This window comes from Schistocerca gregaria, chromosome 4 (genome assembly GCF_023897955.1).
Source record: "Schistocerca gregaria isolate iqSchGreg1 chromosome 4, iqSchGreg1.2, whole genome shotgun sequence".
Classification (NCBI taxonomy): Eukaryota; Metazoa; Arthropoda; class Insecta; order Orthoptera; family Acrididae; genus Schistocerca; species Schistocerca gregaria.
The window spans coordinates 394,329,928-394,402,016 of record NC_064923.1 but is presented as its reverse complement, the minus strand read 5'-3'; the positions used below and the strand labels follow the sequence as shown (position 1 = coordinate 394,402,016).

Here is a 72,089-nt window from a genome sequence, read left to right as displayed (position 1 = left end):
TCGTAAGTTAGCCACACAGAGAGAATAATCTCATTTGTATTTGGCCTGAAGATGATGGCAAGGGACGCTGTCTAAACACCGTGTTACGAAAACGACTGCACCCGGCTGTATTCCCTTCAACAGTACAAACAAAGAGTGATCTTGTTTGACCAACCACTCATTTCGGCGGTAGCCTTAACATTGTGAATGAACGCAGTTGCGTCCTCTGTTGCTTTTCCAGAAAAATGCGTTATTATTGTAGCTGGTCCATGGATCGAGAGGAGGCGGGGAGGATACGCACACTACTGCCTTTTCTTTAACAGACCCTGACTGCTATCGCTGGAACACAGCTTTTAATACCTTTTCCTGCCTACTTAGCTGCTCTTTTTGCTGCTGTTGCTGGGAATTTAATTATGACTGTAACTGTTCCGTCAAAGCGACAACTGTCTCACTCATAACAGCAGAGGCGTTTGTCTGACATTTTGCGTAATTTACTTCTGCTATTTACAAGAAAAACAAGTAAAATTATATTGCGAACACATAAACAAAAATTACACGCTAATCGTTTCGGCGTAACATTGCCTAATGGGACTCGGAACAATCCTGTGCCAAATGCCACAATCGTCTACAAATACTACACATGAAATGCTACACCCTTGGTGCACGACGATTCGTGCTATAACAAATTACAAAAAATTACACTGAACTGTTGTTAAATAAATTTCGCTAACATTTCTTCTACACAATGACAAATTCATAGGCTCTTGTGATAAAATGAATAAGACCCTAAGGATTTGACATGAATCAAACAGATACGTATACATACACGAAAGAAGCTATCAACAAAGAGAAAGTTCACTTACCACACCATATTGTGCTGCTACTGTTCGACGACGCTCGATGCTGTAGACACAGCTCTAAAATGGCTCTGAGCACTATGGGACTTAACATCTGTGGTCATCAGTCCCCTAGAACTTAGAACTACTTAAACCTAACTAACCTAAGGACATCACACACATCCATGCCCGAGGCAGAAATTCGAACCTGCGACCGTAGCAGTCGCGCGGTTCCGGACTGAGCGCCTAGAACCGCTAGACCACCGCGGCCGGCGACACAGTTCTACTGTCATCGAAAACATGAAGTGAGAGCCGATTCTGATACCATTGTTGCGACCTGAAGAGCTAGGGGTCGTGCTGTGAGGAGGAGGCCAGGCATGGAGGGCGGGTGAGTGATCCAGTGTGTGACAGGAGGCATCAGTGAGCCAGTGGTTGGTTCAAAAATGGCTCTGAGCACTATTCGACTTAACTTCTGAGGTCATCAGTCGCCTAGAACTTAGAACTAATTAAACCTAACGAACCTATGAACATCACACACATCCATGCCCGAGGCAGGATTCGAACCTGCGACCGTAGCGGTCGCTCGTTTCCAGACTGTAGCGCCTAGAACCGCACCGCCACTCCGGCAGAGCCAGTGGTTTTTCCAATAACATTTATTTATTGTGTTGAGGTTATGGAGTTACGAAACATCTTCAGGGAGGCGATCGGCGGTCAGGCATAAGTGCGTGCCGCGAAGAAGTGACAACGCATCATCAGTAAGGCGTGACTTCATCCCACAAGTCTGTGAGCCATGGCTACGTACTGTGCTGGCGGCAGCAAGAGGATGAGAAGGCATCGACCGCCGAGACGTTTTGCAGTACAGTGCTGATCCCACCTCAGCGCTCTTGAAGACAGCCCATCGCATGCTCAGATGAGGACAGCCGACTGTGGTCGAGAATGTCGGTTGTCGTGAAGACTAGGCCGCGGCCATCCACCGTGGGTCGACCGAGACTTCAACAGATATCCACGAGTCGGCCAGACTCCCGTGCAAACGTGCCAAGCCTGATCGGTGTGGTGCTGACAGCTTGCAGTTCGTCTGTGATAAGTGGCTGGCCGCACATCAGTCTTATCCTCATCTTCGATGTTCCAGCAAACAGCAACGGTAGACCACAGCTGTGGCAAGCATCAGCTTGGATGCGTCTCGGTACTGCAAAGTTCAGACCGACCACCATCGATCAGATTGTAGTGGTTTCACTGAAACTCAATAGACCGTCATACTCCTTGGCTCTACCAACAAGGACGGAATGGCAACGCGGCTGAAAGTTTCTCTGAGCGCCGAAAGCCGCCTCCTTTAAAGGGCCGAGCCCTCGTCAATGTGGTTCTAGGCGCTACATTCTGGAACTGCTCGAACGCTACGGTCGCAGGTTCGAATCCTGCTTCGGGTATGGATGTGTGTGATGACCTTTGGTTAGTTAGGTTTAAGTAGTTCTACGTTCTAGGGGACTGATGACCTTAGATTTTAAGTCCCATAGTGCTCAGAGCCATTTGAACCTCGTCAATGACGCTGTGGCTCTGGATATATGAACGCATTTGCCCTCCTTTATCGGTCTCTACAGCCCTCCTTGCCTTGCTGTGAAATTCAGTGATTATTCAGGGTTGCCAAGTGCGGGTCTTTCTGCCTATGTTTGACATTACAATGGCGCTCTGGAGCTGAAGTTACGAAGTGCTACGTCACAGTACGTTGTTATTCGTATGTAGCACTGCGACATTTGCGTTTCTGCTTTTCTCACTCGGAAGTTGTGCGGCAATGCTCGCTTGATGCTCTGACGTCCATTGCATTTGTCTTTCGTCTTCTTGATATTCCAAATGGCTTTCACCCGTGATTTCGTTGTTAATTATGATACGCCCTGCATATAAATTTTGCCCTTGAGGCCCCTAGCGGCTGCTTGTGTCGCTTTGGCCATAAACTGACTCTGGGTGCAACAATTTGTGGCGATGTGAGACGGATTTAATACGGAGGCAAAGTCGTAGGTAAACTACACTACTGGCCATTAAAATTGCTACACCACGAAGAAGGCGTGCTACAGACGCGAAATTTAACCGACAGGAAGAAGATGCTGTTATATGCAAATGATTAGCTTTACACAGCATTCACACATGGTTGGCGCCGGTGGCGCCACCTACAACGTTCTGACGTGAGGAAAGATTTCAACCGATTTCTCATACACAAACAGCAGTTGACCGGCGTTGCATGGTGAAACGTTGTTGTGATGCCTCGTGTAAGGAGGAGAAATGTGTACCATCACGTTTCCGACTTTGATAAAGGTCGCCTTGTAGTCTATCGCGATTGCGGTTTATCATATCGCAACATTGCTGCTCGCATTGGTCGAGATCCAATGACTGTTAGCAGAATAAGGAATTGGTGGGTTCAGGAGAGTAATACGGAAACCCGTGCTGGATCCCAACGACCTCGTATCACTAGCGGTCGAGATGACAGACATCTTATCCGCATGGCTATAACGGATCATGCAGCCACGTCTCGATCAGTGAGTCAACAGATGGGGACGTTTACAAGACAACAGCTATCTGCACGAACAGTTCGACGACGTTTGCAGCAGCATGAACTATAAGCTTGTAGACCATGGCTGCGATTACCCTTGACGAAGCATCATGAACAGGAGCACCAGCGATGGTGTACTCGACGACGAACCTGTGTGCACGAAAGGCAAAACGTCATTTTTTTCGGATGAATCCATGTTCTGTTTACAGCATCATGGTGGTCGCATACGTGTTTGGCAACATCGCGATGAACGCACATTGGAAGCGTGTATTCGTCATCGCCTTACTGACGTATCACCCGGTGTGATGGTAACGGGTGCCATTGGTTTCATGTCTCGGTCACCTCTTGTTCGCATTGACAGCACTTTGAACAGTGGACGTTACATTTCAGATGTGTTACGACCCGTGGCTCTACTCTTCATTCGATCCCTGCGAAACCCTACATTTCAGCAGAATAATGCACGACCGCATGTTGCAGGTCCTGTACGGGCATTTCTGGATATAGAAAATGTTCGCCTGCTGCCCTGGCCAGCACATTCTCCAAATCTCTCACCAATTGAAAATGTCTGGTCAGTGATGGTCGAGCAACTGGCTCGTCACAATACGCTAGTCACTACTCTTAAACAACTGTGGTATCGTGTTGAAGTTGCATGGGCAGCTGTACCTGTACACGCTATCCAAGCTCTGTTTGACTCAATTCCCAGGCGTATCAAGGCCGTTATTACTGCCAGAGGTGATTGTTCTGGGTACTGATTTCTCAGGATCTATGCACCCAATTTGCGTGAAAATGTAATGTCCAATGAATACCCGTTTATCATCTGCATTTCTTCTTGGTGTAGCAATTTTAATGGCCAGTAGTGTAGGAGGCATACTTCGGTTGATTGATGGGTACTGAGAGAATGCAATCTGTTTAGCAAAGAAGGTTGTTTACAAAACGCTAATGCAAACCCCCGTAGAATATAGCTTAAGTCTGTGGGACCTGTGCCAAATATGACAAAGCGATGTTGAAGTTATACTGAGTATGACAGCACGAAATGCCCCAGGTTTCCCTGACTCACGGGCAACCTCATCAAAATACTGAAAAACTGCCACCCGTTTGCAGACGTGAAACAACACGCAAAAGCTTCCTCAACAAGTTACAATATGCAGTGTTACGGGAGGAGTCACAGAATACATCACTGTCTCCTAACCGCAACGCGCACGGTGGCATTCGTGCAAACACGTTTCCCGAGCCGCATTTGCAAATGTAGTGCAAAATACCACAACACGTCTTACGATGTCAAGTACCCTGTGCCATGCCCCTCACCATGGTTTGCAGAGTGTGGGTGTAGATGGATTAGTAGCCATATTTTTATTCAAACGTAGAAAATTTTTACAAGTATACTGGATATGCCATGGTTTTATATGCTTAAGAAAACATAATGCATGTAGACATATTCACGGGTCTACGTTGACAGGGATGAGATAAGCAGTCGGCCTTGTAGTAGGAATCTTCCCGACATTTGCTGACGTAATTCAGGGGAAACTGTTACCAGGATGTCCGGATGGAAATTTGAGCTCCATCCTTCTGAATATAGTGTCAGTCAGTTTAAAACAGTGCAGCCTTATCCGGGCTATACATAGTGTAAGATACTGTTTCGCAAAGAAGTTCCTTTCGTATTTGAGTTACCCCTAGTGTGACCCACTTGCACCCCGCACACACACACACACACACACACACACACACACACACACACACACACACACACACACAGAAACACAAATAATTTCTTTCAGAATACAAATTCTTACACCCATGCGTTCACCGTTGACAAAATCACATTTTCAGTTATAATCGTTATTCTTTTGGCCAAGTTTCCGTTTAGGCATGAAAGCTTTTGGCGATAGAATAAGATTTTCACGCTGCAGTGGAGTGTGCGCTGATATGAAACTTCATGGAAGCTTAAAACTGTGTGCCGGGCCAAGACTCGAACTCGGGACCTTTGCCTTTTGCAGGCAAGTGGCGCTATTTTGTAACAGCCTGAAGCACGTATTGCTTTTGTTCCTGTTATTTTTATCCTTTAATTAATGTACTTTAGTCGATAATATTTGAGATTTTCAGTTTATTAACTACAGTTACACCATTGAAGAACTCTTCATCTTAATACCGTCCAAAGAACTTCTCGTAAATATCCTCTCACCCAAGTGAAACCTGCAAAAAGTAGTCTTATTTTACTAAAAAACAGGTCAATTCTATTGCCGACTATTGGTGGGTTTTATGGAGACCTTTTAATATTTTCATCTGCTAATTCGGTCGCACGATTATGTGCAGTTATAATTTTTAGTTTTGATTCAGAAGGCAAATCAAAATCAAAGTAAGCAAAGTGTAGAGTTACATGTTACTATAAAGCATAGCAAAATGTCTCGTTTTCCTTTTACTAGACTGATGAAAGATGTGCGTATGGAAAACGTGATTTTATTTATTAATAATGTAAAGAGCATCTCCTGTGCAGGAGAGTAGTGGGACAAAGACAGCGTCACCCTGCTCTGTATTGTTATCAGATTTATTCAAGATGGGGATCCAAGATGGTGGCCAGAGATGTGACAACGTTGCACTGCCGTCGTGGTGGGAAATTCAAATTTTGCCTGGAAAACAGGTCATTTGAGCTGCCTCCACTAATCTAACTGCACTCCCTCTCCTCCCATTCCACCCCCTGCTCTCCCCTATCTGGAAATTTGTGACAAAGTATGCACTGCAGTATATTGTTTAATCTATTTGAGTTGTCATTGATCGAGTACTAGACATTAGCTCCATCCAGTGTGTTCACCTTGAGATCTGGAGTCCAACTGACCTAGATTCAACACCACCACCACAGTGCACTGTTGGCCCTCCCCACTCCACTCTTGTCACAAAATCCAAGCTGAGAGCCAAGGGAAAATGGCGGGAAATTTGCTTAGTCTGTGTCTAGCTGCTGGCCTGGGAGGATCTCATGACAGTAGGCTAATATGGCGTGCACAAGGCATTGTTTAAACCATTTGTTTAAGAATGTTGTTAATTTATTTCAGAAATTGCAATACACCTCGAAGCTGACATTGAAGTTTTGAACAAAATGGATGATGCTTTTTAATTTTGATCATGTAGGGAACTACGTAGTTACAATGTCACAGATTGCTTAGATGTATCTGAAAAGCTTTCTCGAGTCTCGCCACCTGTGTATGCTGCCAGGAGTCGGAGTGGACTCGAGGGACTTGGAACTACCAGTGTCCATGCCGACTGCTGGAAGAAACCTAGCTCTGGGCTCACAGCACAGACATGCAGTACCTGCAGGGCAGCTGCACGCTAAGCACTACGTGTTGTGTTGGAAATATCTGCAGCTTCCTACCTCCCCCCTGGTGCATCGATATCCCTTGTCATTAAACATATTTGGTGTTCAAGCAATGTGCAGAATATTGACACGTACATATCTTCATGATATCATAGGAACAAAATGTACCACTGAATGAAGAGAGAGAGAGAGAGAGAGAGAGAGCTTTGCAGATGATGCAAGAAAATTTAAACCATTTATGATGTAATTACACATTTCATTCCTAAAAATACCACCACCATTTGTGGGGCGGCGAAGAAGTTGTCGAATGAGTTGTTGTAATGTTCATTTCACGTAACAGACTATTGCCGATGCAACATATGTGGGACGGCGAAGAAGTCGTTGTTTAATGTTGAATGAAAGTTGAACATTGCCACCTTAAATCACGCGAGCCTGGCAACTAATTTGGTGGCCAGTCAGAAAGCGAAGGGAAACTTACTGACCTTAGTTCCCAGTCTGCACGGCCACATTCCTGTACAGCCCAGCTAAACGAAAAATATCCATAGTTCTTCACGGGATTAGGGCTGCTTCAATAAAATTTAAAGTTCCAAACAAGATTTTATTATCTTAAAGGCTCACACAAATTACTCGAAACTTCTAAAAAATGCTAAAGACATTAAATATTGTTAATTCAGCCAATTGTTTAATAGTTCAGAGGCGACTTCTACAGCAAGTTCCTCCCGAATAGTTCATTACTCTAACTAACGGTGCTCTATTAATAGTTCGCAATAATGTTAAAAAAAAAGATTAATGCTCGCCTTAAAAGTGGAGTTAGTCACCACTTGCCACGCGGAATTATACTTCACACGGACGGCACAATAACAGTTTGTTACCGAAGTCTAAACGATCCAGGACGGTGTACAGTCCTCGCGATTTTCAATGTCCGTTTACATTGCTAAGTACGCGCATGTCACAGCCCGCTATGACGTCACCCGAGGCGAGGCGCGATCGGACGTTAAGCTCGCGTGGACTAGGCGTTGGTCTAATGCGGAGTGAGCTTACTACTGCCTCTGCCGCTCTTTTTATATAGCTCCGGCGCGTACCGCCAAGAGAGCATCTGTTCTTTCCGTTCCTATGCAGATGCCTGGAGCCTCCAAATGATCGCTATCTCAGGCACATAATCTTAAATATCACATTTAATAATAGCTTTACAAACTTAGTACAGAAGCACGTAGAAAATCTCAGCCCGCTAAAATTAAAACTTTACTCTCTAGAATTTTTACAATGGAACTAACGGTAGATTGTTACCTCTGAACCATAGCTTTATCAAGACTTGTATCAGCTGTTAATTATGCTACAAGACTAAAACTTGGTGTAGCTTTGTTAATTGTCCTATCTGATCATTGGTCTTAAAGAATTTGTTTTATCATTAAAATTTAAAGTACTTAATCTATAATGCTTATGTACATTTTACTCACAAAAGTAGTTTTTACTAAATTACTAAAAAACTAGAAGAGGTAACTGATTGTGGTATTTCCATTATTATTATTATTAGGGTGAACTGAAGCATCCTACCAATTTTCAATATTGTAGCTCTATTATTTCGCGCCTCTGATTTTTCCGAAAAACGCGGATTCTGCAGTCAATTTTAGTTTTATGGTTTTGGAAACCAGCACCACTCATTAATGACTTCTTACTGCACCTTCTCACCAAATTTTGGCTTCCTAGCGTCATTATTTAGCGCCTCCTATTTTTCTTTCAAAACGTGAATTTTACGTAAACTACTAATTTTATAACATTAAGATTTGTTACCTGAAACATTATTACATAGAACTATACTTTAACAAAGTTTTACACACAAATCTTAATTTTTACTTTTATGTTAAATGTGGTGCAATACTATATGCAGGCGCGTTACGATGACGTGACGCTACTAGCAGTGAACTAGGGTAAGTCCCGTGCACTCGCTCGCCTCTGTATCTTATACATGATACAGCGCTTGCTTTGCTTCACATTCCTGAACAATGACTCTAGAAAGATGACAGGACACCTGTGAGAATTTGTATGATACTTCGTGCCCTTTTGTGGGAAGTACCACACCCTTTCCTCGTCTTTGAACAAGAGCTGTTTCAGGAGTTATTAAGTTCAATTGAATATCGCTGCACAGTAGTTGGCTTCAATTTTGCGATGTATACCGCCACACTCGAACACAAACTCTAAAAAGACGAGAGCACACTTGTGAAACCTTGCAGTCTTCTTCGAGCCATCCTCCCTGAGACACTTCGAGCGCTTTTGTGGGAAATAGACCCCAAAACTGATTTTACACGCCAAAACGACGATGTTTGGAAGTCGAAATAAATATCTCTCGAACAGGACGCCCACCACTTTTAGAGTTTTAGCTCCTTGTTTGAAGGCACTGCCAGAGAGAGAAAAATTTCTGAGCTCTACATCTGCTATGGTGTTCATCACTTTTCTGAAACTCTGAATGGGCTTAGTTTTATTTACTGCTGGGGTAAGGCATGATAAGGCTCTTATTTTTTATTTTCCTCACTTCTCGAAGCACACTGGTGTCTAAGCACAGATTGGAAAATCAGAACAATTACATATCTAAAAGTTCATGATATGTACCGAGTTCCACAACAAATCCTGACAAAAAAACAAACAGAATTCGAGGCAATGTCCTATAGACGAGAAAAATGGCTGCAATTTTCGGTGAATTTTCAGTGCCGTACAACTGCTGGTCTGTTGACGCTCTAAAGCCACAATGATGGTTGGGCGACAGCATCCTGCCTGTTTATACAGGGGGAAGATGGTCTGTTTGGATTTGTCTCTGAACACTTGAACAAAGAAGACATTACGTGACTCTGAGGCATCACAGAACATTCCGTAGACACCCTCCTCCTGTCTTGTTCGAGCCAGTCTGTAGAGGCTCCTATGCCCCGCATAAAAGATGTCTTGTGACTCTCTGACGTCATGGAAATGCCTATGAATGAAGCATTCTCATTGGTTCTCACTGACTTTAGCCACCAAACTCCTGCTGCCGGTGTGGGAGTACTGTCCACCACTTTCTGCAGATGGACATTTTAAGAGACTTTCAGCGGCAAACTATTTTGTACAGATCGAAAATAACATAGGTACAGTAGCCATATAGCACTGACAAATAAACACTGCAAAAGTGGTCTACAGATTATGAAATGCGGAAACTACTGCCAAAGACACTTCCTCAATTACGCTGCTCCGTTACTGCAGGAAAGCTTGAATTTTTCAGCGTAAAACCGATCTCCAACCAGGCTATTTCATCGAAAACGGTTGTACCCCCATAGCATATAGATTAAATAAACACAATTCATATCATGCACAGTACGAAATCAACACTTCTGTATAGCACATCAAAAAACATAAGCCCAGGCACCGTATGTAGTCACAGCATTAGATATTTCCCGTGAGGTCGGTCAGTCATCAACTGCGGGCAACTGCCCACCACACAAAGTGGCCTGATTTGCGGCCACACTCCGAACTGGTGTGCAAAGGTTGAGCTGCTTCCCCTGGCACAAAGACGTCCACTGATGGTACTGTTTCTGATCTGGTCTGCCTGCTACCATGGCTCATGCAACGAGTTGCGATCATCTCCAGACTCTGGGATTACAAGAAGATAAGTATTTTTACACGGTTTGCCAGAATATCATACCATTCACGCGATAGTTCTCGATATCAAGCACACAGCAGTTTACTACTGATCGCTTGCAAATTGTAATTCTGAAGATAAAGCATAGAAATTATATCTCTAGTAACCTGAAACTTTAGCGGGATGCAGCTAAGTGGCACAAACTCAAAACCACTGAGTAACTAGAAACTTTTCTGCGAAGATCTTTACATGAAAACTTGAAAATATAGGAAACTGGTAATTCCACTCCTTTTAAAGAATATCGATGTCAATTATATAACTGATTCCAAATCAACCTTCCACTTTGCAAAGTCAATTAAGGTGTCAATACTTATAATCGCGTATCTTTCCCATGTCAAGAGAACCTGCAAATGTATCTTCCACCTGTTTTTCACCATCTAGATGCACACAACATGCATCACAACCAAAGTTCTCTCAACAAATAAAGACAGGAAATGTGTAGAACGGCGGGACAAGCAGTCAGTCGGTCAGTTTTACATGAGAAGGAATAATTTGCCAGAGTAAACACTCATCTGTATTGAATCTTCTCAAACTGCCACAGAAAATACCCGCACCACACCCGATCACGAAGGCTGCTCAACACATACTGAGTATTAGTTCGCTGTTCACCCTCCTAGAGAGCGACACAGATAGGTCAGCTACATTCTTGTGCCCCAGCCACTCCAGAGCAGGCGGCTCACTCCGTAATCCTTTAAATGACAATCGCCGCAGCCACAGGCTACGTCCGCTATGCGCTCCTACACATCGGGCAGAATCGTCCTAGGAAACAAGCCACATATTTATCACTGTACTTACAAATAATTATTACGATTGCAGCCTCAATCTGTTGAGATTCGACAATGAGCGAAATGTCGGATATGCATCCTCCTGACGACTGTGGCTCTTGAAAAATCAAAATCTGTACCATCCTTATGACTGGATATAATTTTCCACTTAAAAAAATCTTTCATTTCCTTAGGGCCACCGATGCGCTGAAATCATAATTTTTCATGTCAAATGCATACCTTCCTTACGACACGACAAATCCATTTTCTTTGGTCATGTTGGAACAATGATCACACTAACATTACACCCCAACACATACTATATAAGCCTTCTGATCACAGCGAATCTATAAAACATCGCCTACGAAGTATAATCTTCACCAATAGCTGAATGCTTGTGATAACAAACAATACTGAATGAGAATCTGCGATGGATGGACATGTCTCATTTGCTTTTCTTGCGAGTAGTACAGTTCCAGGAAGAGAGATGTGATCGCCTTATAACCGATGAACTTTTAAAAACACGATTGCAATGGCTATCTTAATGTCACCATGTATAACAAGTGGTCTTGATTCTACTGGCGCACACAAGTACTGCTATAGATATCCATGTTGAAAACTACACATGCTTCATAAATCGAGATACGGTATTACTTCCGAATGAAATGATCTTCCACTCAGATACGACGACACTCAATAAAGACGGCGATCGCTGGGGTGTGTATTAACAGACTGAAAGCGCTGGTACACGTCGCCAACAGTGTGAGCTCGTAATAAAATCACCATTCCCACCTAATTTAGAAAGAGATTTGGCTAAGGAACGTAATATTAAGCCGATATTTTCACTCATGCCACTGCTGGATATTTCTCACTCTAACAAATAATATTTCTAATGCATTCTAGCAGTTAATACGACTGGACCGTGTTCTGACCACTTGGTGGAAGTGGTAACATGTTGTCGTAGCTACGCCAACTGTGTACAACGCGTAAGGTCAGCGCGAAACAAAGATTCCTCCTGCAACACGAGGTAGTAGAAAAGACAGTACGAGCAGACACAGGAACTGGAAGGAAGGCAATGATTTTGTTACTGCATTTCAGTGCATCTCCAAACCTACATACAGGTGCTATGTCCGAAGGAGATCTGCATGCTTCAGGGTGCATTAATGTCTGTCACCCAAACGTTGTCTCTATCGTTGTTATTTTATACCTCCCAACAGAGAAAACCTACGAACTATAAAGACTCTGTTATCCAATAGAGAATTTTGTTATATTGACCGCGTTGTACCTAACGGAGGTGGTTTATAGGAAGTGAAAGTCAGGATTACTTAAATATTCGAACAGCAACGAACAATATTTTTGCCTATCTACACTGTTTAACGGATAAAGAAAACGGTCGCCAGCCTAATTAGGCAAAAGAATGATTGACTTCTTGTTCAAGAAAATAGTTATTAGTAAATTTAACGGGCAAACATAACCTATACTTTACCACACGCGAGTGCAATGAACTCTGACACCTGCATATGTCAACGTTAAGATTGGAACCAACAGCTAGAGCAGCACAAACTATTTGCAAAATGATAACAGGTAACGGAACACACTATTACTTTCAGGGCTTATTCAAACTGAATAAGCTTTATAACATTACTATTAATATTCACTTCAGAATCATAAATAGGACATAGGTTAAGTGTTATTTTTCAAATATTTTCCTAGCTGACATAAAATTATAAGTGTAGTTCACTGCAAACTTATGAACTGGTCACAGGTTAAATATCTCACAACTAAATACTATTCTATTTAGAATGAAAGTTAAATGGAATTCACTAACAGGTTACTTCTCACTGTCTTTTGAATGAAGAAATTATTGTTTTCATAAATAATGGTAAAGGATAACCTGTGGATCTTATTACACTATTCATTTGCACTTTCAATACCCAAAAGAAACAAGTGCTTAGCAAGAATCCAGCTTTCCACAACTGCAATTCACGACATTTACTGCAGTGAGACAGAATGTTAACAAATTTAAAAGAAACTGACTCATCTTTTAAAATTTACTACAGGCAGCACTAACATCATTAACTAAACATAACTTTATAAGCCTCAGTTTTAAGAACTTTTAATTTTTAAAAGAAACAGAAAATTGTCTTCATTACCACAGTCTTCTACTTTCAAGTAAATGATTAAATAGGTGACTTTGGAACTCCAAAATAACTTTAAATTGGACTGTTTCCATCACTGGGAGGCTTTCACAAAACTATATTTACTACCTCCCACAATTTCACTACATCCACCGTAAGTCTGAATACTCTCTTCTTACCAAAGATCAAACAACATTATTTAATGTTTTGAGGCTTTCATTTTTCCACAAACAAGGACACTCGGTAATCATAGTTCAAATGGAGAGGTGTTATGATAAGGAAAAGATTCAAGATAAGTACATGAATTCAATTATAAGTTACCTTATACTTGAGCACACTAACACATCCAATAAGCTGATCCTTCACTGTACATTATTATAGTATTCCTTTACAGTGATTTCGCAATGTGGTGGCAACTGCATGTTGGTAGGTGGATTTGCAGGCAGAATGCTGGACTCTGGCCCTTCTTGGTGGCGGTGATGGATAGAAATTCCAGAATCGTTCCAGCTATTTATCCATCCATCCGAGGCATTGGAAAGTGGTAGAAAAAGTCTCTCTCGGAACCAGCACAATATACAACTTTTGCATGTCAATGAACAGTTTGGTGGCTCGTCCCCGACTGGCTCTTGGTTCCACCTTTTCTACCTAGGCCAACCACAATTTGAGCGCGCTACACAGTTCCATTCCCGAGGGGAACCACAATACCTTTTGCATATTAAGTAACTAAGAACCCAAAGTGAAGTCCGCAGTTTACATAACAGCAAACAAACATTTTCAATACAACAGAACATTTGCACATATAGGTAGTTCTAAACCAAATTATTTAAACAAATTCCAATCATATACAGTAAGTTTTGTCTCCATCCAATTGGCACAAAGAATTTAAATGATAGATACACTACATTGCATAGAATCAAACCATGACATCAAAGTTTTTACAAAGAAAGGAGTATACAATTTTGTGTTATCGATTCAATCAAACAACATTTACAGAAGCTCAACGATGTAACATTAAATAAAACAAAAGCAAAATAAATCAGTAGAGTATTAGAGCTATGGTGTTACATGTTGTGATGGTATAACAGAAGAAAACGTTTCGTTTCATGCAAAGATGTACTTTTAATTCTAAAGTATTGTTTTTGTGTCTGGGGTCAGTACCAAATAGGCATTGGTAAGAGAGAGACATGATCGTAGAACAAAAACATTTGTACTCTAATGCAGGACATAAATGTTCAACACGGACACAGATCCACACTGCAAGTTTTCTTTTCCATTCACTATGGTAACAAACCTTAAGATGATATAAGTACTCCCTTCTACACCAAAGATAAAAAAAACCATAGGATCTTTGTGATACACGCTCGATATAGCTTTCCAGAAGTGTACAGCGCCCACTGTTGACATCCGATCATGGTTCATAAAATGTATTATGTTTGCACGAGTCCTGTAAAATGATCATTAGCAATGGAGAATGCCTCTTACAAGGAAACAGATAAACGCACACCAGCGGTGTTTCACATGTGAAATTACATCCCATGTTGTCCCTATCTCAGGGATTGCATTACCCCACAAACACTAGCCACTAACTTGGAATCACCTTAGATATGATACTGAAGACTCGATTTTATGCCCTAAGATGCGAGAGAAAGTGGTGGACAGTGCTCCCACACCGGCAGCAGCAGGTTGGTGGGTAAATTCAGTGAGAAACAATCAGAGTACTCCATTCACAGAAAGTTCCATGACGTCAGAGAGTCACAAGACAATATTCGTGCAGTGCATAGGAGTCTCCACAGACTGGTTCGAGCAAGACACGGACAAGGTATCTGCGGAAAGTTCTGTGACGTCTGAGAGCCACATGATGTCTCCTTTGTTTGAATGTTCACACACACGTCCAAGCAGACCATTCTCTTCTGAAATGAGATTTTCACTCTGCAGCGGAGTGTGCGCTGATATGAAACTTCCTGGCAGCTTAAAACTGTGTGCCGGACCGAGACTCGAACTCGGGACCTTTGCCTACGCGGGCACGTGCTTTGCCATCTGAGCTTCCCAAGCACGACTCACACCCCGTCCTCACAGCTTTATTTCTGCCAGTATCTCGTCTCCTACCTTCCAAACTTTACAGAAGCTCTCCTGCGAGCCTTGCAGAACTAGCACTCCTGAAAGAAAGAATATTGCGGAGACATGGCTTAGCCACAGCCTGGGGGATGTTTCTAGAATGAAATTTTCACTCTACAGTGGAGTGTGCGCTGATATGAAACTTCCTGGCAGATTAAAACTGTTAGGGAGCTTCATTCTACTCTGGTTTGGACAGGCAGGTTGCTGTTCCCCAACCACCGTTGTGGCTTTAGAGCTTTGAATTCTGTTTGTGTCTTTTTTTTCACGATCTGTTTCGGGATTCGAAATATGTCATGAACTTTTAGATACGTAATTGTTCCGTTTTTACTGTCTGCACTTAGACACTAGTGTACTTCCAGAAGTGAGTAAAATAAAAAAAAGTAAGAGCCTTAACATCCCCTACTCCAGGGGCAAATATAAACTAAGCCCATTCAGCGTTACAGAAAAGTGATGAGCACCATAGCAGCTCTAAGACTCAGAAATTTTTCTGTTTCTGGCAGCGCCTTCAAAGAAGCAGCAAAAACTCAAGAGGTGAGCATCCTGTATAGAGTTACAGAGATATGTATTTCAACTTCCAAATATCGTCGTTTTGGCGTTTAAAGTCGGATATTGTAACTGATATCGGTTTTGGGCTCAGTTTCCCATAAAAGCGCATGAATTTTCTCAGGGAGGAAGGCTGGATGAAGACTGAGAGGTTTCACAAGTGTGTCCCAGTCTTGTGGCGGTAAACGTCACAAAATTGAAGCTAACTACTGAGCAGCGATCTCTTTCAAAGTGTATTTAGAGACATTCAGTTGGATTTAATAACTCCTGAAGTAGCTCTTGCTCAAAGCAATTGGAAGAATGTGGTATTTCCATATGTATGTGATAATACTCCACACATTACATAAAGACCAGACGTAATAACCCCTGAGGCAGTTCATGTTCCATGACATGGGGTACTCATGTGCCAGGGGCGAGGTGTGAGGCTGCAAGTGTTACCAGCGCAACAGGAAATGCTTAGCACACAGTCGCCAAATGTGAAACCATGTTGGTGTGGTGGCCCTCAACTGCGTACCCTCCGACCCAGAGTTCCAATATTGGAAGCTTTGGATGGCTTCATTGTCTAGGGGCTCGGATACGTAATGGCCGCTTTACAGGCCAAATACTGCTGAGTCTACAGTATACGGTGAGAATACACACATGCACCGAATGGTCGAAGGTTTCTATCACTTGGCAATTGCGAATTATGAATGTAACAGACAAATTTATAAGTGAAAGATTGCAATTAAATAAAATCAGCAGGTACTATCTTAACGAGTTTAAATGATGAGAACGCGATATATTTCTGCAAAACACTTATTGGCGTCGGTGGTCCAGCAGTTAAATAAAACATAAGTTGAATAACAGGAAAACAATAGATTCCTACATCACGTAATTAGTTATGAACAACAATGTAGCTCGCCAGATATTCACTTCTGAACCCATACTACATCTTCACTGCAGAAGCCACAGAAATCACTTAAGAGCACAGGTCGGCACTCCGAAATATTTCTATCCTCTACGACCGCGCACAAACTGCCCCACTGTCCAAGTCTTTCCGCCGCCTGTCCCGGACTCTCCGTGTCCTGTGCCGTACTGTTCTCCCACTTCCATCGAATCTCCCCATACACGAGGGGTGTGATTGGTCAGAGTGCTCCCGCCATGTCTTCAAGCCTGTGCATACTCACAAAGATAAAACACCTTCGAAATACTGGATTTAAATTTAATTAACTTGAAATTAAATAAATATTCCTACAGCTGGACCATAAACACGTTCTAACACACATAATTAGATACACAAACAAATTAAATAAACGTATATCAAAGGAATAGCAAGCAAAAGTAGGCCAGTAGCTTAATGTCTCAGTGCTTTCTAAAACACAGTAAATAATTGACCAGTTTACGAGGTAGCGCCTGATAAATATGCAGCACACCCAACATACAGGTAATGCAGGTACAACATTAGCTGACGAAAGGAACTAGGAAGACTACCGTAGCTTTCGATTACTTATGCTAGTTTAAGCAGCCTACAGTAACTTTATAACTGCCAGCCGCAGTGTCCGAGCGGTTCTAGGCGCTTCAGACTGGAACCGCGCGACCGCTATGGTCGCAAGTTCGAATCCTGCCTCGAGCATGGATGTGTGTGATGTCCTTAGGTTAGTTAGTTTTAAGCAGTTCTAAGTTCTAGGGGACTGATGAGCTCAGATGTTAAGTCCCATAGTGCTCAGAGCCAATTGAAGCATTTTTTAACTTTATAACTATTAATTAGTATCACAAACAGCTCGAATAGAACGTATGAAAGACGCCCACAAGGAAACTGTTCATGATGCAAACATTCATATGCGAATGCATATACCAAGTAGCCCACAAGGATGCAGAGTATCATGAAGGATGAGAATGCTATCTTTAATGTTTTATGCATACAGGCCTGAAGATGAGGCAATGAAGTGTTGAAACTGTTAGTGACAAAATAAATTAAAATCATAAGGACGGCTGTCGGTGTTTTTATTTTTTGTCACGACAGTAAACGGCCGTCGTCACAAAGACCTCCTGCTAAAAGGATGGACATAAAAAGCTTCTTCAATTTTCTGAGGGTAGTGCAGTACATTTCCGAGCTGATTGTTGCACCATGACGGAGGACATCAAACAGAATCACTTTTGAGAGTCCCAGAAGAACCTCCCCATCACTTCAGCGACTGAGGATGTAGCTTTGAACTTTTTTTTCGAATTCAAGGTAGTGCGACACCACTCCGTGGATCGCCGTTTCCCTTTTTTTTCGTTTCGAAGTGATGAACCCATGTTTCATCGCCTGTATTGATGTTCGATAAAAAATTGTCATGATCAGCCTTGTAAGATGCAAGCAGTTCCGCACAGATGGTGCTCCAGTCTGTCTTTGCTCTTTTTGGACTTCAGCTAGGCGGCGAGGAACCCAGCACTCACACACCTTTGAATACTGCAACTGGTGGACGAGTGTATCAGCATTGCCTCAAGAGACATTCAGTTGTGCATCGAGGTGTTTGACTGTGATCTGTCGAACACCTCGAATGAGAGTGTGCGCACGTTTCAAAATTGCCGGAGTTGCAACTGTGCACAGCCGGCCAGCAGGCGGGAGATGGGGCAGGTTTGCGCGACATTACAGATGTATCTTTCAATGACCCATGTTTTAGTTCACTGCCAGGGCCCCGCAGACATTATTTTTTTCCTTTATTGTAATTTTAATACCTGTACAACAGGTGGGATGGTAGCAGCATTCTACGCTGCTCCTCAACCTGAGAGTAGACAATGAGAAAACATAAAGAATACACATAATTGACATAATGGCGGGTAAAAAACAGTAGACACAGAATACAAAAACATGGAGCCATTCACACTCGACGAAAAATACACTGAAACCAGTTGGCACGGCGCACAAACACTGATGATGTCGATGGCAGAGGTGAACATTGGAGCGTGACGGCGAACACTAAACACAAATACGGTGGCACAAACGACAGATGGATGCCGATGATCTCCGGCGCGCGAATGTCCATGTAACGTGTGCGGGGACCTGCCTAGAGGGGAAGAAGGGGGAGGGGGAGGGAGAGGGGAGAGCAAAGATGCCAATGGCAGAGGAGATGGGAGGAGCAGTGGAGGTATGGGGGTAGGGGAAGCATGGGGGAGGAGTGGGAAGAAAGGGAGGAGGGAGGGAAGGGGTAGAGAAGGGAGTGAGGGTGCCAATAGGAACAAACACAGGAAGAGGGAGGGAACATCAAAGTTGGTAGGGGGTAGATGGAGGGGAGGAGGGCATCATCAGGGAGGGGAGCTGGCGGAAGCCACCTTGGGAGAGGGTGTGGAGAGTGGAGAGATGGAGAGCAGGTGGGAGGTGGAAATACAGGCGCAGCTGTGGACGGGGGCAGAAGACCATGGGAGAGACCAGCGGGTGAGGAGGATCGAGTTTACGGGAGGTGTAGAGAATCCGAATCTGTTCGAGGAAAAGGAGGAGGTGGGGGAAGGGAATAAGGTCGTACAGGATCCGCGTGGGGGAGGGAAGATGGATGCGATAGGCGAGACGAAGAGCATGGTGTTCTAGGATCTGAAGGGATTTGTAAAAGGTAGGGGCAGCGGATATCAAGGCAGGGTGGGCGTAGCAAAGGATAGGGCGAATTAGAGATTTATTGGTATGGAGGATGGTGGAGGGGTCCAGACCCCAAGTTCGGCCGGAAAGAAGCTTGAGGAGACAGCTGCAGACATTCTGCAAACGGCTATAAATATCTGGTTTTCCAAGAAAACAAACTTAATGACAGCTCTCTGTTTGGAAGGCACCTCCATTACAGACGCCATATGAAGGCTACTCTTAGCGCCACCGCCTATCGGAGCTTCATGAATATATAGAGGGTGGTCCATCGATCGTGACCGGACCAAATATCTCACGAAATAAGCGTCAAACGAAAAAAGTACAAAGAACGAAACTTGTCTAGCTCGAAGGGAGAAACCAGATGGCGCTATGGTTGGCCCGGTAGATGGCGCTGCCATAAGTCAAACGGATATCAACTGCGTTTTTTAAAATAGGAACCCCCATTTTTTGTTAAATATTCGTGTAGTACATAAAGAAATATGAATGTTTTAGTTGGGCCATTTTTTTCGCTTTGTGACAGATGCCGCTGTAATAGTCACAAACAAATGGCTCGCAATTTTAGACGAACATTTGGTAACACATATGTTTTTTAAATTAGAATACAGAACATAGGTACGTTTGAACATTTTATTTCGGTTGTTCCAATGTGATACATGTACCTTTGTGAACTTTTTATTTCTGAGAACGCATGCTGTTACAGCGTGATTACCTGTAAATTCCACATTAATGTAATAGATGCTGAAAATGATGTCCGTCATCCTCAAAGCATTTGGCAATACGTGTAACGACATTCCTCTCAACAGCAAGTATTTCGCCTTCTGTAATGTTCGCATATGCATTGACAATGCGCTGACGCCTGTTGTCAGGCGTTGTCGGTGGATCACGATAGCAAATATCCTTCAACTTTCCCCACAGAAAGAAGCCCGGGGTGAAAGTGCGGGACATGGTATAGTGCTTCGACGACCAATCCACCTGTCATGAAATACGCTATTCAATACCGCTTCAACCGTAAGCGAGCTATGTCCTCGACTTCCATCATGCTGAAAGTACATCGTAATTCTGCAATGCAGTGAAACATCTTGTAGGAACATCGGTAGAACATTACGTAGGAAATCAGCATACGTTGCACCATTTAGATTGCCATCGATAAAATGGGGGCGAGTTATCCTTCCTCTCATAATGCCGCAGCATAGATTAACCCACTAAGGTCGCTGATGTTCCACTTGTCGCAGCAATCGTGGATTTTCCTTTGTCCAATAGTGCATATTATGCCAGTTTATGTTACCACTGTTGGTGAATGACGCTTCGTTGCTAAATAGAATGTGTGCAAAAAATCTGTCATAGTCCAGTAATTTCTCTTGTGGCGAGTGGCAGAACTGTACACAACGTTCAAAGTTGTCACCGTGCAATTCCTGGAGCATAGAAATATGGTAAGGGTGCAAGCGACGTTGATGTAGCATTCTCAACACCGACGTTTTTGAGATTCCCGATTCTCGCGCAATTTGTCTGCTACTGATTAGCCGTGACAGCAGCTAAAACACCTACTTGGGCATCCTCATTTGTTGCAGGTCGTGGTTGGCGTTTCACATGTGGCTGAACACTTCCTCTTCCCTTAAATAACGCCGGTCGGTGTAGCCGAGCGGTTCTAGGCGCTACAGTCTGGAACCGCGCGACCGCTACGGTCGTAGGTTCGAATCCTGCCTCGGGCATGGATGTGTGTGATGTCTTTAGGTTAGTTAGGTTTAAGTAGTTCTAGGTTCTAGGGGACTGATGACCTCAGAAGTCAAGTCCCATAGTGCTCAGAGCCATTTTTGAACCTTAAATAACGTAACAATCCGGCGAACAGTCCGGACACTTGGATGATGTCGTCCAGGATATCGACCTTTCACGCAATTGGTAAACGGTCCATTTTAACACGGGTAATATCAGGAAGCAAATACCGTCCGCACTGGCCGAATTTTACGTGATACTACGTACTTATACGTTTGTGACTGTTACAGCGCCATCTATCACAAAGCGAAAAAAGTGGTCCAACTAAAACATTCATATTTGTTTACCTACTACACGAATCTGTAATAAAACTGGCGGTTGCTATTTAAAAAAACGCAGTTGATATCCGTTTGAACTATACCAGTGCCATCTGGCGGGCCAACCATTGCGCCATCTGGTTTCCCCCTTTCAAGCTAGAAGAGTTTCATTCCTTGTAGTTTTTTCGTTTGATGCTTATTTTGTAAGATATTTTGCCCGGTCACTATTAATGGGCCACCCTGTAGAGGCAGAAGCGGGAATATACCACGATATCGCACAACCAATTTTCATTTGGCAACCGAAATTGACCAAAAAGAAGTGTTGAGTTACTTACTGAACGCCCCGCGTAAGTTCAGTTTAAGGCCTTTGGTGGTATTCGTGAACAGAGCTGATTGTGCGGCATTTGTCAAGATTATTTTCGATGTGAATAACTGGTACTTAAATCGCAGTACAGCTGCGCTGCAAGGTGCTGGAAGTCTGTGGCGAGGGTTGGCGAGTCTCAGAGGGCGGGGCGTGTGTCGTGCCGTAGGCTGGGCCCGGAGTGGCGCGACAGGTGCTTCATACTGGGCTACGGCGTCGCCTCTCCCGTGCAGAACGACAGCCACGTCGCGCGCTACATGGTGCAGCGCGTCTGGACGCGGATCGGCTGCGTGGACGATCCTCCTTATGAGTCCTACTTGTGCGCCGTCAAGGACGTCTTCAATAAGGCCAGTAAAGCGGAAACGAGGTTTCTGTTCATTTGCTTGGAACTACGGGACGTTATACACTGATGAGCCAAAGCGTTATGACCACCTGCTTAATAGCGAGTTGACCCACCTCCTGAGTGCAATGCAGCAGTGACAAGTCTTTGGTAGTTTTCTGGAGGCATCGGGTGGTTATAGTCAAAGTGCAGCTACCCACGGGATGTAATTAACGTATGGTAACGAAACTTGGTAGATATCCCGATGCGTTAATGCGGAACCTATTCACGGTGGAAAAGAAGTAGTTCCATTTTTGGCCACCAGCTGCAATTCTGGCACTCTACAACAGCTCGTCGACACCTCTCCAGTACTCATACTGAACAAACTGCGTAAGCTCTAGCTATTAATAAAATCAACATTATGACTTTCTCACTTGTTTGATCTTTAGTGCCCACACTGCATTGCTAATCCACTGCATATGTAAACATTTCTTTACGTCTTTCTTGAATTCACAGCAAAAGAGATGCTCCTGGTTGCCAAAATTGAGACTAATTTTTTTCCAGTGTAAATCGGTTCTGGATTAACACATTCAAATGTGTACCGATTTAAGCTGCCATACAATAGGAACCAATGACCTCGCTGTTTGCCTCCCCACCCCCACCCCCCACCCCTCACTCCCCAATCAGCCAACCATACAATAACTACATCCCACACTGAACCTCTGTGAGTAGCTGCATTTTAATTATAGCCAACCAGTATGTGGAACCAGACGCTCAGTTAACGCTATTCCCGTAAATTACGGCCCGCTATTTTTCAGGCGCAGAGCTGGCGCCCGATAGCACCACAGATGTGTAGCACCGGTTTCAGGCCGGCCGGGGTGCTCGAGCGGTTCTAGGCGCTACAGTATGGAACCGCGCGACCGCTACGGGTGCAGGTTCGAATTCTGCCTCGAGCATGGATGTGTGTGATGTCCTTAGGTTAGTTAGGTTTAAGTAGTTCTAAGTTCTAGGGGACTGATGACTTTAGGGGACTGTCCCATAGTACTCAGAGCCATTTTGAACCGGCATCAGATCAGCTGAGTTTAGCTGCCAAGGGATCGACGTGAGTTCAGTTTAATTCTCCACAAACTTCTGTATCACGATTCTGGACTTCTGATACAAACTGTTATCTTGCTGGAAGACGCCATCACCGTCGGGGAAGACAGTAAGTGTGGAGGGATGTGGGTGGTCCGAACTATGTTCACTTAATCCACAGTCGTCACGGGGCCTTCGATTACTGCCACAGACCCCATGCACGTCCAGGTGAATGATCCCCATTTCATAATACAGCCCCCACTGTCCTGTGTTTATATTTAGAACTACTGTTAGCTTGGATGACAGTTTATCCAGACAGGATTACATAACTGATTTAACAAGAAGCCTGATTCATATGTACGAAGCGTGTTTTTAAGTAAGTACCGTTTTGAAATTAAAAAAGACGTGCTAAGGTATCTCAATAATTTTATTTTTACGTGAAAGCCTTTTCTACATAATTTCCGTCAATATTGAGGCACTTGTCATAACGTTGTACCGGTTTTTGAATACCCTCCCCGTAGAAGTCTGCCGCCTGACTTCTTAACCATTCGATCGCCACTGTTTTGACTTCGTCATCGCCTTGGAGACGCTGACCGCCCAGGTGTTTCTTCAAGTGCAGAAACGGATGGTAGTCACTGGGTGCAAGATCGGGGCTGTACGGAAGATGATCTAGAGTTTCCCATCGATAAGATGTGATGACATCTTTGGTCTGATTCGCTACATGCGGACGGGCATTGTCTTGCAGCATAACGATGCCGTTGCTCAACTTCCATGGACTGTTGCTTTGATTCTGGTGTGACGTAGGCCACACATGTTTCATCGCCCGTAACAATTTGGCTTAAGAAATCATCACCGTCGTTGTGGTACTGCTCAAGGACAGTCAATGCACTGTCTAAACGTGAGGTTTTGTACACATCCGTCAACATTTTCGGTACCCAACGTGCGCACAATTTTCGGTAATTCAAGTGCTCGGCCACAATGCCATACCAAACACGACGAGAAACATTAGGAAAGTCATCCCGCAAGGAGGAAATCGTAAAGCGTCTGTTTTCTCTCACCTTATTGTCCACTTCCTGCACCAAACTTCCATTAATGACCGAAGGACGTCCACACCGTTGTTCATCACGCACATTTGTGCGGCCGTCTTTAAATGCTCTCACCTACTTTCTTACAGTTCCATCGCTCATAATGTTTTCTCCGTAAACTGCACAGATCTCACGATGAGTATCGATCGCTTTTAGGCCTTTAGCACTAAGAAATCTTATAACAGCCCATACTTCACAGTCGGCGGGACTCACGATTATCGGAGGCATCTTAAACACTCAGTACACAACGTAAACAAGGAAGAATCAGACTGTAATGGCATTAGTGCGTAGATTAAGGTACAGGCTTTCATGTAAAAACAAAATTATTGAGATATCTTAGCACATCTTTTTTTAATTTCAAAACGGTACTTACTTAAAAAATACGCCTCGTACAAGCAACATGGTTTCATTAATTTACAGTCCAGTTTCAATGATCCCACGTCCGCTGCTGTCGTAATCGATGCTCGTGTTGGGTCGACAAGGGAACATGTGAGGATCAACTGCTTTGAAGCCATATGTTTAGCAATCGGCGCTGACCAGTAAGTTCCGAAATACTTTTTTTGTGACTGCACCAGCATTGCACTTTGTCACCAGAACTGCTGTGTCCCGCTGTAGTTTAGTCTCCAGTTTCCACCTTCTATAAGGAGGCGCGGTCTCCAACACCTTGTACTCTATTCGTGGTTTCACCGTCCTTCAGCTACTTCCCATAGATGCTCACGACAGTGGCACGCAGATAGCCGACCAACTTCGTCGAACCAAGATGCTCTTTCTTAGGCACTGACCATAATAATACGCTCTTTGTGAAAGTCAAATATATTAGTGGATTCTCCAATTTGTGGCCCGTATCGTCGACGTAATGATTCCCCAGTCATCTCTACTTCACTTACGTTCTTTCCTTAGCTGAGCACATACCCATAACCCCATCGGGCAGTATTTGATCTCGCGGTGGGCAGTGGTCATAATGTTTTAGTTCAATAATGTATCTCTCACATGAACAAATATAGAAACTTGGGGTGAATATGCATATTATATGTTGACCTGTTTATAGCCCTTGTTACTGGGTGGGAGGGTATCTTTAACTGGATACTTGAGTTAATTAAATTACTTTTAACCTATAATATAATCATTCATCAAATCAGTGATTAAACAATGCATTTGACTACTAAATCAAAAAATCGATCTCAGTAAAAAGAAGGTAGCATACAAAATCTTTGTTCGACCGATATATGTATGCTGCTTACCAATATGGGAGCCATACTAAATAGGATTGACAGAGGAAAAAGAGAAGCCCAAAGAAAAGTAGTACATTTCGCTGCTGGTACATTTAGTAAGCCCGAAAGAATCATGGAGATGATCAGCCAAGTCGCTGCGAGAGAGGCATTCTGCATCAGAGTATTATTTACTGTTACAGTTCTGATAGAGTATGTTTGTAAAAGAGTCTACAAATGTATTGCTTCGTGGTGCGTATGTTTCGTGAAAACACCATGAAGCAGTCTGTTTCCATATAAATAAATTCTGGGTCTTCAAAATGAGTTGTAGCAAACTCGTAATGAAAACGGTACGTGTGGAGTTTTGATACGTCCAGCACACGCATACTGACATAAATAGATTTCGTGACTGTATTGCAACATTAGCAATATCCAGAGTCGGCCACAAAATCTTAGTGGAATATGGTTGCCCATTTAAAACTTTGTTTGGCAATCGAGTGTTTCACTCCACGACCCCTTACCAATGACTGACTAATTTAGTATTGCGTAGTTTCCTGATATTTCCCATTGTCTTCTCAAAAAGCAAGTTATTCATTCATTTGTAAAAATCTTTATCTAAAGCACATGTCAAGAATGATATTTTATGGGTATTTACGTACATATACTCCTACATCCAAGGACTGTCGTTGAATTTAATAATGCAGTTGACTCTTCTCAGTTCTAAGCCCAGCCGGCTAGAGTGGCCGTGCGGTTCTAGGCGCTACAGTCTGGAACCGAGCGACCGCTACGGTCGCAGTGAAACGTCCCCTTAGAAAAATTGCACATGACTGTGCTTAAACTGACACACAATATTTTTTTAGCGCAACGCAATCTGACTTTCAATAATCCCTACAAAAGAATGGCCCTGACTAACATTAACCTATACCTTTCACAAATCACTTACCTCACAAAAATTTTCGTTACTCGAACTACTGAATATAGCGAGCGCCACTACTGCCAGCTAAATAAAAGATTCAAACTACTGAAGGCACTTATTACTGATAGGCTTAGCTAGCAAATAAAATATTTTGATAAAGAAAAAACAATGGATTTACCTGATATTGTTCAAGAGTCATATTATATATATCAGTTCATGACACCCAGTCTTACAAAGTTACTGTCTCTGTCCAGATCATCCGCTCTCACAACTCCGCCATCTCTCTCCCCACATCTACCACTGCTGGCGGCTCACCTCCAACTGCGCACACATCTACCACTGCTGGCGGCTCACCTCCAACTGCGCAACGCTACGCACTGTTAACAGCCAACTGCCCAACACTAAAATGGCCGACAACAATGCAAACCAGCCAGACTGCACACAGCACAGCCACTGATTTTCATACAGAGCGCTACGTCGCGTTACCAATATAAAAACCTAAACAGCCTACTTACATAGCCCCCATACTCAGCACAAAATTTTTACAAATTGTTTTGGGCAGTGGCCAATACAGATTTAAAAGAATTTTTCATAATTGCAATAACAAAGAAATCAAATGCACTCACTTATCGATACAATGTTGGTCAAAAGCTAAATTTTTCTCACAGTCCATAAAGACAGTTCTGATCGTTAATCACAGTAAAATTGCAATGTTTTTCTTAAAGTCTGAGCAGTAAAAGAGAATGCACAAGGAAGTAGTGGATTTCCATGTAGTCTTGACGAAGTAGTTTTGTCCTTCCAGCGGAAAGACAGTGCTGACTCTTGACATGCAGACAAGTAATGGGCCACAACAGAGCAAACCCACAGCAGTCAGTCGAAGTTTTGAAGAATATTGGTAGGTAGGTCATCACAGAGCAGATCTACTGCACTCCTTGTAGAAATAATGGTATTGGTGAGTCATCAAAGGTGTCGACCCACTGTAGTCCTTGTATAAATAGTGGTATTGGTGGGTCATCAAAGGTGCAGACCCACTGCAGTCCTTGTAGAGATGGCCAGCAGCCATCTGCTGTGACTGTGCAGGGGCACAATCACCATCGAATAGTCTTGCGGAGAATATAGCAAGTCCATGAACCACCACTTGTGCACTCACAAAGTTTTTGGAATTGTCCTTAGAACCAGCAATGCTGTTAAGCAGTCCCTTGCTGAATTATTAACACACGTGCAAACACTAACAGTCCCAACTTCTCACATTACTATGACCAACAGAAACATGTGCAGTGAAATTTAACTTAATTTGAAGAACTGGCGTCTATACAATTATAAATTTACAACATAAGAATACAATTAGAAAGGTACAAAATACATCATTAAATAACATAACAGCACAGATAACATTTATAGTAACACAGGCTTTACAAAAGAATAGAAATAAACAGATACATCAGTGTTACAGGAATTACGACATAAGTACATACATAAAAGATCAGAATAACTTTTGAAACATCAACTTCACACATAAGCATTAAAACAAAACAGAATAAATAATGTCTAAACATCTTTACGAAGTAAATAACATATTATTAATGCAAACTATATTTGAGGATAACAGTATTCCTCATCATAGTGAATGTAGCTTAGTATTAGAAGAGAAAAAAATCTATGAAACAGTACACAGAGACAGGAAGAAAACAAATACACAAGGGTACACAAACACATAGTGGGATAACACAAAAGAAAAGAACAGGGTTTGTTTTCAGTGTAACATTTGGTACTGCAGTCCAACCCAAAACTTATTTCCATAGATCGTTCGTCTTATTTCAACATTTGCTCCAGCCAAAAAAAAATCCTATCCAAGCATGCTTTCTGTATTCTGTTCACATCTTCTTTCAAAAATAGTTTTTCTCCACTGTACACTACTATTTTGGCCAAACCATTTTCTTATAGCTTCTCAATGCATTTCTTCAAATTCATCATAGTTAGTTTCTTATATAGTCGACCCCCAGCTAACTTAAATCTACTGAGCTCAGATGCTAAACTAAGGGACGAGGCAATGCAGCAACACAAAACAATTAACACAAACAGCAACGAAAAAAATGCAAATTGGCAAAGATAGCATCATGAAATATAAATTAGCAGAGCAATTGCAATATTACAACTAATATGAGGCAATGTGCAGCAAACAATAAAAATAAATCATTTGTAAAACTGCCTTAACAGAGTAATACAAAGTCAAATTTAGTAGCACTATGCCTGGAAAGCAGCAGCAGCAAATGCAATAACTTATACCTAAACATGACAAAGCTCAAGCAGAAAAAATATTACATTAAAAACAACAATGCAGAAAAGGGAAATGTCTATTCACATCTTAATATCAATGTCATTTAAGTGGTGCATCACAACAACTTACTGTAAAAAAAATATTACCAAGTACTTGAAAAGAAAATTATATATGCAGTTACTGTTATTAGTTTCTTCTTATTGTTCTTTCCTTTCCAAGTGCTCCATTTTCGAAGAATGTGGATCACAAAATTATTATTTAATAGATCTGTTGACAGAAAGTTTCACATTAGCAAATGCGTTTAATTTTATTTTATAAAACCAATGCTGCAACACAGCTGTAAACCAGATATTAAACAAAATTAGCAATCTCTCAACTAGAAAGACTACAGATGTAAAATGTTTCTCATCATTTCATTAGGCATTTTAGTAAATATCATAAATTAAGAGCTCCACAGTATAATCATATGTTTTCAAGTTTGAGCTTGTCGTATTTGCGATGCTTTCTACAAAGAAATGTCAATAGCGAGGATAATGGCCTCCTTTTTTCTACACCTGTGCCTCTGAAAGGCACACACTAATGGCTTTTTTCCAGGTGACTGTCGTGCAGCTGGGTGCTCACGACGCATTACGTGAAGGTGGTCACTTAACTTTCTTACCGAAATATTTACGACACCAGTTTGCACTACAGTGACAGTTTCATATAAAATTTCAGAGGTCGAGAATTTGCGTTACAAATGTGTAGAAACAAAATCCTTTAAATATAATAGCGTCCAAAAAATTTTCGTCGGCATTGTGATACATTCACCCATTTACACACACTTCATAACTCTTTAACGTACGATTCTTGGTTTCCATCATCGTTTTTCACAAGTCAGAGTCCCTAACCACTACTCCTTATTCCTTACCTTATTACACATAGACATGTTCATCAACACGTCTTCAATGTTTGTCTCTCTCAATTACATGATCAGATAGCTGTGTAATTTATGTGTTAGAGAAATATGGTACCGATGTGTAAAGTTGTATAAGCAAATGCCATACTAACTGGGGCTCCTTGTGATTGCCAAACACATGGTACACAATGTAGGCGTGTACTCCCCGGAGGATTAGTGTAATTATACCCTCAGGTGTTGCAGATTACAGCAATGGAATGAAATGTATCACAAAAAACTTTCTTTGTAATTGAAAAGTCTTGAAAAATAAATGGTTTAAGTACAAAATTAATCACTCAAATGCGTGACCTGTAGCGCTAAATGTGCGTCTTGCTGTAAGATAATTCTGTGGAAGTGTCGTAGTCATCGTCCTCTGTAAGCATAGTTCTGCTGATGTCAGTGTACTTACCTCATCATAAACCAAAGTGAAATGCTTTGCGTATAGATATCGTAGTTATTACGTACCTTACCGTGATCAAGAAAGTTCTATTGTGTAACATATTGTTGTGCTACGGAAAAGGCTGTCTCATTGTAGCTATACCACAATAGTTACTACTAAAACATGTTTTACTTTCCAGAATAATACATAAAACTGCGCAGACATAAAACAGAAACACCGCAAAAGCAACATTCTAAATTGTCACTCATTAGCAGCGTCGTGATAAAATCATGTAGTTGTCACATAAACTAACTAACCATTATGTCATCTTATATCTCTCAGAAAGTACTTTACATCCAGAATGTATTTTCAAGTAAACCAAAATGTTGCATTAAAATCTCATTAGAAGTACCGGTACATGTTCTAAGTATGTCAGCCTTATAGTCGTTATGTAATCGTGCAACTAACAAGCAAGAATGTACACACACAATAACACTGTGATGTCTGTTCACTATAACAATGCATTCGTAATTTCTGTTTAAAAATGTTCCCTAGTTTCTAGACTGATTAGTGAACTTCAAAACATTGTTGCATGTTGACAGTTTCTAAGTCTGACAAGGCATACTAATAACGTGAAGTGAAAAATTTTATGGCAAAGACTAAGTTATGAAGCAGATTATCTTTCAATAAACGGTTTTACGAGTGAAATGTGGTGCAATCCTTTACTCTTCCTAGTACGCAGAGTTTCGACTTCAAAGCAATTATCATGTTGTATACATCGGTAAGGAATGCAAAAAATTTTCTCAACGTTAGCGTCTATGTTGTTTTTCGAGGAGCCAGCCGGCGCTCGTGGCTGCCTGCGGTGCAAGTCATTGTCTGTCTCTTTGTTGGCGCGCGTCGTTATTGGGATTAGGAGACCTAACTTCTACAAATTCACCTTGACGAGAAGGCCCTGCCCTGTTTGAAGCTCGCCAGTTCTGATAAAATTCAGGTCTGTCGTTATGATTATATCGTCTGTCGTCATGTCGGTAGTTCCTGTAGTTTCTTTCTTGTCGGTTAAGTGGTGGAGAATTTCTCCCTGAATTATCACTGCACGGTGGACCGTTGCGTCTGAAGGTATTCTGTCTCCCGTGATAATAATAGTTCTGGTTGCATATTGTCTGTTTCTATGATTGTCTCTGTCATATTCATTACTACGGAAATGCGATCTTTCTCTGTAACTATTACTGTGCCAGTGGTTGTCATATGGGTGGTGTCTGTTTTGGTCACGATTTGTGTTGTGAGAATAGCCTTGTCGTGTCCAGTTATTATTTCTTTCATCGCGGAATTGCGACGGATGTGACCTGTAATTTTTGTGTTCCTGTTTTCGCGTTCCGCGATTCTCAGTTTCAATTTCTAATTCTTGTAAGAGTTCCTGAAAAGCTTCAATGTTGTCTTTGCAACGTCCTGCTAAAATAATATGTCGTAAATGTTCAGGTAATGTGATGAAGCAAATGCCGATGAGTTCTGAGGGGCTGTATGGGTTTGACAGGTACTGATTCTTGTGCAACATGTCTTCAAAATATTTCACAAGACTGGAGAATTCAGATTGTTCGAAATGTTTCATCATTATGATGCTATGTTTTGCTCGGTCTTGTGTAGCTTTGAGACCAATATGCTGAGAGGAAGGCATGATAAAATTCTCCATCACTGTGTCAATCGTGAATGACCCATCGCATTCTTACAGCTGGTTCATTCTCTAAATAGCCACACATAAATTCTAATCTGTGCTCTAATGACCAGTTGGGAGGAAAACAATGAGCGAATTGATGAAGCCACGCTTGTGGATGAATGTCGTTGCCGGAATTCTTAAATGTTTTGAATTTACGTGTAGTAATAAACATGGGTCTGTTATCTGTCATGGGTCGGCGAGTCGCATGTCGGTCATTGTTACATTGTTTCGGCGGTATCATCTCAAAATTCAATGCGCCTTGCCAATTTCTTTCATAATTTCCGAAGTGTCCTGTGTTATTATTTTGTGGTTGTTCCGTATTTCTATGTCTCTCTTCCCGTACTGGAGCGCGAGTGTCCTCTGAAATATGTAATTCTTGTATTGCTTGTGCCAACTGATCTTGTACTTCCCGGATTTCTCTTTTGTACTGTGTATTGATTTGATTTTGATTTTGTTTGAATTTTCTAATTTGTTCACACTCTTCAGTGTCTGTGAAGGCTACAGGTCGTGTGTCATTCAGATCATCATCTACCTTTGTAGATAAATTATTTAGCTCATCTGAAAGTTCGACTACTTTCTCTGATAATGAACTAATTTCCTCCATGTGTCTTTCTGAACCAAGTTTCAGAGTATCTACTATGTCCTTTAAGTTTTCATGAGTTTTTGAAAGTTGCGAAACAATCGGTAGATGTAACTGAGTCAATTTTAGCTTGCAAGGTCTCATGATTTTCATGAACAATAGTTTGCTGTTCTCTTATGGCTGCTTCGTGATTCTGTAATGTATTTTCATGCCGCAAAAATAGGTTGAAAAAGCTCACAAATTTGTATTTTTACGGCATAACAGACTTTTTGACATTTCGATTCAATGTTATGTAACTCAGTAGTTAAATCTTCACGTGTTTGTTCAAGCGTGGTGTCTAACTTCCGAAGCTTTTGTTCCATTGTGTCTAACTTTTGAAGATTTTGTTCCATTGTGTCTAACTTTTGAAGCTTTTGCTGTGTTTGTCTCTGATTTTGTTCCATTGTGTCTAACTTTTGAAGCTTTTGTCCCATTTGTTGCATAATTGTAATAACAATGTACTGGTGCCTGAAACATGTTCCTCGGTGCTTTTCGGCAGTGAATTTGAACCGGCAACATTCACATTTTGACAAGCGGAAAATGTGTCTTGACTCATTTGAGAAAACGCTGAGAACCCAAAAACTGAGTATATACACTCCTGGAAATTGAAATATGAACACCGTGAATTCATTGTCCCAGGAAGGGGAAACTTTATTGACACATTCCAGGGGTCAGATACATCACATGATCACACTGACAGAACCACAGGCACATAAACACAGGCAACAGTGCGTGCACAATGTCGGCACTAGTACAGTGTATTTCCACCTTTCGCAGCAATGCAGGCTGCTATTCTCCCATGGAGACGATCGTAGAGATGCTGGATGTAGTCCTGTTGAACGGCTTGCCATGCCATTTCCACCTGGCGCCTCAGTTGGACCAGCGTTCGTGCTGGACGTGCAGACCGCGTGAGACGACGCTTCATCCAGACCCAAACATGCTCAATGGGGGACAAATCCGGAGATCTTGCTGGCCAGGGTAGTTGACTTACACCTTCTAGAGGACGTTGGGTGGCACGGGATACATGCGGACGTGCATTGTCCTGTTGGAACAGCAAGTTCCCTTGCCGGTCTAGGAATGGTAGAACGATGGGTTCGATGACGGTTTGGACGTACCGTGCACTATTCAGTGTCCCCTCGACGATCACCAGAAGTTTACGGCCAGTGTAGGAGATCGCTCCCCACACCATGATGCCGGGTGTTGGCCCTGTGTGCCTCGGTCGTATGCAGTCCTGATTGTCGCGCTCACCTGCACGATGCCAAACACGCATACGACCTTCATTGGCACCAAGGCAGAAGCGACTCTCATCGCTGAAGACGACACGTCTCCATTCGCCCCTCCATTCACGCCTGTCGCGACACCACTGGAGGCGGGCTGCACGATGTTGGGGCGTGAGCGGAAGACGGCCTAACGGTGTGCGGGACCGTAGCCCAGCTTCATGGAGACGGTTGCGAATGGTCCTCGCCGATACCCCAGGAGCAACAGTGTCCCTAATTTGCTGGGAACCGGCGGTGCGGTCCGCCACGGCACTGCGTAGGATCCTACGGTCTTGGCGTGCATCCGTGCGTCGCTGCGGTCCGGTCCCAGGTCGACGGGCACGTGCACCTTCCGCCGACCACTGGCGACAACATCGATGTACTGTGGAGACCTCACGCCCCACGTGTTGAGCAATTGGGTGGTACGTCCACCTGGCCTCCCGCATGCCCACTATACGCCCTCGCTTAAAGTCCGTCAATTGCACATACTGTTCACGTCCACGCTGTCGCCGCATGCTACCAGTGTTAAAGACTGCGATGGAGCTCCGTATGTCCCGGCAAACTGGCTGACACTGACGGCGGTGGTACACAAATGCTGCGCAGCTAGCGCCATTCGACGGCCAACATCGCGGTTCCTGGTGTGTCCGCTGTGCCGTGCGTGTGATCATTGCTTGTACAGCCCTCTCGCAGTGTCCGGAGCAAGTATGGTGGGTCTGACACACCGGTGTCAATGTGTTCTTTTTTCCATTTCCAGGAGTGTAGTATTTGCAATATTGTGTTCTGTCATTCCCGATTCCTGAGGCGTGCTGTTGCCGACCGATCGATCGATAATGCTTCTCTGTTCCCTACCGGTTTCACTGTCTACACCATTATTTGACGCCCGCTCCATTTCCCTATGTACAGTTACCAAATTACTACTTTGAATGCCTGTTAATTCATTACACAGTGGTACTGGTAAGCTACACTCGTCGTCACTATTATTTCTCAGTTTACTTTGGAGCCTAGAGTTACGTTTTTTACACATCATTATTGTCACAATATTTCACACAATAACACAGAAAAGCACAATTTGAAGAGCAAAAATAAGAGAACACATTAACATAGCGCTGAAAATAATATCTAGTTAATTACAAGCGCAGCTGCGAAATACTTGGTGCAAATCTACATGCATGCCACAACTGTTTTACTGTGCAACAAATGAAAGACTTCAACTACAAAGGAGATTCTCTCTACAATTATGTGCTAGCAATAAACAAAAGCTACACTAATTACACAAACTACAAGAAAAAATCAGAAGATTCCAGTGAGGTATCCTGGCAGGGTCACCATATGAAACGTCCCCTTGTACATTGTACATGACTGTGCTTAAACTGACACACAATATTTTTTTTTATCGCAACGCAATCTGACTTTCAATAATCCCTACAAAAGAATGGCCCTGACTAACATTAGCCTATACCTTTCACAAATCACTTACCTCACAAAAATTTTCGTTACTTGAACTACTGCAACACAGCGAGCGCCACTACTGCCAGCTAAATAAAAGATTCAAACTACTGAAGGCACTAACTACTGATAGGCATAGTTAGGAAATGAAAGATTCTGATAGAGAAAAAAACAACGGATTTACCTGAATATTGTTCAAAAGTCATATTATGACATCAAGTCTTACAAAGTTACTGTCTCTGTCCAGATCATCCACTGTCACAACTCCGCCATCTCTCTCCTCACATCCACCATGCTGGCGGCTCACCTGCAACTGCGCAACGCTACGCGCTGTTAACAGCCAATTGCCCAACACTACAATGGCCAACAACAATGCAAACCAGCCACAGACTGCACACAGCTCAGCCAGTGATTTTCATACAGAGCACTACATGGCGTTACCAATATAAAAATCTAAACAGACTACTTACAGCAGGTTCGAATCCTGCCTTGGGCATGGATGTGTGTGATGTTCTTAGGTTAGTTAGGTTTAATTAGTTCTAAGTTCTAGGCGACTGATGACCTCAGAAGTTAAGTCGCATAGTGCACAGAGCCATTTTTCTAAGTCCAAACTGAGACATTGCTGGAGGCTCCTATAGTGTATGATATACCTCTATATGGCACCTAGCATTCTCATGAGATTTGGATGGGAACCGTTTCGGAGAACTTGATGTGCTGCACATAGCGGCAGTTTTTGTGTGTATCATGTAAATTGTTAGAAAATGCCACGTCTACTTCCAAACACATCCTACAACACAGTCATCTGCAACATCTGAGAAATCCGAACTCTAGGATTCAGTATGAGTCAACTGCCGATACCCTCTAGTAGTGAAAGTTGTTGCATGACGATCCCACATCAAAACTAACTTCCAAGTGTTGGCTGTAACTTGAATCAATGGATGTTTAGTCATGCAACACACCAATTCGTTAAGTATTTGGTTCGGTGGTCTATGAACACTTTGCAAAGTCCCCCATGATATCAGCAATAAAAAAGACAAAAGCATGTCAACGAAGGTTGAAAGTTGGAGTTCAACAACTGAGAGTAATACCCCATTTCAAGCCAGGCATAGTGTAGCAGCAGGCAGTATCTAATTTGTATGTTTCGATGCGAGCGCCCCTTAATTACTTGAAAATGTCTGCAAGGAAGTGTAGGTCTGTGTCCCATGCGACGTTAGAGGTATTACGCTCCTGCCAAAAACGCAACATGTGCTCATGTTTGGCTTCTGTTATTGCATTACCAGTAAGCTTAGCAGAGAATTCAGAGATATCAGCCAGTGCGGTATCGTTGAGTTCACTGTATAATCCAGATATTCAAACAGGAAGACCTCTTTCTTTGTTTCAAAGAGAAACTTTGCATCATCAGTCTGTGTAGCTCGAAGGAGATGCATATCCTCCTGATCGATGGTTTCAGTTCGTTTCTAATGCATTGCCCGCATGAATAATATGAATCCAGGAAGCACAACATCAAATTCTTAGCAGTTCTCTTCGAAAACTAGATGTGTTTTTCTGTGCTTTCAGGTACGATGTGAGCATGGTAATTGTTCAGCCCAAAACCGACCTAGTGCTCAGTAACGAAATGAGTATCATACCCACTCAAGCTGTGGAAGAAAGTGAGTACATGGTATGGGAGACTATAATCTTTATTGCGTGAATTATTTACTGCACTCGAAATTTGCAGGTTAGATGGCAGTGATCCATAACAGGTTTTTGCCAATGGTAGCTCATAAATATAGCAGTCAACTGCTTTACTGTACTCAGATTTAACTTCCTGCATAATAAAGGGTTGTTGATGCAATAGATATCATAAACTTCCTGTGTAAGTGCATACAGCTCAGAGAACAACCATTTTGATGGCTCTTTCCCATAATATGATTTAAAATAATTACGATTTGAGACATATGAACATACTACCTGATACACGCGGCAAATAGTACATTGTTCAGTGAGAGTTGTATGTCAGATAGTGGAGTCACCTCCGCAGTGTAATACAGGAATGAAATTGAATTCAGGGTCGGCACATGCTGCAAAAGGTGCTTGCTCTACATGTAAAAAATTCGTTGATTTTAAGAGTTTTTGTGCCTCAGTAGGCATCTCTAAACGTACTGGATACTAGGCAATCTCTGAAGTGCTTCACCAATTGTTTGCTGGCCTAAAACGGATTCTGATACATGGAACAATTATGTCATCCTTGATCTTGTGCATTCAGTTGAGAAGAAATTAGGTGGGACATGTTTCTGATTCAGCAGCAATGTTCTTTAGCTCCTTCAGGGATAAGCGACAAATTCGCCTAATTATATTTCGCGCTGACCTGCGAATTGGGAAAAGTGAATATCTTTGTTGGGATGTTATAACTGAATAAGCAAGGTACCAGAAAATGTATTTCGTACAACAGTTTTCTACAAACTTGTAGTATATTCATGCTATCAGTATCTAAATATGCACTACTGTAATAGGATGGCGCTACGACAGATATGTAACAACAGAATTTAAAAAAATACATATAATTTATTAATTATTTTTTGAATGTTCACGATAATTGTACTTCACTTTGTGACAGCTTGAGGTACGACATTTGAAGTCCTGTATCTAATACAGCTGACCGTAGTTAACTTAGTTGTCTCTAGCAGTCTGTGAGTTAGACACTTGTACTGAAATTTAGTTGCAGAAAATTGTAGTTAACCGTTTCTGTTGCTCCTTTTATAGCGACTGTTAAGTTGGAACTACCATCACTATAGAAGAGATGGAACAGTAGTAGCTTCTGAATGGAACTGCCAGAACTGTGATCCCTAGTGTACCGTATTTTACGGACTGTAAGACGCACTTTTTTCTTCGAAAAATTGCCTCCAAAATTTAGGTGCATCTTATACTCGAAACTAATATAGAAATGTCCAGTGTTCGATTTAAAATTCCCACCAGTCTTGAAAATGGCCATATATTCGGCGGTGCGGGAAATCTATCTCTGTCTGGCAATATTGGATTCACTTGACAAGAGCAGTGCACCGATGCTATGAGCATGAGTTGCGGCGATTCACAAGCTTGCTAACACCGTCTCCCTACCGCCCCGCTATCACGAACCCATAGCATTGCAGACTACGGTGCCAGTGAACTTGAATTGAATATGATTTGTGTCTTCGGTAACAGTGCAGTATTTTTGATAGTAGATAGCTTCGTAATGAAAAAAAAGGTATTCATATGTTGTGGGCTATAAATTGTAAATAATAGCATGTTCAGAACAAAATGTAAACAGAGCAGGTGAGCTGCATTTCGGCCCTCCACCAACAGAAAAAAAACCATTCGCAATTGTCGGGCTAGTAAAGAAGAACTAAAACAAATGAGGAAGACTAAATGTGCAAATAGAGGACTGAATGCAAAATGGTCGAATCTAGAAAATGACGTACTGAAATGGAATCAAGAACACAGTCAAAATGGTATCGGAATTAATACAAAAATCGTTCAAATAACGCTCTTAAGTTAACGCTATAGCGGACCTTAACAGACTTCAAAGGTGGAGTTGGTTCGTGCTACAGGTTTATGAAGCGCCATGGACTGAGCATGCGAATCAAAACCAAAAGATCTCAGAAAATTACACAAGAGCATGAACAGAAAATATATATTCTTTCCATAGCTTCATTATTCAACGCCGAAAGAAAAACAGTGTGGAAATAAGACAAATAAGGAATATGGATGAAACTCCTCTCACATTTGATGTGCCGAGTAAGAGAATTGCCCAAACGTTCTTAAATATAGCCAGGTGTTGTTATTTACGTACATGACAAGGGTTGGATGGAAAAACATATTTTTTATTTAGGACAACGGTTTCAAAAGTCTTAGCTGTCATCTTCAAGTCTTAAAACTTTTTTTGGTAGTAAAACATGTTCAATTTACGTTTACACGTTTTACCACACAAATATTTAAGAACTGAAGATGACAGCTAAGCCTGTTGAAACCGGTAGACTTGAATTAAAAATATTTTGTGCGATTTTGAATTTTGAATGGTTTTTAGCAATTAAAACAGATCGCCCTTCAATATTCTCATAATGAGAAAATTCAATCAATGTTTTACTAATTTAATTACAAGGATTCCTGGTATTCTTATCAAGCCGGCCTCTACAATCAGAGACTCCTCTACTGTGTCGGCTGCTCCTCGTATATCGTTATGTAATTGCTGCACTACGGGCATCGTCTTCCAGACGCACTGACCGCAGTTGGAGGTGGAGACATTTGCTGTCCTTTAACTGGATAAATTCACAGATCGGTGATCGCCCTCCCTTTATCAGTTTTCGTAGGCTGTTTTTACCACGCTTACTTTGAGCCAATGAGATGGTTCTCTCTCTGGGACTAGCGAGAGAGGTGTTGCGCGACCGAGGTCTGGTCCATATTTCAGGTCATGCTTGCAGTGGAGACGTCGGCCCCATGGTTCCTTGGTCTGTAGCGCCGACAAACCCACCCAGGTTCTCGTCATAAACATGGCGGTGATTGTACTGTTATCCGGTATGTGCAGCATCTTTTCCGGCAGTCACTGTTCCTGTGTTGTTCGCATTTTGAATCACTTTGGTAGTATGTTAACTGATCTTTGGAGAATATGCTTATCGAAAGATGTTTATCGATCTCTAATCTCGCGTTTTTCTATCATCTACACTTCTAAAGAAATAGATATAGTGACCTGTGTGAGTCTATTCTTTGTATGTAGGAAGTGTTTATTTTTACTGCACTGTTCATATGGCTCTAAGCACTATGGGACTTAACATCTGAGGTCATCAGACTTAGAAACTACTTAAACCTAACTAGCCTAAGGACACCACACACATCCATGCCCGAGGCAGGATTCGAACCTGCGGCCGTAGCAGAAGCGAGGTTCCGGACCGAAGCGCCTAGAACCGCTCGGCCATTGCTGAGTATCGTCTCTGTGCGGAAAGAATTTACACACTTCGCATCATTTCCACATCTATTTAAGACTCTTCAGTGATATTGCACTGTAATACGGCTAGAATTATTTTCGCGTATACTAATAATATTGCACGATTTACTTTATTTAGACATCGCAATTGGGTTCCTTCATTCGTCTGGGAGCGCTGGCTGGCTGAAAATGGCGTTACCCACGCAACTTTTAAAAGCTCGCTGGTTGGGGGAGAAGGGCGAGCTTGTTTCTGATTGGTCTAGAGAGAAAGAGGGTGGGAAGGGCTGGGGACTCCTTGGCGCTAAAAATGTTAGCAACGTTTACCTGCAAAAACATCGGCGTGTCATGACGGGTTCTGTTGATGTGATATGTCAGTTACCTCCCTGTATGTATGAGAGTTATTTGTGCCAGCTACTATGTCTTTCGCGCTGGAGATGATTACACATACATGTTGTTTTAACAATGCAAATTTCTCTGCTATTGCTGGGGAGATGCTCTGGGGTAGTGTTAGGAAGACGTGGAGCTTCTCCGTTTACGACCTGATGGCCATGAATGCGCAAGATGTTACATACCCTACCAGCATTATGCAGTGAATACAGCGGAGGAGTTCGTCGTAATCTTTGTGTGTGTTTGAGCACTCTTTCATGCTTCCACTGACATGTCAGGCTCTGTTTCCCATTATTACCACAGGCGGAAGATCCCTCAGTCAGAACTAATGTGGTGGCCATGTTATCCAGCAGCATAGAGAGGATTATTCCGCAACTTTTCCTGTCATTGCTGGATAGTGTTTCCGCAACCTTCCTCCAAGCATCAATGTTCACGACTACACCCCAGCACGTCGGAGTCTGAGGGGAGAGGTATGCTGCGGGCGAAATGCTTTTCGCTCGTGTTGTTGCAGATATGGCTTACCTCTATTGAGGCGTATTTTGTAGGGCTGTGCTACAAATTTTCCATGACATCATAGACATGATGTCGCTATTTCTACCAGTGTACTTCTTTCTAACACTGTGATCTCACACACTAGAAATGGAGTGATAGCTTAGCAGTGATACATAAATCGAGATAATGCTGCATTGTGATTGGCTGAGAGCATCGTGACGTCGACGCGATGCTATTCGACATTGACGCGACGTCGTGGCACAACGTGCCGTAATAGTGACATTGACACATAACTCACATAATTGGGTAACATAGGTACAATTTTGGAAAATATAGAATTATGAGAAGAATTACATATCTGCCTGGGTGTGTTGTCCGCTGGTGCCTCTAATGACGAGATATTAATTTGTTATTAACAGATAGATCTTGCGTGGCATAATTTTTTATTAAGAAATAGATACAGCTTGCAACCTATCCATATAGTGCCCACTCAGGTGTCCTAGTTATAAAAAATGAAGTTGGAAGGGATGCTCCAATAACAGTGGTATCTAATTAGGGCATACACTGCACTGTGATTGCCTGAGAGCATCATGACGTCGACGCGGCGTCGGGAGCAGTGGGATGGATCTTGCGTAATTGGACAGAATACATAAAACTGTGGAAAGTCCAGAAGAAAATACGAAACTGGGTGAGAAATACGTTAAATTGGGGAAAATACGAAAAATTATGAAAAATTCGTAAAAATGAGAGTACTTACATAATTGCCTAGGGTTGACCTTTGCTAGTGCCTCAAATGACATGATATTAAACTGGTATCAATAAACAGCGATAGCCTAGAACGCAAGTTAGGTGACTTACCGTAATTTATTATTCACAAAGACACAGTCTGATCCTACCTTTATGCTACTCTGCTCTAGAGTAACCCCACCCACTGAGTTATAAAAGATGAACGTGTTAGAGGGGGTGTCTGATCCTCATTGGTGCAGGGGGAGGGATGTGGATGGTGGAGGAGACGAGAGGAGTGGAGGGGAGGGGATGGTGCTGGTATTTCCCTGGGATGACCTTGACTAATTACCAGTGGTTCCCTGGGGGAGGAGTGGTGATGACCTTGATTATAAGACGCCCAAGTGTGTAACCTGATACAAGATGTCATTATCTTATCAGCAGCGCCCACTATATACCAACTAGACTCTAGATTCTAGCAGTCAGCAGTTAATCGCGCTGAAGACGACCTCTGTAAAGCCTGTCGAAACGTCAGTGACATAGTTGTTTTAGTGTTCAGAATGACACTGCCTAACACCCAAAATGATTTTACTCACATTACACTGGCCGCAGAAGACATCCTACTAGTGATCAGCTGAAACAGCTATCAAAAAGAAAAGAAAGTGGAGTAAAAGTTCATGTCATGTCTTCGAACCTTGCACGCTGTGTGAATACTTGAAACCCAATGAATTTAGTCCTCTCCTCCTCCCAGTCAAACTATTCCATATCATTGTATTAATCTCTTGCACTGCACTGCAATATTACCACCGCTGGACCAATGTTCACAGCAGTAAATGGAACGAAGCTGCAAAGTCCACTGTAGGGTAAAACATACTCTTTCAACATCCATTTCCTCACTGTGAGGTCTTTAAACAGACAACAAATCACCTTTCTCCACCTACATTGACTCATATAGATTGTGCAGGCGGGAATTTGCAAAATATCTACACTGACTGCAAACTGCATACAAGAGTCATCAGTCGAAAGTGTAAAATCTTGTAACGTTTTGCGCTATACTCAGGCATAGTTCATTGTTGAGGATAGTTTTGTTGGGGGCATCTCGACCTGCATAACGGTTCTCTTCGTCGATTTACACGGCATTGTAGGTGTGTCATGGGATCGGATTATATAGATAAATCTCTTGTTGCATAGCGTTAGTAAATAGGTATATTACAATGCTTAATATCATGTTAACAACTGAAAATTTTAAATTTTTAAAATCGTGAGTGTGGTTGGGCATCACAACCCACACATTATACAGTGATCTCACGTGACAAAAAACGGGTTCTCTACTGAGCAGTACCAAGACATACTCGGGAAAAGAAAGTTCTCTCACGAGAAAAGATTTATTGTGGACCATACATTCCCATTCTTCATGGCAAGTGGCAAACATCTACCATTCCCAGAAGGAGAAAATTTGTCATGAAGGGTGCGCAAAAAGCTTGTTGACACACTTACTGTGTATGGTCATATTCAGATAACGCTGTTGTTGTGAGCGCTGCATGGTTGCAAACTAGTGTCCATACGATGAGTCTCATTCGCCCTTCTCCCCCTTCGTTAAGGTTGTATGTCGCGCAGTCACAGGTCGTCAGGTACACCACCTCAGCGCTGCTGCGGTGACATCCCGAAACGGGTCACTGTCTCCATCCCTGCTGCTACCTGTGGCTAGGACGAGAGCACTCCTGTCCATTTCACTGTTGATCGCTTATCGCACACATGCCGGCGACAAATGCCACGCCACTGTCTGCGTTCTGTGCTGCGCATTGTCCTATCATACCACTCTGTGCGTCAGTGCTCTCGCCTCCATCTGCTCCATTCATCTGAACAGGCTTCTACAAACATGGTTACCAACTGTGCTACTTAGGCGTACATATTCACTCGTCCAACAACTTCCACTTCCTTCCCTACTGTTCTATATTACTGCATCTTACAAAATCTTATGACCTTTGTTGAGTTTACCCAGCTGTCTGTACAAAAATGAAATCAATTGTCTTAACAAAATGAACTTATCTACATAACAGTGACTAAAGTGATAACATAACTGAAAAATTTAAATTTTAAGAATTGAAATATTTTATTCTTGCATTAACTTGACTTAAAATCATCATCATTATCTATTTTACATAGGACCAACGTCCTACAGATAAATTCTCACACTCCCATTCACGTATTGACAAGCATGGTGGTTAACTGTTAAACTCTATTACTACTTGTTAGTCTGTATTTATTCTCACCACTTCACACCTCCTGCAGAGTTCACTGTGTTAAAAACTATTCATACAACTGTTACCTACTTTGTTTGAACGTGGATCACCCAACACCATATACTTACGTTAATGTAATACGCTGTATATAGGACCTGGAGAGACATAATTTTTTTATTAACAAATATATAAGCTTTTCTTTATGTTTACATATTACTAACCACGTCTCTTGTACTCAGAATTTATCATGTTTCTTCTTTGTATCTCTCATCTAATGGTTATTTCCTTCTTTCCATTACATTCCTCAGTACCTCCATCTTCATCTCACCACACCATAAACATAAAACAAATTTAGGCGCATGGCGCGACATTATATTATATCATATTACATTCAATTCCTCCTTTTGATGATGTATCTGAAACAGTCTTAAAGTGCACAACACAAAAATCTGTAAGTAGAAGCCACTAGTACTTTACCAAAGTGCTTCGTCAGCTTAGCTTCTCTTGCCTCGATCTGCTGCCTAATGCCCCGATTTGATCATTTCGATGAGCGCCTCGTCTGCCTATTTGTTCAGCAGGATTAGAAAACTACCTGCAAAATTTGTTTTCCTGCTGCGGGTCCCTAACCCTACTCGTCGCATACTACCTAAGATTGGCGATCCCGACGCTCTCTGGAGAGTACAGCTCATTTCAGTACTCCTTCAACCAACTACAAAATGGTTAACTCTTTCTCTGATGCAGACAGAAAACTCCCTTCTTCTCTTCCTAAATTCAACAAGTGCCTGTCGTCAACGACAAATACCAACTTGGGTAGCGGCAGCTTCTCCTGTTCGAAAGTGCCTGTGTGTGTCGGGTAGCCATATAGTCGCCGATTCCTTCAAGGCCTTTCCATTGCTTGTTTGGAGTGTTTCAGTGTGGTGAATCCAGGCACCATTTCTGCCATGAGGTTACTCCGCCAAGTGTACCTGCGGAAAGACAGTTGTGACTGTCGTTCTCACAGCAAAAGGGAAGTTAATACTGAGCTCCTGTCTGCTGTGTTACATCTTAACAGGGTTCTGTTGATCCAAAGGTAAGTAAAGATACTACTGTATCAGGCCAGTCTCAATAGTTCCCGTGAAAGCTCCTCTGCCCAATGATTTGCATGTCTATGTTGTATTGCTCACTGAGAAATCAGGTACCAGCATGTCATGTTTATGTGTTCTTCTCGTTCAAGATCCTAAACGGGTTACCAGTTATAAACTGAGTGTATTCTTGTGATTTAAGTTTATCTATAAATATTACACCTCTTGAGTAGCAACTTGCTGTAAACAGCTTTTGTGTTGAACTGCCTGAGTTGACGCTGGACTTAAGAGGGTGCATCTTGGCGAAGGGGGCCATGGAGTTAACTGTCTATTGGAATACTGATTCAATGCATTTATTTGCGCTGTTAAATTGTTGGAAAGGGGCAAATCTGGCACCTTATCTGAAATTGTAAGTGTTTTACGGTGTTTTGCTATGTGTGTTAATATTGTTGTTTCTCCCGTTTCAGAGCTCTAAAACTTAATTGTTGTATTGTATTTGTTTAAATCTGGTGTGCAGCCTATTGGGACCTCCCAAGAGGTAAATATGTTCATTCCAGCTTTTGAATTAGATTCTTTGACGCCTGTCACAATAATGTCTTTTGGTGTAGGAAATAAAGTCTAGTTCGTAATTTAACTCTTGTTATTCAAACTCTGACAGTTGTTATATTTACCGACTTGCTCACAGGCACTCTTACACTATTTTGCTGTTTATTTATTGACACATGCAAGTATGATTATATATTTTGATGTTATCTAATTGGCACCCTCGAACTATCTTGATGTTTTCTGTTATAGTTTTCTGGTGGATTTAAAGAATTTTTTGATGTTATGTGGTCTGGTTGTCTCGTTTCCTCATCACTGTCTGTAAATTATTTTCTTGTTATAGTATTTGATTAATTGTTGGAACTTCCAGACAAGTTAACAGGTAGCTAATACGTGCTTAAATAAACTTAGATGTCGAGTGTGTGCCTTTTGTAAACTGTTTAGTAAAATGAAATTTGTGAAATTTTTCAGCTGAGTATGGACTCAGTCATATACCAATCCGGGATCCCCACATCCTTACCATTTCAGTGGTAGGAGAGTGTGGTTATTGGGTGGGTGGGCAGTTGCACATGCTGATAGTGGACAAGTGGTGTTTTTGGTAACTATTGTTGTCATTGATTTTTCAGAGTATATGGCCATACGAGCAAAAAATGTGATGTGGCTGGCTTATTTAAGAAAGAACTGCCTACATTATGAATTGAAGGAATCAGAGGAGGGAAGTGTCACTGAGTTAGGTCAATGTGTGCTGGTTGCATTAAATTGTCTGGTAAACCTTACTGCAGAGATAGTTGGGGAGGCAAGTGCTGCCTGCTTCGCTGGTAGGAAGTTGCTTCCTGATGTGCAGAAAAATGTTACCCTGTTAGTTGGCGCGATTTCCACACAGATGCAAATTTTTCGTTTAGAGGCACTATTAGATCATGTCATTAATAGGGTTTGTGATGTGTGTTGGGTGATGTAGGTCCCATGTTCTTGCCAGATATTCAGATATATATGCAGATAGTGCTGATCGTGAACAAAGTGTAGATACGACTGAGGGTCCAGATATGAGGAAGGACTTTAGTAAACTACCGAATCCACTGATTGCAGTTCTCCAGAATATTCATATATTACTATTAAAAGTACCAATCGAACGTTGATGTTATTATTGTTAACTGTTAGACCGCAAAAACATGCCAGATTCGGCACAGCATTGTGTGCAAATGATTTATATGTTAACTGTGAGTCGGTTAATAAGGCTAATTGCCGAAGTTTTTCAGGCTGAAGGGTCGCTAGAAGGGTTCCGGAAGAAATGTATCTTAGAAAATCTAGGAACTCGTACATGAAAGGAACCTATTGACCAGTTTGTATATGGTGCAGGTGTCTAATAACCCTTTAGGAGATTATATTGATATTGTACGCCTGGCAATGGTGTCACTCTGCTTGGACGTTTTCCAGGGTAAAGATGTCCTTAATACCTTAGAAAGGATGGAACCAGAAGTTCGTCCGAGAGTGTTATTTGCTGCTAAGCCGCATACATTGTCATATTTAGATCAAATGGTTATTGGCATTGAGAATATCCGATTTGGTGACGAAAAGCAGAGTGTCAGGGGTTAGAGCAACAAGGGTAGTTAGGAATAGATGCTGATGTCAGTGGCCCAGATAGAATGCAGAACTTACCCTATGGCGTCTGCTTCCGATGTGGCAAGCAGGATCGTTTTGTTAAGTACTGCGAGGAGCTGTGGGACTGGCATTCGAAGAGTTGACGCTACCAAGTGGTGCCTCGGTGTGTTAGTCACATTTTGCCGCCAAGCGGCTATTGAAAGGCTTTTGCCATTGATAAGGTGTGTTTCCCTTTTTTGTGCTTCACCCTCGGTTCAGAACTGATTTGTACATTGCTTGATTCTGGCAGTAATGCTGTTTTAGTTAATTACAACTACTACTGTAGTTATCACAGAGTAGGAAAACACCCAATTTTGTAGGCTGTTTGCGGGAACTACCACTCTGTATCGGGTAGCTTATTAAATGTTTTGGCGCAAGCTCGTTTTAAATTCAGAATTGCGGGTTTTACGTGATCCTTAAAATTTATTATCGCCAAAGGACTTACTACCAAGATATTGTTGGGCTGTGATTTTTAATGTGCTGCTCACTAGGTGCCGGGATATGCAGGAAAAGGTTTTTCCTTTAAATTCCAGGCTGAAAAGAGATATAGAATTTGTAGTGACTTCAGGGGTTGCCGATGTACTTAATGTTCTGGCTAAAGATACTAATTTCAACATACACTCCTGGAAATTGAAATATGAACACCGTGAATTCATTGTCCCAGGAAGGGGAAACTTTATTGACACATTCCTGGGGTCAGTTATATCACATGATCACACTGACAGAACCACAGGCACATAGACACAGGCAACAGAGCATGCACAATGTCGGCACTAGTACAGTGTATATCCACCTTTCGCAGCAATGCAGGCTGCTATTCTCCCATGGAGACGATCGTAGAGATGCTGGATGCAGTCCTGTGAAACGGCTTGCCATGCCATTTCCACCTGGCGCCTCAGTTGGACCAGCGTTCGTGCTGGACGTGCAGACCGCGTGAGACGACGCTTCATCCAGTCCCAAACATGCTCAATGGGGGACAGATCCGGAGATCTTGCTGGCCAGGGCAGTTCACTTACACCTTCTAGAGCACGTTGGGTGGTACGGGATACATGCGGACGTGCATTGTCCTGTTGGAACAGCAGGTTCCCTTGGCGGTCTAGGAATGGTAGAACGATGGGTTCGATGACGGTTTGGATGTACTGTGCACTATTCAGTGTCCCCTCGACGATCACCAGAGGTGTACGGCCAGTGTAGGAGATCGCTCCCCACACCATGATGCCGGGTGTTGGCCCTGTGTGCCTCGGTCGTATGCAGTCCAGATTGTGGCGCTCACCTGCACGGCGCCAAACACGCATACGACCATCATTGGCACCAAGGCAGAAGCGACTCTCATCGCTGAAGACGACACGTCTCCATTTGTCCCTCCATTCACGCCTGTCGCGACACCACTGGAGGCGGGCTGCACGATGTTGGGGCGTGAGCGGAAGACGGTCTAACGGTGTTCGGGACCGTAGCCCAGCTTCATGGAGACGGTTGCGAATGGTCCTCGCCGATACCCCAGGAGCAACAGTGTCCCTAATTTGCTGGGAAGTGGCGGTGCGGTCCCCTACGGCACTGCGTAGGATCCTACGGTCTTGGCGTGCATCCGTGCGTCGCTACGGTCCGGTCCCAGGTCGACGGGCACGTGCACCTTCCGCCGACCACTGGCGACAACATCGATGTACTGTGGAGACCTCACGCCCCACGTGTTGAGCAATTCGGCGGTACGTCTACCCGGCCTCCCGTATACCCACTATTCGCCCTCGCTCAAAGTCCGTCAACTGCACATACGGTTCACGTCCACGCTGTCGCGGCATGCTACCAGTGTTAAAGACTGCGATGGAGCTCCGTATGCCACGGCAAACTGGCTGACACTGACGGCGGCGGTGCACAAATGCTGCGCAGCTAGCGCCATTCGACAGCCAACACCGCGGTTCCTGGTGTGTCCGCTGTGCCGTGCGTGTGATCATTGCTTGTACAGCCCTCTCGCAGTGTCCGGAGCAAGTATGGTGGGTCTGACACACCGGTGTCAATGTGTTCTTTTTTCCATTTCCAGGAGTGTAGATCATTTAATGAAATCGGAGTCCGTGCGGCTATTATGGCTGCTGAGTGAGTTTCCTGATGGACAGATTAAGTGTTCCTAACGAAATCTAATATCAGATTCAACTAACTGATCCGATTTTGGTCCAGCAGATTCAATACCGGCTTTCGATATAAAAGATGTGGGAGTTGTGAAAAATCATAAATTAGCTATTAGATGATGGCGTTATTAGACCATCTACTTCGCCTTCTGGGCTGTCAAGTCTATGGTGCTGATATCGAATAATGTAGTATACAGACCGGTCATTACTTACCATTATTTAAATTATAAGGTGGTGTTGCAATCTGTTTTTCTTATTTAGTAGTATAATTGCTTCATGTGGTTTTAGTAACAGAGATTGATCTTAAGCTTTCTCTCGTTTTTCGGGTATATCATATCAGCTAAGGTGATTAATACATATATCAGTCCCGTGCCCAAGCTGTTTACAAGTTCCCATTGCCCAGGGACCAAAAGGGCATTGACCAGTTCATAAGCACTGTAAATGTTTTAGAAAATTTATCCCCAGTTTTGCACAACTTGAGACCTCGCTTCATTATGTGCATCAGAAAAATGAGGAATTCCAGTGGGAAGATTCTCAACCGGCAGCCTTTGATGGCTTTAAACAATACTCCTATTCTGGGTATTCCCGATTGCAACTTGCCTTTGCTTGTGCAGACAGACGCATAGGATTGTGGTGTTGCTCCCATTTTGTTGCAAGAAGATGATTGAGAGCGGGGGCCTTTGATTGATGCTTCGAGAACCTAGTCAGCTGCTGAAAAAAATTATTCTTTTTACAAGTTGGAAACGTTGGCCGTCCTCTTCGGCCTAGGAGAGTTTAAGTTTTACCTGGAGGATAATAAATTTGGACGGAATTTGTTAATATGGTGCTGACTTTTATTCCCGCTAGGCTCATTACGTTCAGAGAAATTGCAAGATGAGCAGTAGAAATATTGGCGTTTCGGTCTGAAGAAATACATATCCGGAGGAAAGGGAGAGGGGGGTGGGGCGGTTCAAAACTGAATCGTGGATATGCTTTGTCCCGTGTCTCAGGAGAATGTTTCGGAATTTGCTGAAGAAGCAAAAGGTACCGGATTTCACGGCAGCTGCAGCATTTCTCTCTGAGATTCCTTCACTGTTTGTTCATCTTAAGGAGAGACAACAACAAGATAGTGAGTTGGGTGAGATTTGGCGAAGGCTGGAGCTGGTGTCCCAATGAACAACTTTTCCTTGAGAAGGGAGTGCTAAGTTACCACATTCAGTACAATAGGAAACTCGAGGTCTGTCTTCCTGAATGCTCAATCCCTGTTGTCGTAAACTATTTTCAGCATTCATTGCTTGAGGGGAATCTGGAAATTTATAAAACCAATATGCAGTTTCAGGAACACCTGATCTGGAAAAGCATGAGCTACAATATTAATTAATTAGTAGACCACTGTCAGGAATGTAAAACAGTTAAGCCTAACACTAACACTAAAAGGTTTTTTTTGCATCCCAGCAGGAAACCTGGTGGAGGTTCTTAAATTATAAGAGCTTCTTATGCCCAATAGGTATATTAAAACTTATTCGTCCTTGGCTCAAACAGTCAGTGAGGTATCTTTCAAGACACTCTTTGGGTAAAAGATGGAGACGTCTATGGCTAATATACCTTGCACATTTTCTTGTACTCAGTTGGGCAGAAAGTAGGCGGTACTGGCTTTTGATCGTAATGTAGTGTTGCTTCTCACCCTCGCAGAATAGCAGTAAGTCTTTGTGCGTGGGGCGCTGACCAGCTAACATGGAAAACGTAGATTGGTCCAGCTACTTTATGCTTGACTTCTTTGTTCTGGACAGTGTGCTTATGGCCATCATCTTCTGGATTGTCAACATCTAAGATGTACATGTGATTTGAATAATCAGGGGTTCTGTGTCTCGAACTTCGGCAAGTCCTCGAGTTTTATGGACAACGACAAGACTCACAAATTGTAATGCCCACAAACATCAGATATTTTTTATTTACTTGTGCGTTCTGAATGAATACTTTTTACTATTGCTAGCCATAGGTGACCACATGAAGCAGAATATATCCCTCTCTTCTAGATTCTGAACATCAATAGATGCCAGTTTAGTGGCAATATCTTTCGGAAGCGAGATGCAATTGTACCGTGAAGAGAACTGTAGACATGCAAGTGTTTATCAAGATGGAGTGCACGGCTGAGTGCCTTTCCTGACCACCTTTACTACACGTTGGAAAGATGGCTGAATATGACACTCTTGACAAAAGTTTCCTATCATATCACCACTGCTCTGTCCTGATCCTATCCACAAAAGAGCCAGCAGCCACAGAGTAGACCGGTGTGGCTGCAGGACTTACTTGGTGATCCGTAAAAGAGCAGACAGAGGTACTGCTGCTAGGTTCAGAGTGGTGCTGAAGCGACGTCCGCTGCTATGTACGTCCATAACGCTTGCGAGACCGTCCAGTATGCAACTGCGTCATCAAACGAACTGGTTTCATCAGCCCATAACATGTTCATGATGATGATGAGAGAGCCTGCAGCATTGGTGTTTGGGGACATGGCGTATACATCGTCGACGGACCTGCGTGGGGTGATGAACACATCATTCTCTGGTCAGTTGTCGGATCAGTATCTGCAGGTACAAGACACATGCATGTACGACCTCCATATGAGTAATTAAAACATGATATACACAGGTGTCTATAATAGTATACTCATCTTCTACATTAATAGCTTCCAAATAAGTCCAAGAGCCCTGTGTCACATTATTATTTGCAGCAATGTCTTATAATATCATATCTTGCTGATGTATCACAATTACATCATCCAGCGAGTGTAGGAATGAAAGCCCCTGTTGACTCCGAGATTGTCCATGGAACGACTGTGATTTCAAATGAGATGGTGTGACTACTCCGTTCCTCAATGATGATGACAAACCAGACTGTGGTGGTGTTTGTAGGCGTGGTCAATACATCGTACATGAATCGGGCTGGGACGACAAATGCTTCATTAACTTGTCAGTTCGTGGCGTAGTTGTTGTTGCAGGTGCATCTCCAAGTCTACACACGTCCCTCACATTTGCATTAGAAGAATTAGAAGAAGAAGAAATTAAACACTGAACGCATCTGCAAGAAGCACACAAAATATGGAAAAAAAGAAAAGAAAAGAATGTACCTGTTGGATCAATAGGATGAAATCGGGGTCACTTATTACCTCTTGATGAAAGCTCATTTGCGTTACAGCACTTCTATTCTGCTGATTCATTTGGCACTGCTGATGTTGCTGCTAGAAAGTATCAAACTGGAATGACTTCTCACACCAAAACGACTCTCGATTACACCGGAAAACCACATTCCTTTGTTTATTTCAACCAACGAGAAACGAGTGTTCGTGTCCCTAGTCATGTGGTTTTCTTAGGTATGATGGCACTTGCTCATGTATGTGCATAGTTAGCGATATCTTTTTCAATTTGTGCCAGTGTTTTAAATAAAGTATTATATTTCAGTGCAGGTGTGCGCACTGACCTATCACTGGCTTCATCCGTCTGTATTTCGCCAATGAGCATTCACTCTCCTCCAAGATACTGAGCTGTTTATGTGTCGAAACCAGCAATTGAAACGGTCAGAGAGAAGAACCGAAAAATGGTTAAAACAAGCTAAATTGTTAAAAGAATTGGACAAAATGCCCAACAACAGCATTAGGTTCTAACGTAGGTCATGTAGAGGATTTTAATGGCAAACCACCTCAGCTAAGACCTTGCCTACTTGGCGGTGCGGTCTCCTGCATCGTCCCCTATGCACCTCGGAGTATGGGATCTCATCATCATCATAGGTATGCATGCTACCAATGCAACTTCTTGGGATTCCATCTGTTGTAGTAACGTACCCATGACTACAGTGTCTGGAAACATATCAGTTTACATTGCATCCAAACATTTTTCGATTCCAAATACATATGTCTGGCAACTCATATCTATTGAGAGAACACTCAGAACAAAATTACCTACCGTTTCCTCACACACACAGAACTAGAAGGAGTATAACAATTTCGTCTTACCACCATATCACCATAGAATTTGAGAATTTTGTATAGGTAGCATACATGACTTAGAGTAGAACGTAATACTATTGTTCAATGTTTTGTCTAATTTTTTAACCATTTATCTTGCTTTAAAAAATTTTTCGATTGCTTTCCCTGACAGCGTCAGATGTGGGAAATTTATTACTTTGGAAGCACATATAATTCAATGCTTTGGAGTAGAGTGACCACACTTTGGTGAGAGAGAAACGGACGAAGATGCTGTAGCGCAGATACTTTTCATATCATGATGCTGTAGATTACGTGTACCTCTCGATAGCTCTCCTGCCCTCTATCGTTATCCGTCAGCCAGTGAGTTCCTGTCAATCTGTCAACATAAAGTGGACCTGGATGGCGGTAAAAACGATTTTCTTCCATTAGTATGAGTTTTGAACAACACGATACATAAAAAAAAACCACATCCACCTTACCCTGCCCTGATGGGTAACCATGTAGCAGCACAAACACACAAACACACACACACACAGTGTAATTATTGTAATTATTACGCTTACAGGGTATAACCGAAAGTGCTTTCAGCTGGAGCCTTTACTCATATGTTTCGCCACTGATGTCGATAATTACATAAAATTCGTTTAGCTTGTGGAGGGTCTAATGCAGAATATTATCCATGTGTCTGTATAATTTTCAATATTTAGTGTGAAAATTGATTAGATCAACTCGTGATCGTATAAAATATCACAGAACAGTTTATAAACACGCCCCATAGAGTGAAATTGATAAAAACATTCCGGATTTTAGCATTTTTTTTAAACACACGACAGAGACTAGTAATACTGCTCTGTCTACAGATGATTTCCGCCAGGCCGTAAGCATAGGCCTCCTAATGCAACTGGATGATCTTAAACGCTCTCGTGAACCATCACTGGTATCTTCCGTTACTACTAATTTTATTGCGGAAGCAGTGTGTTGCGGGCTCTGAACGATGCATGATGATTACATTGATGATGTGCTAGCAAATGTCTGCAAAGCGCGCATTACTAAAATAGGTATGGCATTCTTTGACAACGGCATTCGATGCATTGGTAGTGTTCCACAGACATGGACCATGGTGTGCTACGAGTCTCAAAGCGTTGGAGAATTCTTCTTACTCTGATGATGGAAGAGGCGAAGTCTGTGTGATAGGCCAGTCCCTGAATCTCCACTGAAAGATAATCCTATAATTGAAAACACCAGAGAAAGCGGTGTGAAATATCGGTGCTAATGCACATCCATGAGCAGGCGCCATCAAGCTTAAAAAGCAGATACGAAAACTCGTTTTCCATTGGTTGAAAGAAGGAAAGGAACATGGTTTTCGGCTATGAATGTAAGTCGTTTCGGTGGGAGAAGTCATTCCAGTCTGAGATTTGCAAGCAGTAACATCAGCAGTGCTGAGAGAATCACCGAGATGAAACACTATTATGCAAACAATGGTTCAACAGGCCTTAATAAGCGCCCCTGTTAAAGACGTTTGTTTTTGTTTTTTTCCATGTTCGTACGAGATGTGATTGGAAAGATTTAAGAATGGACTCACTACTGCTTATTGGTTTGGTGGGCGGGTACACAGATGGTGGGGAGTGAGTGATTGCCTTGTCCTTGAACGTCCTCTGACAGGAAACTGCGTTCCTTTATTCAGTTCGTTGTGGCAGCTGGTTGAGTGCAGGCCTGTCAGGGCTTGTTGTTGCCGGATTCTGTCTGCGTGAAAATGGACATATTAAGGGAGCTGAGAGTTCGTGCGAAATTTCGTTTTAAAACCGGGAGATCAGCTTCTTAGACTTACGAACTATTAAAAACAACTTTTGCAGATAATTGTATGAGCCAGTCAAATGTTTTTGTCTCGTTCAACAGACTTAAAAATTGCCGCAAATCATTTGAACGTAAACAACGGTCCGATCCTCCTTCCACCTCAAACACGAGTGAAAATGTTGTGAAAGTTTGCGACTTAGTGCGCTCTGATCGTAGACTTACAATTAGGGAGATGGCTGATTAACTTAATCTATCTTTCTATGCAGTTCAGTCAATTTTAACTGAAGATCTGAACGTGCGTCGAGTGTGCAAAATTCATTCCAAAAGTATTGTCAAGTGACCAGAGACAGTACCAACTTGAAGTGTGCCAAGAACTGATTAATCGAATTAAAAACGACCCAGATTTGTTAAACAGGGTAATTACAGGTGACGAAACGTGGGTATATGGGTATGATCCTCAAACCAAGGGCAAGTCTTCGCAGTGGAAGACTCCAGGTTCATCATGGCCGAAAAAAGCATGGCAAAGTCGGCCGAAGATGAAGACAATGTTGGCGGTTTTTTTTTCGATTCTGCCGTTATTGTGCATCATGAATTTACTCCTGGGGAACAGACAATTAACGAGGAAAGTTTGCGCGAAAAGGTGCAGAAGGAAAAGCCTGCATTGTAGAAAGGCAGGAGTTGGGTCCTCCCCCACGACAATGCTCCATCTCATCGTGCCTTCTACATCGTTGACTTTTTGACCAAATTCAAAATTCCTGTGCTTCCACAACCACCATATTCCCCTAATGTAGCTCCTGCCAACTTCTTCCTGTTTCCTAAACTGAAATTTTCTCTGAAAGGGAAGTGATTTGACTCGATTGAAGACATCCAGGCAAATTCGGAGAGCATCCTTAACACACTTCGGGAAAAATTTTCCAGGAATGTTTCCAAAAGTGGAAACACTGTTGGAATCGGTGTGTTCAGTCAGAAGGGGACTATTTTGAAGGAGATGCATCACAGTAGCACGTAAGTACCACCAATGTACAATTACAAGCCCATTCTTAAAACTTTCCAATCACATCTAGTATCAACTCTCGCTATAGCTGCTTGCTGATGATTAATTTCTTCTTCTTCTTCTTCTTTTCCTTGTTCCTCTTCTTCTTCTACTTCCTCTGTTACAGATGTGACATATGGGTGTGGTCTCGGAGGTGTGCCTGCAACAGCAACCTGCTTCACGACCTGACAAGGTGACGATGCATTTGTTGTTTCAGTCCAATTCATCTATGATGTACTCACTATGTCTAAAAACACTGCCACAACCTGATTGGTCTTCATCACCATGGTTTGGACCGACACAGCAGTGCCCTGAACCATCTCGCAACCAAGAGAGGCCATTATTTCTAGACTCACTTGATGATAATATTGCGGCGGATCTGGAGGATATGATATTACAAGACATTGCTAGAAATAACAATATTACGAGGGACTCGTGGGCTTATTCGGACCCTGATAACTTAAAAGGTGAATAAATTTCAATAGACGATTGTATATATCTCATTTTTAATTATGTGTGGTGCTAATCAATTTCTTGCTTAGTTTGTGGATGAGATATTGGCTATATGCGGAAGTGATTTGCAGCTTCAGCTACTACTCCACCATGTGACCCGATACGATGCGTTCGTCACCCCAGTCTGGGTCGCCGATGATTTATTCACCGTGCTCGCAACCACCACCTGTTGCTGGGCCAGTCATTATCATCATCATCATCATCGTGAATGTGATACAGGGTGATGGAACCACTCGTTTGCCGATGCAATCCGTGCAATTATCTGTGTCTCAATTAGCACGAATCTACACAGTATCGGACCTCACTTCAACTTTATTCTGCACCTAGCAGCAGCAGTACGAGTGCCCGATTTGTTACGGCTTATCAATTAAGCCCAGCATCCGCATTGGATCGCTGTATGATTCCTGGCTCTTTTGGAAACAGGATCTCATAAGCCCGCATTTATAACTCTAATGTGGCCTACAAAGACCCTGCCAGTTTTCTTCATGCATGTCAAGCTCTTGTGGACAGGATGCTGCATAAAATTGACAACGACCTCCACTATTCCGCTATTAAGTGTAACACAGCTCTATACTGTGAGATCACGAAAACCCAAAAGAGTGGGAACTGACGCTGCCAAGGAAAATAACATCATCTTAATTTGGAGGAGAACAGACAGGAAATCACTGGTCTATTCAGTCGCAGAGTGGTTCGGAACTTTTCTCAGGAGCCATTTTTCCAACATGCATGAAAGAGGGCTGGGTGAGGCACTCAGCCATGTAGGAAATCTTGATGCGTACTTGCATATCTGCGATCCACTTAATGGGAGATTCAGTTGCATCCCTCCTCTGCATGATATAGCCACTAAACAGGTATTTATTAATGTCCAAAATCTAAATTAAAGAGGCGTATATTGCTTCACATGGTCACTTCTGGCTAACAACTGAAAATACAGCGTTCGTCCCGAGCGCACAAGTAAATATGCAAGGTGTAGAAGTGTGAAAGCGGAATATTTCTATAGAAGTGTAGGACCCTTGAGACCGCGTCTGCAGAGCCATCTGCTTCCTGTAACGGCTGACGACGAATGTCAATACACAGTAACCCAAGTTCCATACATCGATATATGGTTCAAACCCGTAAACATGTCGAGATTTGTGCCTATTAACTACAATTTGCGGACATTATTGGTTTTCTGTTATCATTTGAAGAACACTGCTGCAGAATCGCATCGAATGCTTGTCGAAGCTTTTGGTGAACATGCTCTTGGGAAAACACAGTTCATAAAATTCAAAAGTGGTGATTTTGATGTGAGAAACGACAAGCGTGGGAAAGCACCGAAAACGTTCGAAGAAATCAAATTGCAGGCTTTATTGGATGAAGATAACACTCAGACTCAACAGGAACACGCGGAACAATTTAGTGTGACGTAGAAAGCCGTTTATCTTCGGTTGAAAGCTATAGGAAAGGTGCAGAAAGTGGGAAAATGGGTTCCGCATGAACTGAATGAAAGACAGCGAGCAAACCGAAAGACCACTTGTGAAATGCTGCTCGCCAGATACAAAAGAAAGTCGTTTCTCCATCGGATAGAGACAGGTGGTGACAAATGGATATATTTTGAGAATCCTAAGCGTCGTAAATTATGCGTGAATCCAGGTAAGCCATCGACATCCACTGCAAGACCAAATCGCTTTGGAAAGAAGACAATGCTCTGTGTTTGGTGGAATCAGAAGGGTGTCATCTATTATGAGCTGCTAAAACCTGGCGAAAACGTTAACACTGATCATTACCAACAGCAGATGATCGATTTAAATCGAGAATTATGTGAAAAACGACCGGAATGTGGAAAAAGGCAATACAGAGTCATGTAGTTCCATGATAACCCCCATCACACACAGCAAAACGGGTCAGGGAAACGATCGAGGCGTTCAGTTAGGAAATACTAAGGCATGCGGCTTATTCTCCAGACTTGGCTCCGTCCGATTATCATCTGTTTGCATCACTGGTACGCCCTCCCTGAACAACGCTTCGGTTCGTATGAAAATGTACGAAAATGGCTCACTGACTGGTTCGCTTCAAAAGAATTTCTTTTTTTTTTTTTTTTTTTTTTTGCGTGGCATTCATAGCCTGCTGGAGAGGTGGAGGAAATGTATAAATAACAATGGAGATTATTTTGAATAAAATATTATTTATGAGTTTCAAACAGTCCGCAACTCGTGGTCGTACGGTAGCGTTCTCGCTTCTCGCGCCCGGGTTCAATTCCCGGCGGAGTGAGGGATTTTCTCTGCCTCGTGATGACTGGGTGTTGTGTGATGTCCTTAGGTTAGTTAGGTTTAAATAGTTCTAAGTTCTAGGGGACTGGTGACCATAGATGTTAAGTCCCATAGTGCTCATAGCCATATGAACCTTTTTTTTTCAAACAACAGATGTGTAATTATTGCAACAAAATTCATGTTTCATACTTCTACACCTTGTAAAACATCTGATGGTCTAGTGCATTTCAGTTCGCAAGGTGTCTCATTGCCCGCAAAACTCCAGGATCTACAAAAAGTTGAGAGGCATAAACCTGATTATACAACTTATGTAGACACTCTGGATGTTGACAAGCCAGAAAATGATAACACTGAGCATACTGAGCGAGACAAGGGGCACTTGTTGGACTATTTCACTTTCCCAAATTAGCGGGTCAAGACCCCAAACACATGGACTTGTTTCTATTCTCCAAGGGTGGGAAGGAAAACTATGTGTGTATCAAAAGCCGAAGGAGCATCCAGCTTCTTGTAGCCCTACTACACAATCTAGTTCACACTCAGTGAGGTGTTAATAATTCTTGACAGACATCAACTCACCACATCGAATCTCAAAGGTAACTAACTTTCACGACCGTTACAGTGTGTATTAAAAACAAACACGATTCGCATCCTCATCTTAGTGCTACTAGCTCCCCTCTTATACGACTATATATGACTAAATATCATCTTTAAGATGTAGAAACACGTCTACCAAATTTCGTTATGTTACCCAACTCCATCTTCGTTTTCCCACTTTTTTTCCACCGGTCTACTTCTCATGTGCTGTCCCAACACATAAAATTTATAATAAGAAATAAGTACCTATTAATAAATTCAAACTTATCTGTAACTTCTTAGAGGAAATACTTCATATACTGCCGGCCGGAGTGGCCATGCGGTTCTAGGCGCTACATCTGGAGCCGAGCGACCGCTACGGTCGCAGGTTCGGATCCTGCCTCGAGCATGGATGTGTGTGATGTCCTTAGGTTAGTTAGGTTTAATTAGTTCTAAGTTCTAGACGACTGATGACCTCAGAAGTTAAGTCGCATAGTGATCAGAGCCATTTGAACCATTTGAACTCCATATACTTTAATTGCGTGAATAATTTTTTTCGTTTATTACATTCTGCCACCCCATCTTAATATTTTTTCATTTATTACATTCCTTCAATCCTAGACACTGTGGTTTCACAAACAGTACGCGCACAAGAGAGTATCTTGTGTTCTCAGTGGCACTTCAGTCACAAATAGTAACTCCCAAACTTTGTTTTTTATCTAACAGACCACGTGTGAGGGCGACATGGGCGGCCCTTTGATGTGCAGCACGGCGCCCAACGGGCATGGCCTGTTCGGTATCGTAGACGGGCGCATAGCCATGCGGACTCGGGTGATGGACCTGGACTGCGTCCTGCCCCAGCGAGAGAACCGCTACTTATCCGCCGGCTACTATCAGTAAGTGCCCTCCAATTCGCCTGTCCCAAATAACGCCTCGAAACGATTCCTAATTTATTGCTTTTCTCTTTCCCATGTATAGTGCGTTTTTAAAAGCAATTCCAGACCTCCCGCAGGAAGAGATCTTTTACCCACCACTCGAACCTATTATTGACGACCCAAACCCAACTCACGACAAAGCGACGGAAGGCATACATTACGGACCAATCGCCACATCTCGGAAACCGATGGGAGGTATAAATCAAAGTCCAAATAAACCAACTCGGAAACCGACTGCGAGGGGTAGCGGCGCTCGGAGGCTTAAGGTAAGCGTCCTACTTTCTCTGCTGAAAACTATTCCAGTTTGCCATCCTAGGCTGAGTAATAGTAAACCACTAGAAAGTGATTAAAAACTTCTCACTCAAACTTTGGCGCTTGGTGCGAGGGATGTAGCGCAAGGATCTTATCCGCTGCTCACTACATTTCTTTTAGAATGTGTTTCGACCGGAAACTTTTTTTTCAGAGGTCAACCATGAGAAATTAGGGCACGCCTCATCTACGCGAACGCCTAAATACTGATATATTTTTCATTCATGGTAACATTAAATATTCCTTAGTTAGAAATAGAGGAACAATATTTATACTATCTGGGAATTATTCGTTATTATTGTTGTAATCTTCAGTCTGAAGACTGGTTTGATACTGCTCTCTACACTACTTGATCCTGAGCGAGGTGGCGCAGTGGTTAGACACTGGACTCGCATTCGGGAGAACGACGGTTCAATCCCGCGTCCGGCCATCCTGATTTAGATTTTCCGTGATTTCCCTAAATCGTTCCAGGCAAATGCCGGGATGGTTCCTTTGAAAGGGCACGGCCAACTTCCTTCCCCGTCCTTCCCTAATCCAATGAGACCGATGACCTCGCTGCCTGGTCTCCTTCCCCAAACAACCGAACCCAACCCTGAGCAAGTCTCTTCATCTCCGAATAACTATTGCAACCTCCATACTTCTGATCTTGCTTACTGTATACATCCTTGGTCTCCCTCTACAATTTCTATCCCCCTACCCTGCCCCAATGCCCTCCAGTACTATACTGGTGATCCCTTGAAGTCTCAGAAAGTGTACTGTCAACTGATCCCTTCTTCTAGTCAAGTTGTGCCACAGATTTCACAAATTTGTTTTCTCACCAATTCTGTTCAGTACTTTCTTTTTAGTTACGTTATCTGCCCATCCAATCTTCAGCATTCTTCTGTAGCACCACATTTTAAAAGCATGTGTTCTCTTCTTGTCTAAACTGTTTATCGCCCGTACTCTGTTTCACAGAGGAAGATCGAACTGCAGTTCCTTCTCTAAATCCTCGCACAAACGAAAAAATGGCTGACATCGAAATAAGTGTCCAAGGAATAGAAAAGCTACTGGAATCACTCAACAGAGGAAAGTACACTGGACCTGACGGCATACCAATTCGATTCTACACAGAGTACGCGAAAGAGCTTGCCCCCCTTCTAACAGCTGTGTACCGCAAGTCTCTAGAGGAAAGGAAGGTTCCAAATGATTGGAAAAGAGCACAGGTAGTCCCAGTCTTCAAGAAGGGTCGTCGAGCAGATGCGCAAAACTATAGACCTACATCTCTGACGTCGATCTGTTGTAGAATTTTAGAACACGTTTTTTGCACGAGTATCATGTCGTTTTCGAAAATCCGGAATTTACTCTGTAGGAATCAGCATGGATTCCGGAAACAGCGATCGTGTGAGCCCCCAACTCACTTTATTTTTTCATGAGACCCAGAAAATATTACATACAGGCTCCCAGGTAGATGCTATTTTCCTTGACTTCCGTAAGGCGTTCGATACAGTTCCGCACTGTCGCCTGATAAACAAAGTAAGAGCCTATGGGACCAGCTGTGTGGCTGGATTGAAGAGTTTTTAGCAAACAAAACACAGCATGTTGTTATAAAAGGAGAGACGTCTACAGACGTTAAAGTAACCTCTGGTGTGCCACAGGGGAGTGTTATGGGACCATTGCTTTTCACAATATATATATATATATATATATATATATATATATATATATATATATATAAATGACCTAGTAGATAGTGTCGGAAGTTCTATGCGGCTATTCGCGGAAGATGCTGTAGTATACAGAGAAGTTGCAACATTAGAAAATTGCAGCGAAATGCAGGAAGATCTGCAGCTGATAGGCACTTGGTGCAGGGAGTGGCAACTGACCCTTAACATAGATAAATGTAATGTATTGCGAATACATAGAAAGAAGGATCCTTTATTGTATGATTATATGATAGCGGTACAAACACGGGTAGCAGTTACTTCTGTAAAATATCTGGGAGTATGCGTGCGGAACGATTTGAAGTGGAATGATCGCATAAAATTAATTGTTGGTAAGGCGGGTACCAGGTTGAGATTAATTGGAAGAGTCCTTAGAAAATGTACTCCATCAACAAAGGAGGTGGCTTACAAAACACTCGTTCAACCTATACTTGAGTATTGTTCATCAGTGTGTGATCTGTACCAGATCGGGTTGACGGAGGAGGTAGAGAAGATCCAAAGAAGAGAGGAGCGTTTCGTCACAGGGTTATCTGGTAACCGTGATAGCGTTACGGAGATGTTTAGCAAACTCAAGTGGCAGACTCTGCAAGAGAGGCGCTCTGCATCGCGGTGTAGCTTGCTGTCCAGGTTTCGAGAGGGTGCGTTTCTGGATGAGGTATCGAATATATTGCTTCCCCTTACTTATACCTCCGGAGGAGTTCACGAATGTAAAATTAGAGAGCTTTCCGGCAGTCGTTCTTCCCCCGAACCATACGCGACTGGAACAGAAAAGGGAGGTAATGACAGTGGCACGTAAAGTGCCCTCCGCCACGCACCGTTGGGTGGAATGCGGAGTATAAATGTAGATGTAGATGTAGATGTACTGCACTTCCATACACAGCTGATGTACGGTTGCCAGGGCACACGTGGGAAGACCAGTAGTGGTGGGGATGACAGACAGGCGATGATGGGGAAATACTGAGCGCTGGAGGGGAAGTGCCGTTTTAAACTGAAACCTACACTTACATTTTTTTCTAAATATTTAGTGGAGCCCCCTCAAGCCCACACTTGCATGCTGACCATTCAAAAAGATCTACTGGCACCTCTGCTTTGGTTAGTATCTAGAAAGAATTTGGGATGCAAATGCAGCGATATATTTTCGCTTGTAACTATCAGAAAAACATCATGAGTGGCAAATTTGGAGTAAAATCTATATGTTTGTCTTGTTGCCATGTTAAAATTTGATTCTTTTGCCGTAACATAGCGGAGTTTACACAGTATCACCTCACTAACATGTTGTGCAGACGCAGTTGTAAGAAATTCTGGAACACTGGTTTATTAAGTTTAGTAAGTGAGGAACTGAGGAAAAGTAAGGTCAGTAACGTATGAATAAGTACATCCTCAGTACAAATTAAACATGTAATGACTACACTTATGTTGTTCCAAAACCCATAGCATCTCTCGTTTCAACAGCTATCAATAGCTCCTGAAAATTACAATCTTTCATCGGAAAAGTCTGTAGTTAGTAGAATAGCACAGTAGATAATGAAGTTCAGCACAATAACCATGTGGCAAAATATCCTCCTCTTTGTGTGCTATCATTTGCCAAAATCTCATTCTGATATCTCAAACCGTTTATGAAATATGTAGAATGTTGTGGATATTTCACTCTAGTTTTATCGTTAGCGCAGTGCGATCGCAAATGAATCCCCCACATCAGATCAATTTACTCGAGATTAGTGACAGATAGAGACCTCTACCCAAGTCTAAAGAAAAATGCAGTATGTTAGCTAAATTTCATATTCAGCAACATATTATGTAATATGTACCAAACGCAAAAACCAAAGCGACCCATTTTTTCATTGTAAACTTTCTCTAATTTCATGCAGTGTCTCCCTTACATGTAAAAATATCATAATATCTATGAACATTAACGAAATAATGATGACATTATCAGGAGCTAGACATACAAACCTAGAAGTAACACAAAAATAAATTTTTCTACCCAATGTTGTAGCTGTTGTGGTCTTCAGCCATGAGACTGGTTTGATGCACCTCCTTCCTTGCTACTCTATCCTGTGCAAGCTTCTTCATCTCCCAGTACCTACTGCAACCTACATCCTTCTGAATCTGCTTAGTGTAGTTATCTCTTGGTCTCCCTCTACGATTTTTACCCTCCACGCTGCCCTCCAATACTAAATTGGTGATCCCTTGATGCCTCAGAACATGTCCTTTCAACCGATCCCTTCTTCTGGTCAAGTTGTGCCACAAACTTCTCTTCTCCCCAATCCTGTTCAATACTTCTTCATGAGTTATGTGATCTACCCATCTAATCTTCAGCATTCTTCTGTAGCACCATATTTCGAATGCTTCTATTCTCTTCTTGTCCAAACTAATTATCGTCCATGTTTCACTTCCATACACAGATACACTCCATACAAATACTTTCAGAAATGACTTCCTGACACTTAAATCTAGACTCGATGTTAACAAATTTCTCTTCTTCAGAAACACTTTCCTTGCCATTGCCAGTCTACATTTTATATCCTCTCTACTTCGACCATCATCAGTTATTTTGCTCCCCAAATAGCAAAACTCCTTTACTACTTTAAGTGTCTCATTTCCTAATCTAATTCCCTCAGCATCACCCAACTTAATTCGACTACATTCCATTATCCTCGTTTTGCTCTTGTTGATGTTCATCTTATATCCTCCTTTCAAGACACTACTCATTCCGTTCAACTGCTCTCCCAAGTCCTTTGCTGTCTCTGACAGAATCACGATGTCATCGGCGAACCTCAAAGTTTTTATTTCTTCTCCATGAATTTTAATACCTACTCCGAATTTTTCTTTTGTTTCCTTTACTGCTTGCTCAATATACAGATTGAATAACATCGGGGAGAGACGACAACCCTGTCTCACTCCCTTCCCAACCACTGCTTCCCTTTCATGTCCCTCGACTCTTATAACTGCCATCTGGTTTCTGTACAGTTTGTAAATAGCCTTTCGCTCCCTATATTTTATCCCTGCCACCTTCAGAATTTGAAAGAGAGTATTCCATTCAACATTGTCAAAAGCTTTCTCTAAGTCTACAATGCTAGAAACGTAGGTTTGCCCTTCCTTAATCTAGCTTCTAAGATAAGTCGTAGGGTCAGTATTGCCTCACGTGTTCCAACATTTCTACGGAATCCATATTGATTTTCCCCGAGGTCGGCTTCTACTAGTTTTTCCATTCGTCTGTAAAGAATGTGTGTTAGTATTTTGCAGCTGTGACTTACTAAACTGATAGTTCGGTAATTTTCACACCTGTCAACACCTGCTTTCTTTGGGATTGGAATTATTATATTCTTCTTGAAGTCTGAGGGTATTTCGCCTGTCTCATACATCTTGCTCACCAGATGGTAGAGTTTTGTCAGGACTGGCTCTCCCAAGGCCGTCAGTAGTTCCAACGGAATTTTGTCTACTCCGGGGGCCTTGTTTCGACTCAAGTCTTTCAGTGCTCTGTCAAACTCTTCACGCAGTATCGTATCTCCCAATTCATCTTCATCTACATCCTCTTCCATTTCCATAATATTGTCCTCAAGTACATCGCCCTTGTATAGACCCTCTATATACTCCTTCCACCTTTCTGCTTTCCCTTCTTTGCTTAGAACCGGGTTTCCATCTGAGCTCTTGATGTTCACACAAGTGGTTCTCTTATCTCCAAAGGTCTCTTTAATTTTCCTCTAGGCAGTATCTATCTTACCCCTAGTGAGATAAGCCTCTACATCCTTACATTTGTCTTCTAGCCATCCCTGCTTAGCCATTTTGCACTTCCTGTCGATCTAGTTTTTGAGACGTCTGTATTCCTTTTTGCCTGCTTCATTTACTGCATTTTTATATTTTCTCCTTTCATCAATTAAATTCAATATTTCTTCTGTTACCCAAGGATTTCTACTAGCCCTCGTCTTTTTACCTACTTGATCCTCTGCTACCTTCACTACTTCATCCCTCAAAGCTACCCATTCTTCTTCTACTGTATTTCTTTCCCCCATTCCTGTCAATTGCTCCCTTATGCTCTCCCTGAAACTCTGTACAACCTCTGGTTCTTTTAGTTTATCCATGTCCCATCTCCTTAAATTCCCACCTTTTTGCAGTTTCTTCATTTTTAATCTACAGGTCATAACCAATAGATTGTGGTCAGAGTCCACATCTGCCCCCGGAAATGTATTACAATTTAAAACCTGGTTCCTAAATCTCTGTCTTACCATTATATGATCTGTCTGATACCTTTTAGTATCTCCAGGCTTCTTCCATGTATACAGCCTTCTTTTATGATTCTTGAACCAAGTGTTACCTATGATTAAGTTGTGCTCTGTGCAAAATTCTACCAGGCGGCTTCCTCTTTCATTTCTTTGCCCCAGTCCATAATAACGTACTACGTTTCCTTCTCTCCATTCTCCTACTACCGTATTCCAGTCACCCGTGACTATTAAATTTTCATCTCCCTTCACTATCTGAATAATTTCTTTTATTTGATCATACATTTCTTCAATTTCTTCGTCATCTGCAGAGCTAGTTGGCATATAAACTTGCACTACTGTAGGAGGTGTGGGCTTCGTATCTATCTTGGCCACAATAATGCGTTCACTATGCTGTTTGTAGTAGCTTACCCGCATTCCTATTTTCGTATTCATTATTAAACCTACTCCTGCATTACCCCTATTTGATTTTGTGTTTATAACCCTGTAGTCACCTGACCAGAAGTCTTGTTCCTCCTGCCACCGAACTTCACTAATTCACACTATATCTAACTTTAAACTATCCATTTCCCTTTTTAAATTTTCTAACCTACCTACCCGATTAAGGGATCTGACATTCCACGCTCCGCTCTACCCAGTAGTTTCTGTAAAATCGTTTGAGACAGATTGCGGAGCGTGCATCTCGATTCTTTCATCACCGACCAGCCGAAAGGTGGCAACACTGACGCCCTCCCTTTCGAAACAAACGAATGAAATCGCCCGGTGCTTTGGACGAAAAATGGTCACTGCGCATTGGTCACTGTGTCCTGAAAGGAATCTACATGACTCCGCGCTACGCACATGTATATCCTGTTTTTAAATTGGTATGTACATTTGTATAATTTTTGAACCACGTTCTGAAATATTAATGCAATAAATTTTTTGGTTATCGATCCATCTCCACTGTGCTACTTGAGGTTTTGGTAATTTTTCAGGTTATCTGATGATGATTATATCCAAACGCGTCGTTAAACAAATCAGTCACCACAAATGCTTTGGCTCCTGTATCTTCCTTGCAGCGTCCATATTAACATTGTTTCAACGTTTAATGAGATTAATATAACTCAAATTAAGCGTTTCTGATCAACAAAAGTAGCACACAAATGTTCTTCCATAAAGTCTCAGCCGTTATCGTATCACTATTTCTTTAGAGTACCCTACCCAGTCTTCAGTCGGAGGGTAACGATGACGGCATCACATGCTGGACACGGCTCCGTTCTTTCTTTGGAAGTTAATTATATACCCTCCTCGTGCCAACACTAAAAATCTATAAGACGATAATGTTATCTGACTTGGGTAATTTAATGCCACGAGTCTCACCTCTAATATTTTTCAAACAATTAATTGCAGCGTCGCCTTTTAGCGTGCTGCGAGAGAGAAAATACAACACTACTTTCTTTGTTCTATGGCTTGTTAGTCTGGAAACTCAGATCTCTGTAAGAGGATGGCTTTGATGGGTTAGTGCGGGCTAGAATTCCTGTTGAGCAAGGTATAAGGCTAGCAGTGCACTTGGGAAACCTGCCCTTCCTTCCAATAAATATATTTTATTTCCCCTACTGATCAGTTCTACCCATAATATCAGTAATATTAAACATTCCACTATCTGTCTCACATGTTTTTTTTTCAGAAATTTCCATGCTGTGTTATCTTACCTTGTTAGTCTAGCAAGAGTACTCCTATATGTAAAATAATTTTATCGTGAGGTCAGATAACAAATATTGGCTTGCTCCAACACTTCACAAGTTATTCTATACATTATCCTTCGACCAAGTAACAAGTATAGGGTTGCTCCAACGTATAGAATAACCTTATCGTTATATCAAGGGACAAGTACAGGCAAGTATCACCTAGAAATGCTGTATCTTCAACTACACGGCTACTCCAACAACATTTAATACTTATTCACTTAGTACTTTAGGTGGTAAAGGAAATCAGCTAAGAAAGAACATACACTACTGGCCATTAAAATTGTTACACCACGAAGATGACGTGCTAAAGACGCGAAATTTAAATGCAAATGATTAGCTTTTCAGAGAATTCACACAACGTTCGAGCCGGTGGCGACACCTACAACGTGCTGACATGAGGAAAGTTTCCAACTGATTTCTCATACGCAAACAGCAGTTGACCGGCGTTGCCTGGTTAAACGTTGTTGTGATGCCTCGTGTAAGGAGGAGAAAAGCGTACCATCACATTTCCGACTTTGATAAAGCTCGGATTGTAGGCTATCGCGATTGCGGTTTATCGTATCGCGACATTATTGCACGCGTTGGTCGAGATCCAAGGACTGTTAGCAGAACATGGAATCGATGGATTCAGGAGTGTAATACGGAACGTCGTGCTGGATCACAACGGCCTCGTATCACTAGCAGTCGAGATGACAGACATTTATCCGCATGGCTGTAACGGACCGTGCAGCCATGTCTAGATCCCTGAGTCAACAGATGGGGACGTTTGCAAGACAAAATCCATCTGCACAAATAGTTCACGCCATTTGCACCAGCAAGAACTATCAGCTCGGAGACCATGGTTGCGGTTACCCTTGACGCTGCATCACAGACAGGAGCGCCTGTGATGGTGTACTCAACGACGTACCTGGGTTCACGAATGGCAAAACGTCATTTTTTCAGTAGAATCCAGGTTCTATTTACAGCATCATGATGGTCGCATCCGTGTTTGGCGACATCGCGGTGAACGCACATTGGAAGCGTGTATTCGTCATCGCTATACTGGCGTATCACCCGGCGTGATGGTATGGGATGCCATTGGTTACATATCTCTGTCACCTCTTGTTAGCTTTGACGGCACTTTGAACAGTGAACGTTACCTTTCAGATGTGTTACGACCCGTGGCTCTACCCTTCATTCAATCCCTGCGAAACGCTACATTTCAGCAGGATAATGCACGACGGTATGTTGCAGGTCCTGTACGGGCCTTTCTGGATACAGAAAATGTTCGACTGCTGTCCTGGCCAGCACATTTTCCAGATCTCTCACCAATTGAAAACGTCTGGTCAATGGTGGCCGAGCAACTGGCTCGTCACAATACGCCAGTCACTACTCTTGATGAACTGTGGTATCGTGTTGAAGCTGCATGGGCAGCTGTACCTGTACACGCTATCCAAGCTCTGTTTGACTCAATGCCCAGGCGTGTCAAGGCCGTTATTACGGCCAGAGGTGGTTGTTCTGGGTACTGATTTCTCAAGATCTATACACCCAAATTGCGTGAAAATGTAATCACATGTCAGATCTAGTATAATATACACTCATGGAAATTGAAATAAGAACACCGTGAATTCATTGTCCCAGGAAGGGGAAACTTTATTGACACATTCCTGGGGTCAGATACATCACATGATCACACTGACAGAACCACAGGCACATAGACACCGGCAACAGAGCATGCACAATGTCGGCACTAGTACAGTGTATATCCACCTTTCGCAGCAATGCAGGCTGTTATTCTCCCATGGAGACAATCGTAGAGATGCTGGATGTAGTCCTGTGGAACGGCTTGCCATGCCATTTCCACCTGGCGCCTCAGTTGGACCTGCGTTCGTGCTGGACGTGCAGACCGCGTGAGACGACGCTTCATCCAGTCCCAAACATGCTCAATGGGGGACAGATCCGGAGATCTTGCTGGCCAGGGTAGTTGACTTACACCTTCTAGAGCACATTGGGTGGCACGGGATACATGCGGACGTGCATTGTCCTGTTGGAACAGCAAGTTCCCTTGCCGGTCTAGGAATGGTAGAACGATGGGTTCGATGACGGTTTGGATGTACCGTGCACTATTCAGTGTCCCCTCGACGATCACCAGAGGTGTACGGCCAGTGTAGGAGATCGCTCCCCACACCATGATGCCGGGTGTTGGCCCTGTGTGCCTCAGTCGTATGCAGTCCTGATTGTGGCGCTCACCTGCACGGCGTCAAACACGCATACGACCATCATTCGCACCAAGGCAGAAGCGACTCTCATCGCTGAAGACGACACGTCTCCATTCGTCCCTCCATTCACGCCTGTCGCGACACCACTGCAGGCGGGCTGCACGATTTTGGGGCGTGAGCGGAAGACGGCCTAACGGTGTGCGGGACCGTAGCCCAGCTTCATGGAGACGGTTGCGAATGGTCCTCGCCGATACCCCAGGAGCAACAGTGTCCCTAATTTGCTGGGAAGTGGCGGTGCGGTCCCCTACGGCACTGCGTAGGATCCTACGGTCTTGGCGTGCATCCGTGCACCGCTGCGGTCCGGTCCCAGGTCGACGGGCACGTCCACCTTCCGCCGACCACTGGCGACAACATCGATGTACTGTGGAGACCTCACGCCCCACGTGTTGAGCAATTCGGCGGTACGTCCACCCGGCCTCCCGCATGCCCACTATACGCCCTCGCTCAAAGTCCGTCAACTGCACATACGGTTCACGTCCACGCTGTCGCGGCATGCTACCAGTGTTAAAGACTGCGATGGAGTTCCGTATGCCACGGCAAACAGGCTGACACTGACGGCGGCGGTGCACAAATGCTGCGCAGCTAGCGCCATTCGACGGCCAACACCGCGGTTCCTGTTGTGTCCGCTGTGCCGTGCGTGTGATCATTGCTTGTACAGCCCTCTCGCAGTGCCCGGAGCAAGTATGGTGGGTCTGACACACCGGTGTCAATGTGTTCTTTTTTCCATTTCCAGGAGTGTATTTGTCCAATGAATACCCGTTTATCATCTTCATTTCTTCCTGGTGTTGCAATTTTAATGACCAGCTGTGTAACAATATAACTCGGTATCTTTCGAGCAATGTGTTTCGGTATCATTTCTACGTAAATGTGGTCAACCAGGGCATTCTTTGTAAGACAAAACACAATTCACGATTTTACTGTCCAAACAATAGTGTATTTCGGACTATGATAGTTTAGTACAGGACTGCATTGATCTTTTATATTATTTCGGATCAATACAGTAAGACGCTAAAATAAGTGATTGCTACCGCTGCTTCTCGTAAGCTCAGCGCCATGGATGGCAGACTTACTGCTAATCTATTGCTGTTCCAGTTTCAAAGTGATCTATGTGCTTTGTGGATATTATGTGTATAATGACTGAGTTAAAGGTCTGGCATTGTGCAAATTGCTTATGAATTTGCAGTGACACAAACTTTCTAACTACTGTAAATATTAAACGACTATATCTCTGACTCATTGAACAGTAAGAAAGAAAACACAGATATGTCGTGAATGAACTTTAGCAAAAACTACTACTAATGCTTAAAACAAGAAACTTTTTGTACCTGTAATGTCTCATTTGCCATTTAACCATGTTATGTGGTTCACTGCTTTCTGTTTTGAAGTTACTACCGAAATGGAAGAGGCTCTCTCAATAACGGAGTCGGAGATATAATCCAACCTATCGTCTTTTCATTATTGTACTGCGCGAGCACTTTTCTTTTTGTATTTTGTTTATCTCTTTACGCCGCTCAAGGTAGTATTTAACCTTAATAAAACAATGAGTTTTCTTTTCATTTGTAGGGCAAACTGATTATACCTCTGCTT

General features: G+C 42.7%; 1 protein-coding gene across 1 annotated transcript; it reads left to right on the top strand.

Moving 5' to 3' along the window:
* Window positions 1-14,279: 14,279 nt before the first annotated feature.
* LOC126267742 (uncharacterized) lies at window positions 14,280-60,253 on the top strand. Its single transcript, XM_049973044.1, has 3 exons — window positions 14,280-14,300; window positions 21,952-22,209; window positions 60,080-60,253. Exons 1-3 carry the CDS (start codon window positions 14,280-14,282, stop codon window positions 60,251-60,253), a joined length of 453 nt encoding a protein of 150 aa, XP_049829001.1.
* Window positions 60,254-72,089: the final 11,836 nt, after the last annotated feature.

What these genes read in the sequence shown, in the direction of transcription:
- LOC126267742 (XM_049973044.1), top strand. Translation starts at nt 14,280, where the DNA reads ATGGTGTTACATGTTGTGATG. An exon ending in TGGTGTTACATGTTGTGATG is followed by an intron (nt 14,301 to 21,951) that starts GTATAACAGAAG and finishes CTTAAATCGCAG; the next exon opens with TACAGCTGCGCTGCAAGGTG. An exon ending in TCAAGGACGTCTTCAATAAG is followed by an intron (nt 22,210 to 60,079) that starts GCCAGTAAAGCG and finishes TTTATCTAACAG; the next exon opens with ACCACGTGTGAGGGCGACAT.